The sequence below is a fragment of the Amblyomma mixtum genome, chromosome 3 (assembly GCF_055824585.1).
Source record: "Amblyomma mixtum isolate Tamu chromosome 3, ASM5582458v1, whole genome shotgun sequence".
NCBI lineage: Eukaryota > Metazoa > Arthropoda > Arachnida > Ixodida > Ixodidae > Amblyomma > Amblyomma mixtum.
This window is the reverse complement of record NC_143014.1, coordinates 9168155-9240243: the sequence shown is the minus strand read 5'-3', so window position 1 is coordinate 9240243 and position 72089 is coordinate 9168155. Positions and strand designations below refer to the sequence as shown.

At 44.7% G+C, this 72089-nt stretch overlaps 1 long non-coding RNA gene across 1 annotated transcript; it reads left to right on the top strand.

Annotated features, from left to right (window-relative positions):
- The first annotated feature begins 32885 nt into the window (after window positions 1-32885).
- On the top strand, window positions 32886-43964 carry LOC149349185 (uncharacterized). Its single transcript, XR_016289389.1, has 3 exons — window positions 32886-33287; window positions 34370-34443; window positions 43819-43964. It is a non-coding gene; the product is annotated as an uncharacterized LOC149349185 (long non-coding RNA).
- Window positions 43965-72089: the final 28125 nt, after the last annotated feature.

Below are 72089 nucleotides of genomic sequence, written 5' to 3'. Positions count from 1 at the left end.
ACATCGAAAGTCATAACCGAAGTGATAACTTGGGCACTCGAGGTATTCCAGAAGTACAAAATGAAACTGAGGAAGAACTCAGGCAGAAAGTGGTTGCAGGTATTTTCGAGCAGAAAATTAACGCGGCTGTGACGAGCGCACAACGGGTGTATTGAACGGGAGCGCTTTCTACAGCCAACCCGAGACCAGTCTTTGTGCGCTTGGGAAATTTTAATGAGAAGAAATAAATTACGCGCTACGGAACGAAACTGGGAGGAACAAAGATTTTCATTCATGAGGACTTTTCTTACGATGTAAGAAAAAAAACGACAACGCCTTTGGAGCAGCGCCGTAATCGACAGAAAGAGCGGTAAAAAGGTAACAGATGTATATGATAAGATTGCGATAAATGGTGTGACATATGAATGGGACGAAGCGACAAACCAGCGACGTCGCATAAAAGAGCAGACATTTCATGAAAGGCCCGCGCCTCTGGACCACGTAGGGGATCGACTTGTGCATGACCGTTTCCGGCTGTTGAATCTTAATGCCCAAAGTGTGGCAAAAACGAGTGTTGATTTTGAACATATTTTGATTGATATGACCCTGATGTTGTAGTCATGACCGAGACTTGGTTGCACGGTGGTGTACGTGACTATGAAGTATGTCCGCCGGGTTACAACGTGCTCAGGAATGACCGGAGTAGCCGAGGAGGTAGTGGAGCTATTTTCATCAAAAGATCGATTAATTACACATTTACTTCTAAAACGACCGGTATTGAAACAGTGTGGCGTAAGTTATGTTTGCGAACCAGAGAACTGGGAACCAGATAACTGATTGTAGGGGCTGTGCATCGCGCGCCGGCGACTAGTTCAAAGGGCATCCATGAGCTCAACTATCTGCTGCTTGAATTGCGAACACAGCACAAATACGTTGTCGTTGCCGGAGATTTTAATATCCCAGAAGTCAAATGGGATGAAATGGACAGGTTCGCGAGAAAATGAAGCTGATCTTGCTACTGTGAAGATGTGTTTTTCCCGCGGGCTCACACAAGTAGTCCACGAGCATACCCGTGTTCAAGGCGACAGTAGATCAGTTCTGGGTCTCGTCTTCTTATCTGGCAGCGTCGCATCGCGGCCCTACAAAGTTGGCGTTTTGCCTGGAATTTCTGATCATTCCTTAGTTAGTGTAACGTTGCAGCTGGGTGTATTAGCCGGTGGGCAAAAGCATCGGACCTACTACAGGGGTTTTAATGGAGCAGAGGATACCGCCATACTGGACGAATTAATTTCCCCTTATGATTTTTTCGAGAAAAGAAGCTGGGAGAAATCGACATATGTCAATGAACTATGGCTGACTTTCAAAGAAATAGTTCAGATATACATAACCAGATATGTACCGATAAAATGCAAGTCAAAACGTGCTCACAACCCTTGGATTACGAAGTAAATTCTTCTGCTTAAGAGATAAGTATCAAGAAGTAAAGCTAGACAACGGCGCTCAGTGAACCCAGCCTTACCCGATGACTTACCGACATTAAAAGGCTGAAATCATTGATTAAGATGTCAAAAGATCCCTTTTATCGCATCACAATGAATAAATATCTTCGTGAAACTCCCCATAAGTATTGGAGACACTTGTAGCACTGAAGACACAGGTGTTCGTACCGACTTGGAGGAAATGAAAACAAATATGAACTTCATCAGTCAGAGCTTGGATGAGGCAAACAAGCAACTTGAACAAAACTTTGGTAGGGCCTAGTTGGTACATGATGTTGTGAAGGTAAAGTATGCGCAATCAAAGGACGAACCACGAAGAAAGACACAGGGACACACACAAGCGCACTAACAACTTTTTATTTCTTCCTTGAAACGCTTACTTATACACCTGGCCACACATGCTCAAATGCAATCTCTAACCACAAAAGTCATGCCAACGGCTGTTAACGCAGACGCGTACGCAAAAAGTTGATTTCGGCAACGTACAGAGCCACGGACGTGTCACTGATACAATCTACCACTGATACATTGGTATACTCCTTCCCTCTTTCATGTGGTAAGACCTACATCGGGCAGACAGGGCGGTGCATAAACGAGCGACTCAGGGAACATGCGAATAAAGTCAGGAACAACACAGACAAAGGGGCACACCTTGTATCCCATCTTAGTTCTTGCCGCAATTGCGCACCGCGATTTGACGAGACCGTGATACTGGGAAAAAGTAAAAATGAACAAGCGCGGCTGGCTTTGGAAGCTTTCCACATAAAGGAAAACGCGGTAGATTGTATCAGTGACACGTCCGTGGCTCTGTACGTTGCCGAAATCAACTTTTTGCGTTCGCGTCTGCGTTAACAGCCGTTGGCATGACTTTTGTGGTTAGAGATTGCATTTGAGCATGCGTGGCCAGGTGTATAAGTAAGCGTTTCAAGGAAGAAATAAACAGTTGTTAGTGCGCTTGTGTGTGTCCCTGTGTCTTTCTTCGTGGTTCGTCCTTTGATTGCGCATCCTTTACCTTCACAAGCAACTTGAAGCCACCGCCAATGAAATTAAGTCGCTGAAGAATGAAAACGACGCTCTCCGGCAGCAAGTACGCTCACTTGAAAAAGACGTTGAGGCATGCTAAACAAACCTAGTTAAGTCAGAGAAGTACACTAGAAACAGGAATGTCGAAATCAAGGGGGTCATTCAGGAGCAGAATGAAAAGCTTCCTGACATTCTTGATAAGATTGCCAATGCCATCGGGGAACCGATATCAGACAACGACATAGACGTCTGCCATCGAGTTGCCACCAAAGACAAAAATCAAAAGAACATAGTCATACAATTCCAGAAACGTGAGAAACGCGATAAATTTCTTGAAAAGGCTCGCAGGAAAAAAGTAACCAACAAAGACATTGGGCTGCTCACTGATTCCTCTCTCGAGTCATCCGAAGAGCAGCCAATCTATATCAATGAACACCTCTGCCCTCTGGTCAAAAAACTTTTAGGGCAGACCATCGCTCGAAAGCGACAACACAACTGGAAGTTCGTGTGGACGAGAAACGGCACCGTTCATGCTCGCCGCACTGAAACGTCGACTATGGTACACATATTGCGTGAAAGTGATCTCGATAAGATTAACTCTGAAGACTAAATACGGCTAGGCTAGCTATGGTTAGGCATTGAACATTGCATCTGGTGACAATGGCAATCGATCTTGGTCTTCCAGAATTTTTACCTCGCATTGTGGCAGCGAACAAGGTAGACAAATCGATAAAGCTTTTTCACCTCAATGCAAGATCAGTGACCCCGAAACGCCATGACATTCTTTTTCTGCTTGAAACATGTCATGCCAAATTCGACATAATAATGTTCACGGAAATATGGTACACCACCGACTCAGAGTGCTTAGTACTGCCAGATTACAATAATTTCTGCATGAACCGTAAAGATAGCAGAGGAGGGGGCGTATCCATCCTGATTTCTTTACCAGGGTATGAGATTGTAAATGAGTACAGTGTGATTTTCGACAATTACGAAGCTCTATGTATCAGAAACAATGCAAACATTTCTACGGTTCTATACAGACCACCGAACGGAAGAATTTCTGCATTTATCAATTTTTTGACTCCTTATTAACATATGCCAATGAAACAGCAGGTATTCTTACAATAGGTGGTGATATGAATTTAGATGTTCTAAATGAAATCAGTTCCGCTACTGACTTCCTTGTCGTTATGCAAAGCAATGGTTTCCGGAATGTGATTAGTGGTCCGACGCGAAGTACGTGTTCCACATCAACTCTACTCTACTTATTTATTACAAACAACACTGCTGAAGACGACGTATCAGGAAGGCTGCTCAGTGACGTCAGTGACCATTTGCCCATTTTCTTCATTATTAAGAGTGTTGATGTTTCCAAAGCCAACAGGTCAAATGTAATAAGTTATCGTGAAATAACAGCTCACACAATGGAGAATTTTCGGCACGCCATTATGCAGACTGACTGGAGGGACGTTTTCTTGCTAAATGATGCAAACGCTGCTTATGAAGAGTTTATTAAAATTTTTAAGAAACACTACTGCACCTTCTTCCAAATGAAGTCATGTCGGCAGCATAAAAAGTCACGTAAACCTTGGGTCACTCGGCATCACGTCAAACTTATCAGACAGAAAAATAATCTTTATCACTCGTTTATTCAGTCTCGCGATGCAAATAAATGGGAGGAATTCAAATCCTTGAGGAATGTATTAAACAAGAGTTTAAGGAAAGCAAAAGACGACTATTATCTGCGCATTTTTCACACCGATTGCCTCAGAAGGAGCGATGTAGTGTGGAAAAAGCTTAATGACATCATAAATAAAAACAAACAAAATGCAAGGATTGATAGCCTGGTTATTAATGATACAGAAATAAGCGGAATGGATCTGGCTAATAATTTCAATGATTTCTTTATAGAGGTCGGCAGTAGCACATACTGCTCTGAAGCCGCCAGAAATATTCCGGATGTGCCAAATACATTATTTTTCCGCCCCACTTCTGTATCGGAGGTAACAAGGCTTTTTCAAGGTCTTAAGAACAGTAGAGCTCATGATGTAGATCATTTAGAAATCAAACCTATCAAGCATGTGATGGAAGAAATAACGCCCGTTTTAACACATATTTACAACGTTTCTCTCTTAACTGGTGAATTTGCACTACAGATGCAAGTTGCTAGAGTAATAATAATGCACAAGGGAGGAGATAAAAATGAAATATCTAATTACCGCCCACTCTCTATACTACCAGTATTCTCGAAAGGTTTAGAGAAGGTAATTAATTCACGCATTCTAGATTTTGCTGAAAAATACAGTTTAATAACTGAGCATCAGTTCGGATTTAGGAAGTTTCGCTCGACAGAAGACGCCCTCTTAGTTCATAAGGAAACAGTGTTGGAAAATTTTGAAAACAAATTGGCGACACTAGGAATCTATATAGATTTCAGAAAAGCATTCGATTCTGTGAGTCATCGTCTACTTCTTGACAAATTGGAGCGCTATGGGTTCCACTGAATCTCGCAGCATCTAATTCTATCCTACCTTCAGGGAAGACACCAGTATGTCGAGTTAAACGAATTAAAATCGAGTGTAAAACCAATAAAATCCGGAGTTCCACAAGGCAGCATTCTTGGTCCTATCCTGTTTTTTTTTTATTAATGATATGGTAAGAATTGCGGGCAACTGTAAGTACATAATTTACGCATACGACTGCACGGTTCTGGTTTCTGGCAAGGACCTAACTCAGATTAAAGAAACAGCAGATATCTTCTGCTGTGGACTCCAGGAATGGTGCCAAAGCAATAGATTAATATTGAATGAGAGTAAAACATTTTGCATCTTATTCCGCACACCGGGAACATCAATTACACCTCCTGACAGCTTTCACTTAGGTGCATATTGCATAAAAGCAGTGAAACATATAAAAACTCTAGGAGTAGTTTTCTCTGGGCATTTTTCATGGAACGAGCACATTAAAAGGATTTCATCAAAACTGAGCAAGGTTGTCGGTATCCTGAACCGAAGTCGGCGAATGCTTCCTGCTAATATCAAGAAACTTATTTGCAATGCGCTTTTTAACTCTCAAATTTACTAATGCTGCTTAGTATAGGCAAACACCTCTATAACAAACATTAACAAGCTTCTACTACTACAAACGAAAGCTGTCCGTGCTATAGAGAATACGCCTAGGCTTGAGCATACACTGCCTCTTTTCCGAAAGCACAGGATCATAACAGCGGAAAATATTTACGCATACACACAGCTGTGTGCCTATAAAAAAGCAGCACAAGGGAGGTCAAAAGTTGTTTTAAATTTACAAACCTGAAAACAGTGACAAAAACCTCCTCTTTTAGGTACCAACCATCATGGTTTGTTCCTTTTTCACGGACTGGCTTTGGGGTTGAAGGGGTAAAGTGTTCAGTACCGTCTGTTTTGAAAGATATTGACTTCCAGCACATAGATATTATTACAATGACGCATAGGCACATAGCGAACCTTTTTGTGTAACGGTCAGATTGCCTTCAGTTTGTTTTTTATTTTTATTTTATTTCTTGCAATGCAATCCTTCTTGCTCACCTCATGTTGATAAATTACTCTTTGCAAGTTTAGATAGGGCTTGTTGAAAATGTCTTCTAACGCATGTTTTTGCTTTCGCCGTGTCACTGCTGCTGATGTAAAGGTGGCTGAGGCTTTGTCAAGCTGCGGAGACAGCAGCTTTTACTTCAGCCGCCTCTTTTCGCTCACTTGTATCGAGTGGTGAAAATAAACATTGTTATTATTATTATTATTAAATTCAACAATAAAAAGAGTAAACACACCCCAGGGACTAACTGAAGATGATGGTGAAATTGCGAGGGCTTTTAACACTTTTTTTCGCAAAGCTCTTTTACTTTGGATGACGGAAAGCCGAAAGAGTTCACGGCGCACAATAATCTACCGGAACTAGACGAGCTGCAATTGACATATGAAGGAATAGTTTGGTTTCGTTTATTGGGGTTTAACGTCCCAAGGCGACTCAGGCTATGAGGGACGCCTTACTGAAGGGCTCCGGAAATTTCGACCACCTGGGGTTCTTTAACTTGCACTGACATCGCACAGTACACGGGCCTCTAGAATTTTGCCCTCACCGAAATTCTACCACCGCGGCCGGGATCGAACCCGCGTCTTTCGGGTCAGCAGTCGAGCGCCGTAACCACTGAGCCACCGCGGCGGGGCGTATGAGGGAATAGTGGCTTCACTGCTAAAGTTACACACTTCAAAGGCAGCAGGTCCGGATGAAATACCGAATTTGTTTTTAAAGAGGTACGCCGAATGGTCTGCTAGATATGACTTCATAATATTTTGCGCATCTTTGAACACGGGTACGCTTCCGTATGACTGGAAGATCAGTTAAGTCACACAAGTTTTTAAGGATGGATGCACTACCAATGTTTCCAATTTTAGACCGACTGCACTAACATGAGTGTGCTGCAAACTTTCTAAACACATTCGTCAGTATTTAATTCGCAATAGTTATCTTAGTGAGTATCCACACGGGTTCCGGAAGGGCTTATCAACGGTGACACAACTAATGGAATGTGTGTATGATTTTTGTAAAGTAATTGACGACTGGGGTCAGATAGGTGTTTTATTTTTAGACTTCAGAAAAGAGTTCGATAAGGTTAATCACAGAAAACGTCTCATTAAGTTGAAAGCTATTCTTGGAAATAATTGCGTAGTTCAGTGGGTGGAGGACTTCCTCAGCAATCGCAAAGGTATGTTGGCATTGGAGACAAGAAGTTACGTTTATGCGAAGGTAAGTCTGGGGTGCCACAGGGGTCAATTCTTGGCGCCCTTTTTTTTCTGACATATACCGGGTGTCCCAGCTAAATGCAAAAAAACTTTTCAAAGTGCGCAGTGTCCTAGTTCAGTGAAACTAACTGAGGGTTGAGCTTCATTTATTGGCCTTAAAAGAAAGTTGTCACGTGACCAGCTGCTCGCTCACTTCTCTGCCCCAATGTGCACCTAAAGTCTCATCGAAGAGAGGACTTCAGAAAAAATTGATTTTATTCTTTAAGGCGCCTCTTGGGACGTTTAAGTGGCACAATTGTCATGTGGAAGCTTTTTCTTATTGTGCAGGTTATGGTTCAAGGCCGGTAAAAAAACTACTTTACGTAAATATTACTTTGCTGCAAATGTCTCATTAAGCTGTTTCTGAAAGCGATCTACAACTTTTCCATACAAACTTTGCTCCTCAAGTCAATAATTAAAAAGTTAGTTAATTAAACTTAACTAATTAGTCCACCTTGAAGAATGAAAAAATACTGCATACTAGGTCACGCGACTGTAAACAACCCTCATTTTGTTTCAGACGGCTACGACATACCATCTTTTTTAAAAGCTTGGTTACATTTAACTGGGACACCTGGTATATATGACGTGATTCAAGATTCGCCACTAAAAGTAACGCTATTTGCAGACGACTGCATCATTTATAGTGAAATTAAATCCACCAGTGACCAAATCCAGCCAAACATTTTTTTAATTTCAAATACAGAACTGGTGCAAAGAATAGCAAATGACCTTAAACCCGCAAAAGACAGTCTGCATGACGATTATTCACAGGGCTGAGCCGCTTCACTATGCATATGCTTTGCAAGGTAGTCCCCTTTGGCGGGTAGATGAATACAAATACCTCGGCTTGACCATAACTTCAAACCTCGGCTGGACAAAACATATCGATAACGTTGTCGGAATGGGGAACAAAAGGCTAGGCTACCTCAGCCACGTCCTAAAACAGGCTACCACAGACACAAAACTGACAGCGTACAAGATGCTTGTACGACTCTTACTTCAGTATTCGTGTGAAATATGAGATCCATACCACAAAACGCTAATATCTAAATTTGAGCAGGTACATAGACGGGCCTTACGCTTCATTTTCTCTCAATACCGAAGGCTGGATTCCGTGACACTCCTTTATGCGAAAGCTGATTTGCCTTTCCTTTCTCAGAGGCGAAAAGAAAAAGACTAAATCTTTTTTATTGTGTCATTAATAGTTTAGAGCATGTGAGTAAAGAGCGATACATAAACGAAACAAGAACACGCATAAGCCGTAATAAAGATAGTAGACATGTCCAAATAGAGAAATTTCCCAAATAATGTTTAAAATATTCCTTTTTTCCTGTAATAGCGTCCGAATGGAATGGGCTGCCAAGCGAAGTTGCAAATGCACAATCACGAGAACAATTTTCCCTCCGTCTTGCTAAACATATAAAGCAATAAATTATATTAAGGGAATCTTTTATTACCTGCAATTTTTCACTGTACTTTGTTAACACGGTTTAATTGATTCTACTCTATTGACTGCATCTTGTTCCTGCGGGACTGCGTATGCCACAAGTTTGATGTGTCCACTCCTATCTTGGTCCAGGTTGGACCCATAGTATGTAAAAATAAATAAATAATAGTACTTTCAACTTTTCGGATTAAATTCCCCTCAGTAGCAGCGTAGCCGTCCTGCACGACGGGAACGGCTTGACAAAGTCTTAGATCTTCCCCATTCCGAATTTCCCGAGCCCTTCGAGAACTGCACCGTGTCTGACGTTGTCGAAGGCACCCTTGACGTCTAGAGCCACGATGAAGTCCTCGTTGTACTTCGTTTGTCTTCTGGATGACTTCCTACCTTAGTTGCAGCAAGGTGTTTTCCGCTGATAGTTTTGGTCAGAAGCTGGACATGGTTTGGGGACCAGGTCCTTGTCTTCCATGTAATTCTGTAACTTGGCGGTGACCGTCCACTATTTGCCCAAGCAAAACGTTAGCGACATTTCTCTCGGGTTTTCTACAGCCAGTTTCTTCCCTGGCCTGTGAATCATGACCACGTCCGCGTGCCTCCATTCCTCCGGCATTGTTTCGTCCGTCCAAATTTTGTTCATCAGATTCGTGAGCTCCCGGATCGCCTCGTCATTGAGGTTCCGAGTCGGGATGCATATGTCGCTGCACTCGCCATCAACTTCAGATCTCCCGTTCTCGTGCACGCACCGTCACTTTTGCATAACCAGTTTCACGTACCGCCGTCGACTGGAATGACCTTCTCGAAAGCAATGTAGCAACATCCTCTCCTGCAAACTTCGCGCGCAGAGTAAACAATTATTTATTACCATTATTGCACTAAGTATGAGATAAAAACATTGTACCCTCCTATTATGTAATTCCCCTGAAAGGGCGCCTTTAATGAAATAAAAATGAAAATGAAATGAAACACCCAAATGCCTGTTCAGCGCAGGCATGCTTCTTGGTATCTGATGGGGCGGCGGCGTCTTCTAGTACATATCCTTGCAGGGCTGGCACACAAGAAAAATACACAGAGACACAAACCCAGCCATTGTTGCCGTAATAACCCAGTGTAGAGAATGAAAATCTTTTACGTTTTATAGCGGCCTCACTGTGGACGAAGGTGGGAAAGAGATTCCTCACCTCGCACTGATTTGAAATATGAGGACCACACTGTTAACATTCGCTGTAAGCACACAACGTCAGAAAACTGCACGATCGAATGCGAGAGCTGCTTGAATTCGCGTGCAGCCGCGGTGACTAAAGCGTTAACAGTAGAAAGATATCGCACGGCTAGCAGTGACGCCTCTGCTTCTTAACCGATCCGCTATCCTTCGGGAGCTGGGGGTTGAGAGGAGTTCACCCGTGGCACGAGCTGCATAGGCGCCGTGAGTGCTCGTGTTTACTGCTAAAAAAAAAGACCCTCTGACCTGGCGACTCTTCCACAACGGCGTGCACATCTTTCATAGTACTGCGTATTTCCTGTCACCAGAGCAGCGATATGTACTGTTCACTTTATCTTCGAAAGTAAGAACATAGATATTGTTTTTTATTTCATTTTCATTTACGTTCTTATAGCAGTCGGCCAACCAGCTGAAATATGCAGAGGATCGGCGCTTATACTATTCACCAGCAGATGCGACCAGAACAAATATGAGAAAGGAACACGCTACATAGTAGGCACTTGCACAAAAGCGTGAATGTGGAGTGAACTTAAATTGCAATGGATGTCGTGCTTTTAAATGTATGTCTCCAGTGAGGCTTAGCCAAACTCTAAGAGTCCACAGACTCAAAAAGGAGCCCAGGAAACCTACGGAAATTCATGGTAGACCGGAAGAATCCGCACAAAAACTCTGTCCACCTCTCACGAGTCCGGAGTCATGATGACTCGCATCGGTAGAAATGCGCCATTGAAGCAGCCTCACTGACACAAATAACACAGAGTTTTCCATGCGAAGCAAAGGAGACGAAACTTGGCAACATTGGCGGAGAAATAAAAAGTAAGTCGTAGCACCTCAGATTGATCAAAACCCCCCTGCGCAGTGCAATGGAACGGACGTGTACAGAGCGCGCAGCAACAGTGCCTGTGAAACACCAACGAGTGCCGCTGTTCTCTCGACGCCGCAGTGAAGTGAACAGGTCGCTCCTGGTGCGAGAGAAAAAATTCCTGGCCCCGTCGGCACCAAAGCCCCAGAAGCAGCGGCTGCCTAATTGCGCTCTTTAATGAGCACGCGCAAAGAGTCGCAGCGATGAAGCACCGGCAGCCGCAAGAAACAAACAACCTCTCGGGGTGGCTGATTTCCTTCGAGACAATGCGTAATCACTGCGGCGCGCGCGTGCGGTTAGCTGGGAAAACTTGGACCCCCCCCCCCCCCCCCTGCCCGCTCCCGCGTGCGGCAGCAATGGAGCAGCAGCAACGTCGAGAAAGCAATTTGCCGCCTTAATCCGGCCGCGTGGCTGAGTTTGTCGGCGGGCCAAATCAATGGCACGCTCTATTATTGCACCCCGTGTTCCCCGGCTGGCGTGTTTGTTCAGGACCCAGCGGCCGGGGGCGGCTCTCCCTATTTCCGGCTCTTTCCCCGCCCCTTCCGGTGACCACGTTTCTCGCTGCAGTATTAGAGCGCAGCTCTTTGGCGTCCGTTCCTGGGTTTCTGGTCGTCGTCGGCGTTGTCGTCGGCCTCGTAACTAGCTCCGCCCCCCTTTCATCCCCCCAGCGCTAGCAGCGACCGACTGATACCGCTGGATGCCGCTGACGCCGCTAGAGAGTCAAGATAACGTGACTGCATAGAACACCGTCGCCGCCATGCAGAAAGAGGAGGAAAGGGTCCCCCCCCCCCCCTGTTCTTGTGTGGCGGATAGGGTGCTCTTCAGTTGCCGACGCGCCGGTTATTTCACGTAGGCCCCGGCACGTCGACGAATACGTGACCACCTTCCCACGGCTAGACCTGGTTCTTAGCGCTGCGGAAGCGAGGGTATCATATTGTTTGTGTCGGCATCGGCGGCGTTGTCCCTGAAACCAACTCCGCAGCTGGGGTTGACTCACTATCGAAAAGGTGAAACAGCTTATTTGCTGCGCTCAAATTTCGCATTAGGAAGTAACGTAATCGTCGGTAATTTTTTTTCTCGGGCGTCATCGTCGGCGTCTCAGCCTTTCCCCTCTCACCGTAGCCCAAGCACTGCATACAGGAACCTGTCTCAGCGGCTGCTCGGCAAAAAGACAGTTATGGGCAAAACAGTCCCTTTTGTGCCTGCTTGGTTGATTCCCGCAGTTTGCAGACACATTTGCAGGTCAGCTCCGCCAAAGACCTGCAGGAGCTGACGCGTCAGTAGCATCTGCGTACCGCAGCGGAAATATAGTTGTGCTTCAGCTGCACGCAGACGCACCGCTGGCGGTTCACTGAGGTACTGTACTTGACCAAACTGCTTTCTAAAACCCACATTACAAAGTTTGATCGCCTAAAAATGTGTTTTAAGTCATCGCATAGCTAGAACAATTTAATTTCCTAACAAATGCATGTATTCTAATTTCTCAGACAAGATGTATTGACAGCACGCCATAAAATTCAAACCTACCTGGTCATTTGGGTGCTCATATGCACGACGTGAACTGCTTTGATTGACCAAGAGAGTTAAGAACGGCAACACGAGCTGTTAAGCGCGATCTACCAACTGCAATTTTAGTCTATTCCACTTGAAAAAGGAAGCAAGAACACGTCGCATAAGCTTCATAAAGCAAAAAAAAGGAAAAAAAAACAGCATGGAAGTGTACTGTGCTCAGAGAAAAATGAGCAATGAAAAAAAATTTAAAAAAAGAAGTGAAAAAATATGAACAGCCAAAAATACCAACCAAGCGTAAATTTCTGAAGTTTGGCAGGGAATTTCGCGGCGTAACCACATTTCTGGCATGCAAGGTGGCTTAACTGCCCGTTCGGTTGCCCTCACACGGAGATGGATTGATAGGCTGCGCAAAGATAAAAATTTATACAAGCGTCGACTGCACATGTGTATCAGTTAGGTAGGGTGGATGTTGTTACGCCGCGCAATTCCCACCCGAGTTTCACAAAGACTAGTGGTGGTGATGGTGGTAGTGGTTTGCTTAAAAAAGAAAAAAAAAAGAGGTGAAGGAAACGGAAGTTGCCGCCCGCGGCAATTGCTGTCTAATATTTTAAGCACACCAGCTGCAGTCGGCGGAAGTGAAAGGGAGAGGATAGTGAGGGGAGATATAGCAATAAAGAAAACACTGCTAGTTTGGTGTTTTTGCATTCTTCCATTTCTTTTTCTTTTTTTTTCATTATCTCGTTTTATTATCCTATTTTTATCTTTCATTTTGCTAGGAACAAGTTCACTTCCGTGTTGTCCTATTTTTCCATTTAATTTTTATGAAGCTTATCTCACTTGCTTGGGTTTTTCCATTTGAAAGAAAATTTCAGTTTGTAGATTGCGCTTAACCGCTCGTGTTCTTGTCCTTGACTCTGTGTTCGTCTTGCATATGATCACGTTCCAATTAGCCCAATCTCAAGGACTTCATAATTGAGCCCGATATGTCATGATTCTACACTGTTTTCAGGACGCCAGTTGCACTTCCCACCTATGCTTATAAGAATAAGTCATTAAGCAAACCAGTTACCCTATTTTAAAGCTTCTGAAGACGCCGATCAGTGCAAAACAAGCGAAGAGATACGATACGTTCCAGAGCCACTCCAGCGTGAAACGCGGCGTTTACCTCAAAAACAGTTTTTTTCGCATGCCTGGGCTTGGCTTGTCGCAAAGGGCTCAGAATATAAGCTCCAGCGATTCGCGGCTCATTATGTCCGCAGAGGAAGCACAGCGAACACAAAAGTTGTGTACTCATTTGTGAACGCCGTGACTGAAGCGGATGTCACTGTACTGCGCGCTGCAATGTCCTCAAGTTCTTGAGACCATCAAACTCACAAATCCTGTTGTGCCAAAGGGCCATCGGTGTTTGCGAAAGCCTAAGGGGAGATAAAATGCATGAAGTACTTTTATCAGATTGCCATTTTGAGTAAATCTGTTCACCTTGCTATAATCAGCGAATACTGAAGTGTAAGTCGCGCATCCTCACATACGGAGTGAAACCAATTTGCGGTGATACTTGAGGAGAGAAACTCTTAGCCGAGATGTATAGCCGACTTCACTACAAAAAAAAACGCTTTCGAACCTACCCTTAGACGACCCGTTCCTCACTGAAACTCGTACGAAATAATCTAGTTTCTGAAAGAGTTGGAGTTGCGTAAGTGTGTGTCAACTAACATCATTTGCTTATTGGGCAATGATCCTTAAAGTGCAGTGATTTCTGCTCAATACTCTTTTATGTTCCGCGTACTGCTCGCTCTGTCAGCGCGGGTAATGGGGACAAACTTAATACGCCTCTAAGAAGCTCGTGTGCTCGACTCACACGAGCACACGCATTACTAAAGCACAATTCATTAAAAAAACTACAGCCCGACTTTTGGGCAGCAAAACATGTGATGTTCAAAAGTACATAAGCAGCGCAGTATAACCAAGTCTCAGCCAGGGATTGCACGTTCACTACATTGATATCTTAGACAAGATGGACGTGAAAAAATGAATATTCGAGGCATAATACAGAATGCAGAGCTACCACTTTATGTTAATATTTCACCTTGGTATGCAAACTTACTCCATACAGCTTCAAAGATGACTGGCATTTCTTTAGCAACGCCACAGACAGGCACATGCAATGCAACAGTACTATCATGTATGGTAAAATTTGGGTGGTAAGTCAAACTGTGGAACCTTGCTTTTCTAAGATGGGCACATATTGGAGAGTGTCTGCTGTGTCTGAATCTTCATTCAGTGAAAATACTTTCAGATAACTGGGTAGAAAAAAGCAGCCCTCTATGTGCAGGTATTTAGGTGTGCCATGCGTCGTCAGCTGGTTGGTGCTCCCCAGACTACATCAAGTGGATTCCGTCAAGGTGCTGACAACCTGGAACGTCTTGGGCCTCTTACGCTGCAATTTCACAAAGAGAAATACAAATCGTCAGAAAGAAACTGGGTGGGCACGCGTATCTACCTATATACTGCACCGCAATTTTTTGCCACTCGTTGGCATCATTTCTATTCAGTTCGAAGCAAAAAGAAAATACTCAGTTGTGAGAACAAAACTTCTGGGTATTTCGCCCTTCCAGGGCTAATACGCGACGACAGCTTTACGGCATTCTTCCCCCTTGCCTGTGACTGCGTCCACTGCAAAGCTTACCTGGACCAAGTGAACACAGGTGGCAACATACTCGAAAGTCCTCACAGGCCTCAAGTGGACAAGCCGTCTTGTGTACTTGGACGACTTCGTCGTTTTTTTTTTAAATGCGAAAGCATTACTAGGCTATGCCGGCGGCTCTCTGTCATTAAATTCGTGTCCGCAGCGATTGTGGCAAACTATAAGAAATATCGTCTCAAAAGTCGCTATGATCGAAGGAAGATGATGTGAGGATGCCGCGCCAAAATTTTGGTGCCTATCGAACCATTAATTAATTATAGCCAAAAAGTGACCAAAAGTGGGCGTGGTCAGGCAGGATGTGGCGCGAAATTTGAATCGCCGGAAGTGGCGTGGCATATGACGCACCATGTGATGTACCACGTGATTGCCCCACGTGACCAGAATGGTGGGTGGAGCCAACGCGCGGAGCGAACTTTGAATGTCCGAAATAAATACCGAGGTAAAAATATGGGGGCTTTGGAGTTAATCGAAATATAATCAATAATAAATTATAGAAATGAAGTAGCAAATCAAGATGAACTAAGCTGCATTAGAATGAATTAAGGTAAATTAATTATAAATTAAGGTAGATTACAGTAAATCAGTCTTGAATTAATTGTGAATTAAGGGTGAAATTTATTAATAAATTCTTAAATAAATGAACTAGGCGTGGATTAAATAACTTGTGTCAAAATTGTGGTTTAAGTGAATTAAGTTTGAACTAAATAATTAATTGTGAATTAAATGCGAATTAATTATAGAGTAAGACGCATAAACTGTGGTTTAAGGTGAGTTATGTGCTTCAAAAGAGTGAGTTCTTGGGCTAATTGGTACTCTTGATTTAAACTCATAACTCTTCCTGCTTTTTTTCTCTGACCGTGTGCCGTTACGCTGAAAAACCATGAGAATTGTGTGATTCGATTGTCAGGCGCGACATCACAACCAACGTGGAGGCAAAGAGCAGCAACTAGAGGCGGCGAGCAGGCGTCATTGCTTTCGCATAACTCCAATGTGGTTCCGCAGTGCCCTCTAACGTTTTTCGGAAACGCTTGATCAGCATCTCCAGCGCCTATGATCGCCTGACATTACGCTGAAGGCCCAGAAGTGCCATTTTGACTATGAAGAGCTGAAATTTCTGGGTCATCTTGTGAGCGCTGAAAGGGTGCGGCCGGACCCTGAAAACACTGCCGCCGTCAGAAGTATTATCGTTCCTACTAACAAGAAAGATGTCCAGCGCTTCTTCGGTCTCTGTGCGTTTTTCGGCGCTTTATTGCTGACTTTTCTACGATTCCAAAGCCGGTGACGCGCCACACCAGGAATACCACCTCCTTCGTCTGGACCACCCATAGACACCTTTCTCTACGAAGCGTCTCCCGTTCTTGCGCACTTCGACGAAGATGCCGACACCGAGGTCCACACCGACACCAGCAACATCGGTCTTGGCGCTGTCCTTGTTCAACACCAAGAGGACCTTGTGAAGGTTATCACCTATGCTAGCAACACTCTCCCTGCACCCAGAGCTTTTAAGCCCGACCCACATGGAGCGATTTTCTCGCGAAAAACCTGCGAACGGCCGCCCGGCGGCGGCCGCTTGGCCGCTGACCAAGCCGTGTTGTGTTGGGTTTATTGGTGCATAAGCAGCTAAGGATATCATGCGCCAAGAACAAGGTATGGAAAAAATATGCTTGAGCAGAGTTTGAAAACAAAGTGGATAAAAACGTTGGTGTAAAGGGCCTAAAAGTTATTTTACTAACTAGCTGATAAAAGACAAGAATTTTAAAAATGTCTGATAGAGAAACTTTTAAAGGTTGGGTTCGTGCTAGATACGTTCGCCCAGCGGTCAGCCGCTCACCAGAAGCGGCGAATGCTAGCTGTCAGCGCGGACCAATGAGGGCCCTCTGCTCCCGCATCTATCTTCCGCCAGCCGCTGGGCCCGGCGGCAAACATGGTGGCGCCCTTCGAAGCCGGACTGCAGTAGATGAACCCCTCGCTTCGGACTGAATTATCGTTGTTGCTGCCTTTTTCAGTGCTTTCACTGGCTGTAAATGATGCACCGGTCTTTCGCATCGTCTCACCTCTCTATAAAAAAACGTGTAAGCGATGAATTTGCTATATTTTTTTATTTAGACTGACAATTCTCCCACTTCTAGGCTTAAGTGGAGAGTCTCTTTGTTTACAGTAATGGTTCCCGTCCTGAGAACCAGATGGCGCCACTATAGGCTCAGTTCATTTTTGCGTCTCTGCTAGCATACGCTGAACTAAAAGTGGGAATACGCCTGCGTTTAGCGTACGTAAGCATGCATACGCTTATGGTACGTAGACAGCGTAAATTTGTTCTTTTCTCACTGTATCTGTGTACGCCGCAAGCAGCGAGGTGGTGTAGAAAAGCGAGACAGAGCAGCGGCGCGGTCGTTCCGCCTCGCCCGGGAGTCGACACATGAGAAGAGGTACTAGTTTTTGAGGCGAGCGAATCTAAATAATAATTTGTTTCCTTTGCCGCCCTCTCATAAACAATAGTTTTAGAGTAAGTTTAAAAATCGTTTTTGCTGCAGTTTACTAAGATTAAGGCCATGCATTGGTTAGCAGCACTGAAATCAAGACGGCTGCCGTCTGGCGGCGGTCGCCTGTTTTTCGCCGTATGTGGTGCAGCACGGCGACAGCGCGTCGGCGTTCCGCCTCGCCGCATGAAATTCGCAGCGTCTGTTCGCGCCATGTGGGTCGGCCTTTACTCTACACATGAAAAAGAATGGCTTGCCGTCGTGTGAGCCACTAGGAACTTTCGCCCTTATCTATACGGCCACCCATTCAAAGTTTTAAATAATCACCAGTGTATATGCTGGCTGGCAACTTTGCGAGAGCCGTCTGGATGCCTGGCACGCTGAAGCTTACGGCGTCAGAAATTTGGCACCACTATTGTCTACAAGTCTGGCCGCAAACACGAAGACGCCGACAGGCTGTCACGCGCACCAGTTGATCCTGACGATGCAGCGCCCGACGACAGCGGCTCACTCGGTACGCTTCACCGCCTCAGACCTAATGACACGTCGGCGGCGGCGCGGACCTGGGGACTTGCGGCCGAATTCTTGCTCCTAACCACTTCTGTTCTTCACAGCTGCAGTGACGGAACGATTGCGGCGAACACGAAACCTGCACGCATCTGCTGACTACCGGCCGTTCGTGGCAGCTACCTGCCGCCACGTGTTCACTGAATCACCGCCAGATCATCGGTTCACTACCCATCAGAAAGAGCCTACAGAGCAAGCGCCATCACTTCCCGTAGCAGCGCCCCTCCTGGATCTGCTGTAAAAAGACAGACGATCAGCTCCCGAGTGAGATTTGCGGCCCCTAACCACTTCTGTTCTTCACTCAAATACATAGACTCGGCAGATTACTACCTTTGTTTTGGCTGAAAATGCGAACCGAGTGTTTCTGAGCTGTCGGTGATAGGGGTTGATCTTTGCACATACCGTGTTCGAATTAGTTGTTTTGTGCCATTTGGCAAGGAAACAGTATCATTTTCACCAGTGTGCTTTTGCCCGCGGTCAGATACTGCAAACTTATGCCTACGTGGTCGGCTGACCTTAGCTATTTCTTATATTTGGCTCCTGCTGATCTGTGCTGGTGACATTGAAACAAATCCCGGCCCTGACAAACATGATCAACTTCTCGCTGCTATCAGAGAAATGGCATTATCCAGTGAAAAGTTTCAAAAAGAAATTCTTGGAAAGGTCAGAGACGTACAGATGGGCGTCACAGAGATGAAACGGTGCCAATCTAAACTAGAAGAACACTCGGATGTAGTTAGCGACATCTCTAAGGAAGTAAATAACTTGGGCTCGATGATCAAAGAATCCGAAGACAGTCTTCAAAGTATAGAAACTACAGAAACGCTTCAGTCGAGCATAGTTCTTGACGACCTCAATAAGAAAATGCGTAGAAATAATTTGACGTTCAAAGGTATTACAAAGGAAAGAACGGAAACATGGAAAGATACGGAAGAAGTTGTCACTAAGTTTTTGACCGAAATCTTGGGAATTTCAGTTGTCGAAATCGAACTTGCCCAGAGAATAGGAGAGCAAGGGCAGGACAGCATCCGCCCAATAACTGTGAAGTTCTTAAATTTTAAATACAAAACCAACACTCTCAAAAATACATCCAAATTAAAAGATCTAGCCTCCACATTCGTTTGGATACCGGAGGATTTTTCGTACAGGATGCAGTTTATTAGGAAACAGCTCAGAGACTTCGCCAGAAATACTCAAAATCCTGGTGAAAACTATAAGATCTTGTTTGATACGCTCATTCTCAATAATCCAATATATTCATTTAACTCTGTCAGTAAAGAAGTGATGCTCTCCCCAAGCGCAGCTCAAAAGAAGAGGTTTCTTTTGCCAAAAGAGGCACTGGTGAAATGAGTACTCCTCCTGAACGCAGCGCGACCACTCTGGACTACTGACTACAAAATAAACCCATAAATTCAGCATTGTCAATTTTAGTGTCAAACTTCCGCATCCTCTTTCCAATACAAGGGAATGTGCGTTCAAATGTCGAAGCATACTCAGCCGACCTCGTGTTTGGCACAGAGACATCGTTATCTCCCGATATTGCTGATTTTGAACTAGGATTAGTTATTTAGAAAAGATCGCGTTACCTCGCGCGGCGGTGGACCGCCGTAATGAAAAGCCTGCAGGATCTTGTCTCGAAATTATATGGGTTGCATTGAGCCTATCACCGTCTGTAACTTGCGCCGTTGGGGGCTGCTATCGTCCAGCTGATTCGCACGAGGAAGTCCCTGAAAACCTGGATGAATCTCGAACTTACGTGTATAAGAAATTTCCACGCTCGCCAATATTCCTGGCCGGTGACTTCAATTATCCGCATATTATTATCCACACCTACGCGTGGAGATTCGCTCCTAGATTGTGATGGCAACGCTACCCGACAAGACGTCTGTTTGGTTTGGTTTATGGGGTTTAACGTCCCAAAGCGACTAAGGCTATGAGAGACGCCGTAGTGGAGGGCTCCGGAAATTTCGACCACCTGGGGTTCTTTAACGTGCACTGACATCGCACAGTGCACGGGCCTCTAGAATTTCTCCTCCAAAGAAATTCTAGCCGCCGCGGCCGGGATCGAACCCGCGTCTTTTGGGTCAGCAGCCGAGCACCATAACCGCTGAGCCACCGCGGCGGCGACAATACGTCTGTAAACGTGGTCGGTGGTGTCAGTGACCACAAGGTCTTGCAGCGCGATTTCAAAGTAGCCAGGAATAAACGAGAAAAGTAAAGAAAGTTCTATTATGTATATTAGTTATATTATTAGAAGGTTATATGATAAGTAAGTAACATTTGTTTATGCCAAGGCAATTGTTGATATGGTATTAAATGAACTATCATTATTTTCGTTAGCACGTTTTGGCGGGCTTGTTGGTAAAGCATCTTGAATAAACAGCGCGAACGAAGACGAGCACAATAGACAAGGAAACGGACGACACAGCCTGACTAACAACTTAGGGTTTATTGCTGATCACACAAGTATAAATACATAGATGTCGGCAGAGAGGGAAAGGTTTACAAGGTGCAAACAAAACCCAACAAAACATAAATGTGACATCAGCAACAGAAGATTATCAGCCCCCAGGAGTGACCGCTCTTTTTGCAGTAGTGTTAGCGAAGGAGTGCTTATACATGCATTTCCCTGCTTGAATATGTTGTAGGCCTCGATAATTTCCCTCGCAGTTTTTTCCCGATTTTTGGCAATGACCTTGGTTTCATGATATAGCGGTACGCACTGTTTGTTCTCTGTCTTTGCCCATTCACAATCCCGGCAATGAATGCCGAGGTGACCGGAAACTACTTTTGAGACTTTATAGCTGTGTTCGCTCAGCCTTTTATTGATACATCGTCCCGTCTGTCCAACGTACTGCCCTCCACAGGGCAGAGGGATGTTATAAACAACCCACTTATCACAAGGAACGAAGCGTGACTGGTGCTTAGTTGTGCACTTCGCCACTTTTCCTTTGATCTCATTAACACATCGGCACAAACCAGCCAGACGATCAGGCGCGGAAAACACAACATCGGCACCTGCTTTTTTCCCCACTTTTTTCAGGGAGTGTGAAATTCCATGTAGATATGGAATCACAGCGACACGTTTGCGGTTGTTGTCCGATTCCTAGCCGTCTCGTGTAGCTGGTTCTGACTTGCTCTTCCTTAGGGCCGACTAAGCTACTGACGTGATAAGTTCTAGGGGGTACCCTGCCGAGAGCAACCTTTTTACCTGGTGAGAAACGCTGGAGTGCAGTCTGTGGTGGCAGGATTTTGTTAATAAGCTGTTCAAACAGGACCCTATGATACCCTTCTTAATGAGCTTGGAATAGCAAGAACCATAGGGAAGAAGGGGCTTGTTACCTCGAGGTTCGAAAGCGCAGCAAACGTGGCTAGGAGTGAAGTGCAGGCCAAGGTCTAGAAACTTGATGCGGTTGTGAACAGGGGTTTCATAAGTGATCTCAAGGGGGGACAGAGCGTCAGAAAAAATGGACAGACTACGAGAGACCTCGGTTTCAAACTCCAGTCCAGAGCACTTAACAAAAACAAGGTAGTCGTCGACAAATCTAAATGTTTTCTCGACCTTTGTTTTCCCAAGGCGTTCGTTGAGAGCACGGTCGCATCTGGCGAGATAAATGTCACTGAGTATGGGGGCGATACAGGAGCCTATGCATATGCCGTTTTTTTGAATGAAGATGGATGATTTCCACTCAGTGAAAGTTGATTGCAGGTACAAGGAAAGCAGATGCAGAAATCTTGCTACAGAGATACCGGACGCGTTTTGAAAGGCAACCACGCCATGTCGGTCAATGCATTCACTGACACTGGTTAACAGTTCGTCATAGGGAATCGAATAGAACAAGTCTTTCACGTCAATAGAAAAAGCTAAAAGTTCATCAGCATTGGGCGTCGTCAGGAAGTCAGTTACTTGGTCCGAATTTTTTACCTGGAAACGATCGTCAACAGAGGTTACGGCGAGTTGCCGCTTAATGAATTCAGCGAGGCACTTCTGCCAAGTACCCCTCTCTGAGACAATCACACGGAGCGGGCAGTCAAGCTTGTGCGTTTTGGCAGAAAAGAACATATTAAGACTTAGTTTATCGCTATTCGCAATGTCCTGAGCAAGCTTAGTGAGGTTGTAATCGTTGCAAACTTTTTTTGCACGGCTCCTTGCCTTCTGTAAAGATGCCGTACTGCATTCCCTGAACACGGCACACACAGCTTCGCCTGCTTTTGACAGGAAACATTCGTTGGGCAATACAACAAACCCCCCTTCCTTATCCGACTGTAACAGGGTTAGAGACTTGCCCCTCAGAAAATCAACAGTCTCCCTTAGGGGCAAGCGCCTGGGATCGTTCCTTGGTCTTGACAGAACGTCCACGCCATCCAGAGTGCATCTGTCCCGATCGGCTGGGCTGGCTCTGGAAGAAACCGCTCTGACCATGGAAAGCAGCTCAGGGATGTTCTTCCGTGGTTCTACGGCGAACTTGGGTCCGCACCCGAGTACACGGCGGACGTTGTCAGGAAGTATTGACCAAAGTATCGAAGTATGCATTGACCGACATGGCGTGGTTGCCTTTCAAAACGCGTCCGGTATCTCTGTAGCAAGATTTCTGCATCTGCTTTCCTTGTACCTGCAATCAACTTTCACTGAGTGGAACTCATCCGTCTTCATTAAAAAAAACGGCATATGCGTAGGCTCCTGTATCGCCCCCATACTCAGTGACATTTGCAGAAGAGTTGAAATCTGGGTTAGTTGGTACATTATACTTAAGAAAAACCAGCCAAAAAGACGGGGACAAAGGAGAGACGAGGCACACACAACGACTGGACTATCAACTGTGCTTTATTGAAAAAACAGCCAGTCTCCAAGAAAACCCAACAGAGCATGCGCAGCTCAACGGCACCGCAAAACCAGCACAAAAAACAACAACAGCGATCTCGTAAGATAGTCAAACTGCGGTGTCAACGGGACAAGTAACCTAATTCTTTCTGCATCAACGTGATAGAAGCCGTGCTAACACAGTTATCTCCATGATTGCTAAATTGAAATGCTTCAAGGATTTCCCGCTCAACCTTACCCTTGCCTCTACCGAGAAAAGTGACATTGGAAAACAACGGGTAGCACCCGCAATCGCGGCAATGGCGAGGCAAGTTTGCTCCGTCAGCCGGAGTCAGAGAGTTATGGTGCTCTCGTAGCCTTTCATTTATACACCGGCCAGTTTGGCCGATGTAAACTTTTTCGCATGTCAGCGGAATCTTATAAACCACCAGTGTCGCACAAGTAACATAGCAGTTTTGATGCCGCGTCGAACAAACAGGTGGTCTAGTTCTGCCACGCGCGACACGTGAACAAAGGCTTGAAAGTTTGCAAGGAGCAGAAAAGATAACATTGACACCTTGTCTTGCAGCAACTTTTTTGATGTTGTGGGAAGCCCCATGCACATAAGGCATCACCTCAAATTTTCTTCTTTCAGCCCTAGTAGGGTCAGCCACCTTTTCATCACGGCTCTTAATTCTTTGCAGCAACGACTCTGCCACAGCATTCAAAAGCGGTTTTGGGAAACCGGCCTGTTGCAAACGCTTAACCTGGTTGTCGAAACTTGACTTCATGCTATGGTGGCAACTCTTCTGCAGAGCATTGCGAAAACAGCTCATGGCAATCCCTCTCTTGACGACTTTTGAGTGTGCAGACGAGTACGGTAATAAAGCCTTCTTACTCCTAGGTAAAAAACACCAGCATACATGGCCATCGTCACGAAAAGTTAGTTGAAGTTCTAAAAAACGAATCGACTGGTTAGCGGGTAGTTCAAAGGTAAAAGAAAGGGAGCTTGAGCAAGCTTTAAAATCTTCTAAGACATTTTCTACAACCTCATGCAAGGAGTTAGTCGGTGAAAGATTTAACATTATCAAGAAATCGTCAACATATCTAAAAACTTTGCACACTCGTTTGTCAAGAAAAGAGCCTAAAAGTGTGTTGTCAAACTTTGCTAAAAAAATTTTGCACAAGATAGGAGCTACGCTAGCACCAATACAGATTCCTTTTTTCTGTATGAACAGACCGCCCTTAAAATCTACAAGGGTAGATGAAATATAAGTAGTTAACAGTTCTAAGAACGCATCGATGGAGATGCCACAAGCATTTTGGAAGGCAACTAGGCCGTTCTGTTCAATCACTTCACGCACTGCAACAAATAGTTCGTCATGAGGGATGCTGTAAAACAAGTCTTCGATGTCAATAGAAAACCCAGCGTTGGCTCCGGGAATGCCGTCGCTGAGTACTTCAACCACAGCAGCTGCGCTTGCAACGTAGCAGGGGTCCTGCACATCAAGGGACTGCAGATGTCGCTGCAAGTACTGGCCCACTAACTTTTGCCAGGTGTCAGCCTCGGTCACAATGGCCCTCAAAGGGCAGTCCGTCTTGTGCGTTTTTGCGGAGAAAAAGATTTGGAGGCGATTACCTTTGCAATTCTTCACCCTCTGAGCCAGATTATCCAAGTTGTTGGCTTCTAGGAGTCTCACGGCTGTGGTCTTCAGTTTTGAAGGCTTGCGTTTCGTAGGAAGGAAATTCTTGTGTACGGCTGCCAAAGCCTTATCACCAAACGTGCTCGTAGGAAGAACCACAAACCCTCCTTCCTTGTCCGCTTGAAGAAGTGTCAATTTGTTTTCGATGAAGTGGTCCACCACTTGGTGAAGAGCAGGGTCCGTGTGCCTTTGTTCTTTACTGTCTATCTTGCGTAAGACGTCAATGCCTTCAGACAAACACCTCTGCTTCTCGTCTCTCTCGGCTTTCTCTGCCACACGATGTACAGTAGCAAGGAGCTCATGTCTGCTGACACGAGGCTCCATACTGTACTTGGGCCCATTCTGTAGTAGGTCATCAATTGCCTTAGGTACTGACGTTCCTTCCAGATAGGTAACAGAGCCTCTGTGCACTTTTGACTGTTCCTTTCTTGGCAATTCTCGCCGAAGCTGATTCCAGTACACCTCAGTAGCTTGGTCTGCGATGCGACGGTGTTCTTGAAGGCATCGAACCCCAAGGTGTTCGCTACGTCCGGTGAGGCACAAAACTCGAAGCCAGTCATGTAGGAGTCTCACCTGTCTCCAGCACTCGGATTTCCAAATTTTGGCTATCCGCTTCCAATGCCCCGAAGATGGCTCTAGGAGGCCAAAGAAGGCAACGAGCTCTTTGGGCGCCGAATTCACCTTGAGGCAATGAGACAGGGCACGCGCTCGGCAGGTGATGAAAGCAATTGCGCTGGCGCAAACCATTGCCTGATTTTCCGGAGACTGCACACTTAAAAAGATACCCAGAGAAGAAGAAAAGTTTTGCAGAAGAGTTGAAATCTACTTATATTTCATCTACCCTTGTAGATTTTAAGGGCGGTCTGTTCATACAGAAAAAAGGAATCTGTATTGGTGCTAGCGTAGCTCCTATCTTGTGCCAAATTTTTTTAGCAAAGTTTGACAACACACTTTTAGGCTCTTTTCTTGACAAACGAGTGTGCAAAGTTTTTAGATATGTTGACGATTTCTTGATAATGTTAAATCTTTCACCGACTAACTCCTTGCATGAGGTTGTAGAAAATGTCTTAGAAGATTTTAAAGCTTGCTCAAGCTCCCTTTCTTTTACCTTTGAACTACCCGCTAACCAGTCGATTCGTTTTTTAGAACTTCAACTAACTTTTCGTGACGATGGCCATGTATGCTGGTGTTTTTTACCTAGGAGTAAGAAGGCTTTATTACCGTACTCGTCTGCACACTCAAAAGTCGTCAAGAGAGGGATTGCCATGAGCTGTTTTCGCAATGCTCTGCAGAAGAGTTGCCACCATAGCATGAAGTCAAGTTTCGACAACCAGGTTAAGCGTTTGCAACAGGCCGGTTTCCCAAAACCGCTTTTGAATGCTGTGGCAGAGTCGTTGCTGCAAAGAATTAAGAGCCGTGATGAAAAGGTGGCTGACCCTACTAGGGCTGAAAGAAGAAAATTTGAGGTGATGCCTTATGTGCATGGGGCTTCCTACAACATCAAAAAAGTTGCTGCAAGACAAGGTGTCAATGTTATCTTTTCTGCTCCTTGCAAACTTTCAAGCCTTTGTTCACGTGTCGCGCGTGGCAGAACTAGACCACCTGTTTGTTCGACGCGGCATCAAAACTGCTATGTTACTTGTGCGACACGGGTGGTTTATAAGATTCCGCTGACATGCGAAAAAGTTTACATCGGCCAAACTGGCCGGTGTATAAATGAAAGGCTACGAGAGCACCATAACTCTCTGACTCCGGCTGACGGAGCAAACTTGCCTCGCCATTGCCGCGATTGCGGGTGCTACCCGTTGTTTTCCAATGTCACTTTTCTCGGTAGAGGCAAGGGTAAGGTTGAGCGGGAAATCCTCGAAGCATTTCAATTTAGCAATCATGGAGATAACTGTGTTAGCACGGCTTCTATCACGTTGATGCAGAAAGAATTAGGTTACTTGTCCCGTTGACACCGCAGTTTGACTATCTTACGAGATCGCTGTTGTTTTTTTGTGCTGGTTTTGCGGTGCCGTTGAGCTGCGCATGCTCTGTTGGGTTTTCTTGGAGACTGGCTGTTTTTTCAATAAAGCACAGTTGATAGTCCAGTCGTTGTGTGTGCCTCGTCTCTCCTTTGTCCCCGTCTTTTTGGCTGGTTTTTCTTAAGTCAGTGACATTTATCTCGCCAGATGCGACCGTGCTCTCAACGAACGCCTTGGGAAAACTAAGGTCGAAAAAACATTTAGATTTGTCGACGACTACCTTGTTTTTGTTTAGTGCTCTGGACTGGAGTTTGAAACCGAGGTCTCTCGTAGTCTGTCCATTTTTTGTGACGCTCTCTCCCCCCTTGAGATCACTTATGAAACCCCTGTTCACAACCGCATCAAGTTTCTAGACCTTGGCCTGTACTTCACTCCTAGCCACGTTTGCTGGGCTTTCGAACCTCGAGGTAACAAGCCCCTTCTTCCCTATGGTTCTTGCCATTCCAAGCTCATTAAGAGGTGTATCATAGGGTCCTGTTTGAACAGCTCATTAACAAAATCCTGCCACCACAGACTGCACTCCAGCGTTTCACACCAGGCAAAAAGGTTGCTCTCGGCAGGGTACCCCCTAGAACTTATCATGTCAGTAGCTGAGTCGGCCCTAAGGAAGAGCAAGTCAGAACCAGCTACACGAGACGGCCAGGAATCGGACAACAACCGCAAACGTGTCGCTGTGATTCTATATCTACATGGAATATCACACTCCCTGAAAAAAGTGTGGAAAAAAGCAGGTGTTGATGTTGTGTTCTGGCTGGTATGTGCCGATCTGTTAATGAGATCAAAGGAAAAGTGGCGAAGTGCACAACTAAGCACCAGTCACGCTTCGTCCCTTGTGATAAGTGGGTTGTTTATAACATCCCTCTGCCCTGTGGGGGGCAGTACGTTGGACAGACGGGACGATGTATCAATAAAAGGCTGAGCGAACACAGCTATAAAGTCTCAAAAGTAGTTTCCGGTCACCTCGGCATTCATTGCCGGGATTGTGAATGGGCAAAGACAGAGAACAAACAGTGCGTACCGCTATATCATGAAACCAAGGTCATTGCCAAAAATCGGGAAAAAACTGCGAGGGAAATTATCGAGGCCTACAACATATTCAAGCAGGGAAATGCATGTATAAGCACTCCTTCGCTAACACTACTGCAAAAAGAGCGGTCACTCCTGGGGGCTGATAATCTGCTGTTGCTGATGTCACATTTATGTTTTGTTGGGTTTTGTTTGCACCTTGTAAACCTTTCCCTCTCTGCCGACATCTATGTATTTATACTTGTGTGATCAGCAATAAACCCTAAGTTGTTAGTCAGGCTGTGTCGTCCGTTTCCTTGTCTTTTGTGCTCGTCTTCGTTCGCGGTGTTTATTCAAGACGTTATTTTCGGCCGATGTTTTCTATTCTTTCAGTTCGCGGGATGCCAATTAAAACTGGTCTCTTATTCGGGACAAGCTAACTTTGCTAAAAGATAAGCAGATGCCTAAAGTCACCATCACCACATCTACAGAAAGTCGCCGCGGTGGCTCAGTGGTTACGGTACTCGGCTGCTGACCCAAAAGACGCGGGCTCGATATCTGCCGCGGCGGTTGAATTTCTATGAAGGAGAAATTCTAGGGGCCCGTGTACTCTGCGATGTCAGTGCACGTTCACAAACCCCAGGTGGTCTAAATTTACGGAGCCCTTCACTACGGCGTTTCTCATAGCCTCAGTCGCTTTGGGGCGTCAAACCCCACAAACCAAACCAAACCAAACCAAACCACATCTACAGAAAACACATGGTTCACAAGGAGCGTCGAAAGGTGCATAAAAAAAGAAAAGGTTGTACGCCAAATATAAAGTGTCGGGATCTGAACGCGATTGAAATCAATACCGCACACATGCGCAACTGTGCAAAGCTGAAATTGAAGACACGAAGTGCAAGCTTTATAACAATGACCTTTCACATCTGTTAAGAACAATCCTAAAAAATTCTGGCGAGTTGTTAATCCAAATTACAGTTCGAACTCCTCAGTAACAATAACTAAAGAAGGCAAGCTCCTTACCTTCACTGAGGTAGCTGAGGAATTTAACCAATTTTTTTGCTAAGTGTTCACGTATGAGAGCTTTTTACCTTCTGACCTGCGATTTCCAAAGCTGCATTTAACTATGCCCCGCATAACTGTCACGCCAGAGGGTGTATCCTCTGCCATGGACCGTCTACCCGCTAACTCCGCACCCGGCCTCGATGGGATATGTCTTCGATTACTCAAAATAGCAAAACCTGCAATATGCCCCTAATTTTCAGCAATCCATTGATACGGGCTGTGTTCCAAACTACTGGAAAATTGCGCGTGTCATTCCCGTTTTTAAATCTGTCGATGCTTCTAAATCATCAAATCACAGACCCATTTCATTAAACAACATCAGCTGCAAATTGCTCGAGCGCATACTCTCATCTGCCATAATGGGTTATCTGGTGAAGTATAACTTCTTTTTTGCCAATCACCACGGCTTCTTACACGGTCGATCTTGCGAAACACAGCTATTTCAACTAATCACCCACCTTCAGTATGCTGTTCATGCTCACTCCAAAATAGACGCCATGTTTGTTGGTTTCGCCAAAGCATTCGATGAGGTCCCACACATACGTCTAATAAAAAAACTTGAGAATCTGAACTTAAATTCTAAGGTTATATCTTGGATCAGGAGTTTTTTGGCCAGTCGGTATCAAACAGTCTTTGTTAATGGGCATTCATCGTGCTTATCTCCTGTTAAATCTGTATTACCGCAAGGGTTTGTACTCGGACCTATCTTGTTCTTAGTTTATAATGATGACAGAAGTAATAACCTAAATTCAATGGTCAGATTATTTGTAGATGATTGCGTAATATACACACAGATTGCTGATCCTTCCGACTTTACTCGTCTACAATCAGACCTTAACAAGCTTAATGACTGGCGCACACAATGACAAATAGAAATTAGCACCTCAAAAACAAAAGTTGTTAGATTTACCACAATATCTAGTGCTGAACCTTGACATTACACTTTGAACAATGTGCGCGTAGAATCGGCACCCATCATAAAATATCTAGGGTTACATTTTGCAGCAGACCTCTCATGGAGCAGTCACATCGCACGCTTATTAACAAAGTTTCCAAAACACCCAGCTTCTTGAGACGTAACCTGCGTTTAGCGAATCTAGACACAAATCTACTACCATACACTACATTAGTGCACTCGAAATTGGATTACGCCTCTTTAATCTGTGCGAACTAAACTTCCCGGTTCATATCTAAGAACTACTCGCGATCAGCCAATGTAACTGTTCTCTATCTGCACGTGGCAGCGGTGGTGGCTTGGTTCGAGCCAGTAGCAGGCCCGTGCAATTTCCTTTTCATCCTTCTCTCAGTCACAACAACAACAACAACAACTGAAATTAAAAAAAGCTCTCAGTTTACATCTTCTCGAAAAACGGAGAATGCTTTGCATACTGTCATTTTTCTGCGAATTATATCACAATCATTCCTCCTGTGACCGCATTAAACCTTAACCCCATTAAACAATGGTGCGATACATGGAGCATGTCTTTAAATGAGGCTAAATGCTACTGCGTTTCCTTTACCCGCAGGCGGACTCCAATCGATTCGGAGTATGTTTTAAATGTGCAGCTTTTATGTAAAGTGTCGGATTATAAATATCTTGGTATTTTCGTTTCGGCTGACCTTACCTGGAGAAAACAGGTTGAATACATAGCAACAAACGCGTCGAAAATGATATTTTTTTAAAAAAAGAATTTTAGGGATGCTCCTCAAAAGCCTAAGGAGCTTTAATATTTTACTAACATTAGATCCATCATGGAGGATGCCTGTGCTCTACGGGACCCTCAAGCCGGAACCCATTGTGCTATTCTGGAACGAGCCCTGTTGAAAATTCCATCAAAAGTCTTGTTGGAGAAAACGGTGGGCCGAATGGAAGTGTTGGTTTCCATGTTGGAGAAAACGGTGGGCTGATTGGAAGTGTTGGTTTCCACGCTGGGTGCTGGTGGAGCGAATGGGAGAGATGCTGGATGCACTAATGGCGACTTTGGGCCACCCTGGATTGAGTGGAAATTGTGGTGGCTGCACTGGCACTTTCAGTAAACAATATTGGGCTGAATGGAAACCACGCTGCACACTTCAGTGAGCACGATGGGACGGGATGGGCTTGGTGGTATCCATCGTGATTATCTCGGTGGGCCTGGCAGGCAACACTGGACTATGTGGAAACCACGGTGGGAGCCTATGGATGTGTACAGTCGCGAGCAAAAAATATTAGCACAGATCACTGGCGATCAGAATTCGTATATCTCACCACGCGGCGCTGCGGTAGGCAGAACTGCCTAACGGGCCGTTTCTTCCATGTTTGCAGCCTAGGGGGGGGGGGGGGGGGGGGGGGGACGGCAGGAAGTAAGCTTTATCAAGCGTGCACCGCCCGAGCGTTGAAGTGCCGACCCTACGTGACTGTGCTTGCGGAATTTATTTTGGCTCGGTTATCATGAGCACGGATGGCTTCTTTTTATTACTGTTTTTTTATGTCCGCGATGGTTTGTCAAAAGGAACTCGCGGGAACAATAGATGATAGCGCTGCTTTTAGTCAGCAGTTTTGCTGTCCGTGGCAGTCCGCTAATTTGCTGTCCGTGGCAGTCCGCAGTAATTTTACTGTCCGTGGCAGACCCCCTTAATACTGTAGAATGGGAACGGCCCGGCACTCCCGTTATCAGCCTCTCCGCCACCCGCAGTGCCAGGCGTTGTCATTCCGGCGCTCTGGTGTTCCGTCATGTGTGCTAATCTTTTTTACCCACGACTGTACCTACTTGTTTGGCATGGCACAAACCATGGCTGTATTTGAATGGCCGATGCTGGGCAGCAGATACTGCATGCATGTGCCTATATGGTTGACAAAATGAAACTCATCAATGCACTAACAATCCCAGTGGGTCAAATCCATCAAACGTACAGTCTTTGTCAAAAGTAACCAGGCTGCATGGTTTGCTTCTAGCTCGTACAGTGGATCCCTCACAGCTTCCCTAAAGCTGGAATGGTAGCTAAAGGTAAGGACTGAGGGTCTTATTATCTTCCAACACGTTTTGATCCTTAGGAATAACACAAGGGCTCCACTATACAAGCTAGAAGCAAACCATGCAGCCTGGTTACTTTTGACAAAGACTGTACACTTGGCACTTTATGCTGTTAGAATAAAAACTGCAAGACAAATTTCTCTTTTTTACACGTGCATTTGTTGACTTGACAGTTTCAGAAAATTTTTTAAAAAAGTAACGACTTATATACTTGGGCTTAGATTATCATTAGCAAAATATTTGAGAAAAAGTTTAACTTCATTGTTCACAAAATAATAAATTGCAGGTTTGCAGAGCCCTGCATGCCTGAATCCGAACACTCAATTTCATTCAGAAAATTTTATTGAGCGTGCATTTCAAGACATACTAATTCAATTAACAAATTGTTAACCACATAGCTGGCCACACAGCTTCTTTGTAGAAGGGTTACGAATACAAATATATACACAGAATATTTCGACAAGGCTGCACTCTTATACATGCACCTTGGTACACAATTACCAGTACAACACCGTTTTTCAAAATAGAAATGCAGATATATATAAACACAATATGAGGATATAAATTACACAGCATATTTCATACTAAGAATTGATTTGGTTTTCACGTTGGATGAGAGAACTCCACTATAAAAAATGCACACCTTCACTGTAAAAAGCATATACCATGGAGGTTGTTCTCTCGACGCGCGTTTCAACGCTGCCGCCTCTCACGTCGTGCTGCCGATCAAACAGCGTCACCATGTTTTTACGACAACCTACTCTCTACGACTGCTACGTTGGGTATTTTGTTAGCCTTGCTGATCTCCCATCAATATAAAAATAAACTTCCCCATACAAACAGAAATCGGCATGTAATTTCGTGAATGAGCAAAGCAGCAAGCCATACTGCCGTGAGAACTCCGGCATTTTTCAACCGCAGCGCAAGCAACAGGTCGTTAATTCGCGCGTTTCTACCAGTGGTAATTGCTCGCAATCGCTGCAATTTCTGTGGATGCCGATACGGCTGAATACCCCCAAAAAAATACCAAAAATAAAATAAAAAGTAGGATACAAGCTTTTCACAACGAAACCGAAACAAAAACTGGTTGTCACCGCCAGGCGGCTGCCGGTAGCTGTTTTTCTGTATAACCCTCATGGCGGTTCGGGTGCTGCGTCGCGTGCATCGCGCTTCGGCGCTTGCTACAAATCGCTACTTGGATTGTGAGCCGTCGTGAACTGTGTTGTGGTTTGCGTGTGTTTCTTCTTGCTCAAGGGTGCACAATCGCGCAGCGCTGTCGACGTAGCCTATTCGAGGCAAAGTGTCATTTTTCTGGTCTCTCTAACTTTTCAGTCTGTGCGCTTCTTTGTGTAGTCCAGGATGGGTGTCCAGTCACAAAGACGCGCGGGCAGTGTCGCGGTGGAAATGTTCCAAATAAGGCCCGGAATATTTTCTTCTGTGTGACTACGTGGTAGAGAGTGCCGGCTACGTAGCACTCGTGCTGAACTCTCACTGGTTGTAGTGCCCGTGACACGAAGGCAAACAGCGTTCTGCACGACTACGCAATCATCTGAAAAGGTAAGCAGTACTCGTGCTTTATCCGAAGCATATAATGCTGGAACGGTGACCTGTCGTACTGCTGCAGTATTCGTGTTCAATGCTATAAAAAGCGTTTAAGGCGCTTTTGTTGTCGCCGCGGTGAGTTGCTCTGTCAAGAATTGTCGCTGTCGGTACTTGTTTTGGCAAAGGGGATGCGACCGTGCGTGCGCTAGCTTTGCATGATTTTGGTATGCGCATGTTTGCGCGTTTTGTTTCTTGTTGAGCACAGATTTGTCCTCGTATATGCCTCGTTCTACGCGTTTCTGCCCATGCTTGTTCACACCACCGCGCACGTTTCAAGGACCGGCACTTTGGCTGTGCGTAAAATGTATGATTGTCTTTCAAGATAGCGTTAGCACTTTGAGGGGGATTGAAACACTTTTTATTCGCCGCGGTTTTTGCTTGGCCCTAGACTGTTGAACCTTAGGTCGTGGGGTCGATCCTGATGGCAGTAGCCGCATTTCGATTTAGGTGAAATGAAAAAAAGAATGCCCCTGTGCTGTGCGATGTCAGCTCACGTTAAGAAATTCTAGGTGGTCTAAATTAATCCGGAACCCTCCAATACGATCAGTGCCCATTTTCCGCATCTGAATTCAAACCCCACTGTAAAGAAAGCACTGTCTCAGGTTGCAGTTACCAACGAAAGTTAATTTCCGGCCGTCAGGATCTAATTTTTAAATGAGTATGTGAAGATTTTTTTTTTATGATACCGATAGCGTTTCTGGCTACCCAGAGTATAGGATCTTGCATTTCGATCACTCTGCTGTTTGAAAATTGGTTTCTGAGGAAAACAAGTGACGCAATAATTGTCTCCGTTATTACGATGTTTATCTACGCTTTCGAACGCAGATTTGTTTTGCTCATAGCAAGATTCCTTTACTAGTGCTAGGGGAACTGATGCATTTTAAACAGGGTAGTTTTCCTCTGTATTGAGGCGTATACTTGGGCAAGTATATTTTTCCTGATCTTTTTACATTCATGTGATATTCACTGTTGGACCGAGTTCGCATGCTTGTTTTTGTACTCCTGTCATAGTGATAATGGGAAATTGGTATCCGCAGGTGGCACATCTGTCTTCCAGTCCGAGTCAATGGCATGGATTTTGTGGCCACCAGATGAAGTCAAAAGCTGTGTTGTAAGTTGTTACTGCATTGTGCTTTGTTCTTGTGGTTGCCATGAAATGTTCTCTTACTTTCATTGCTCTTTTCCTTAATGCTATTGCTTGGAGCAGTTTGGATAGCTCTGGCCTGATATGTTTACATGTTTATATGAGTAATATTAGTTGGCTGTCAGAATGGGCCGGTCGCAGGCCATTTGAAGTTTTACATTCAATATTGCTCGTCTTTTAACCGTTGCATTCTATGCATGAAGTGCGAAATGTCTGCATGTTTCTGGCTGCATTATGTGATACTATTTGACTACGAATATTAACATTATGATGCATGTGTGTTAACTTAAATATGTGTTTTTATGCCACTCATCGCAGGTCACAGATGTAAAAGAAAAAGTGCACACATGAGAACTGGTTTCATTACTGCTGCCTTGTTTTTGCTAAGCATGGAGAGCTGAGCTAATTGGTTCTGGGTAGAATTATGAGACATCATTCCAGTGTACAAAAACATGAACGAAGAGAGTAGACTCCATAGACCCCATACTTCAACTGAGGTTGATTCCACAACATGAGCTTTTTACATGCAAAGTGGTACTAGTGACCCCTGTGGCTGAAAAGTGTTTCCTCGACCAGGTAACAATTATTCAAGGTTGCAAAAACAAAAACATAGGCGTAAGGTTAGCTTGTCACTCAAGTTGAATGCATTGGCGTGACTAAACATTGCCTACCTGGCTGACCCAACACACATTTGCGTTGAGATAATCTATTTCTTTTTCTGCCTGCCTGCTCCAGTCGCCTTACTTCGGCATTGACGCTGTCACGACTCTGTGACAGCATCAATGCGCAAGTAAGGAGACTGGAGCAGGCAGTTTTCACAGGAGAAATTGTAGCCTTAGTGGTAGAAAGCCAGGTTCGAGAGATGAAGTGTGCTGGGCAGCGCAAGCCGGAAGACAACGCACATTCGGAACAGTGACCTGTCATTGTGCCCTATTGCCATCAGGTGTCACACCGCCTCAAGAAGGCCAGTGACAAACACGATGTACATGTCGTATTTTCAGCTTGGCAAAGCTGGGATGCATGTGCCACCTGATAAATGACGTTACGAAAAAGCCTGCCTACAAAACTAAGGACACCAAACCCCTCGTTAAAAATGAGGTTGACATGGTGTACAGCATCCTCCCTGCCTGTGGCAAACATTACATTAGACAGACGAGGCTTGCATCAATGAACGCTTGCTTGAACATTGCAGGACAGCTGATTCATTAAGTGGCAGAGGTCATTTAGCTGAGCACATTCGCCTTTGCTCGCACAAGCGAGCATGCAAGGCGTTTTTGAAAGAAACACATGCCTTGTGCAAGTTTAGCACTTGAAAGGGCTGGGAAATTTTTTAAGCCTTTTGTATCTCTGCTGAAAAAGAGAATTACGTCAGCAGCCCTTCTGCAGCGCTCCAGAAAAAGAAATAGGTTATCTGGAGGCAAATATGTTTGTTGGGTCAGCCAGGTAGGTGATGCATAGGCGTGCCGATGTGTTTAATGTGAGTGGCAAGATACCTTTACCCCTATGTTTTTTTGTGTTTTGGTTTTTGCCGTCCTGAATAATTGTTATCTGGTGGCGGAAATACTTTTCAGCCCCAGGGATCACTAGTAGTACCCCTTTGCACATAAAAAGCCTGAGTTGTGGAATAAACCTCAGTTGAAATATGGTGTCCATGGAGTCTACTCTCTTCATCCGTGTGATTTTGTGTGCCGGAATGATGTCTCGTAATTCTCCCTTGTTTTCAGTGAATAAGGAGGGCTTCTGGTGTCTCTTTTTTGTATGTGATGGTTATAACAAAGTGGCTACCCATAAACTGTCATTTTGGGCTTAATTGAAGGATCCTTGGGAATTTGTTTGACAGCATATTCCATGGGCACTTTCTTGAGAAAAATCAGTTATTTGTTACCCATTTCACTGCATTAACCATTGCTTCTCATCATGTCTCGAAAGTCATTGATAAGCACAAGCTTTCGAGTACCTGAGGGCTGTGTGAGAAGCCTTCTGACATACTTTAAACTACTGAGGATATCTGAAGACAGATTTTACCAATAATTGTTAGCCAGTCCAAACCTCTTGGTTCTATCCCTGACAACCTGAAGCTGACCTGTCAATAATTAAGGCTGGAAACCGTTCTGATCCCCAAACTGTTCTCCTATTTTATTGATGTGCATTTTGCATGAACTGTTAGAGCACGAAATGAGTCCGCATATTACTTGCCACCATAATTCAAACTAATATTTCTATACCAGTCATCACGGCTCCCATTCTCTTTACTAATGTGCAATCCAACTTTTTGAATTCACAACAGATTTTCACCCAAATTTAGATTCTTTATTTTAGGCAAGTGTCATCGACTTGAATTTCTCCAAAGCTTTTCATGTTTGTCATTATAACCTTTTAGCTACACTCTCATGCTTGAGCCTTCATTCTTTGATATTAGTGTAGATTCATTGCTTCCTGTTCTACGGCTGGCCTTAAAAATCTATTGTACTTCTTCTCTTATAAAGCCCAGCATATCAATATGCAAAATCATAAGGCGTCCCTCATCCTGAGTCACTTTGGGATGTTAAACCCCCATAAACCAAACCAAGCACATTACTAAAGTACATTAATATTAGCCATTCAATAACAGTCTTTGTCTTTATGTCCCAACCTTGTCTTTATGACTGCATTATTCAGAAGGATGCCCCAACTATCTCAGCTACTCTGACTGTATTGACTTTTGCAAGACGGATGAATGGTCTTGTTTGTAATTCATCGTGTCAAAACAGCGCAAAGAAGAGAAAGATGAGGAAGGAATGCGACGGTGCGAGTGCTGACTTTCAAGAAGGTTTATTGGAAAGCACATCAAAATATATACACTGTGGCCTAAAAAAAGAATGAAGAAAGGGCGCCTTGTAACATTCACTTTGGATCTGTCAAAAACAAAACGAAAGTTGAATATGAAGCATTTAAGAGCATGAACTCTTTCTTAGGGAGCGATAAAGAAGGTGTGTTAACACATTGATTGCGTTTTTTCTACAATTTCAGTGGCCTCGATCATCTCATGCACAAACTTTTCTGTGTCTGTCTAGCACAGTGCAGCACAAGAAATTACGCCTCACAGCATAAAGGATGCGGCAAACGACCGCAGTCGCGACAATGAAACATCAGATTCCCCCTGCTAGCTTTGTTCAGATCGTAACGGTGGTCTTTTGACCTCTCATTGGCACCTCTGCTAGTTTCTTGCTGAAGTTGATACATTAGCCAGATGGTTCAACTTTAGATTATTACATAGTTTCTTGGCTCTGGACATTGCTATTAACAAATCAGCTGTTGTGTGACACTTGAACTCAGAATTAACTGCCTCCGTTGCCTTGGACAGAAAGACGCCTTTAGACATGACCACAAAACCACCTTCTTTATCAGCAGTTGAATGCGATAGGGCCCACCGTCTTAAACCCGTTACAGTTCAGCCTGCGGGCAAGTTCCTGGCATGGTTCAAACCACGACACCCCATCAACCAACGCCCCCTGAAACACACCTGTCACGCTCAGGTCCAGGCACAGGAAGGCAAGACGTCAAAGTATGGCAAACAGCTCCAGAATAGTCCTCTTCGAAGGAACAATGGCAAATTTTGGCCCGTATATGCTTCAAGCAGCAGACGAGGCAGCAACTCAGTGTCGACATTGTGCACCTTGTTTTCAGACACTCGTGCCTTGGCTTCTCTGCTCCGGGCTAGTGAGCGCAAAGTGGCTGCAAAGTGGCATTCCAGATGGCTTTCACCTGGTCAACGGTGCGTGACACCGTCAACCAGCCACTCCCTGGCTTGTTTTCAGGCACAAGAGTTTGACAACAAGGTGCACACCTTCAGCTTGGAGTCGCTGCCTCGTCTGGTCCTTGAAGTGCTTATGGACCAAAATTTTCCGTTCCTCCGAAGAGAACTATTGTGGAGATGCTTGCCATGGTTTGACGAGTTGCCTTTTCCACGCACAGACCTGAGTGTGACAGGTGTGTTTCGGGATGTTTTGATGCAGTGTCACGGTTTGAACCCTCTTTAGGAACTTGCCCACAGGCCGAACTGTGTCGTATTTAAGAGGGTGGGCCCTCTTGCTTTCAACTGCTGATAAACGGTGGTTTTGTGGTCGTATCGAAAGGCGCCTTTCAGTCCAAGGCCACAGATGCAGTGTATTGTGAATTTGAGTGCCACTTACTATCTGATTTGTTAAAAGCAAAGTCCAGTGCCAAGAAACATTAACAATCTAGAGTTTAACCATCAGGCTAATGCCATCAACTTCAGTAAGAAAAATTGTCCAGCTATCTTCTTTACCGCAAAGACCCATAAAGGTGACTGCTCCTTGAGGGTTGTAGTTTCAGAGAATGGAACCTGTCAGAAACAAATCGCCTTCTCTTTGCGACATAAAATTAAGTTGCTGAGCATTGATGACTCCTCTCGTGTAAGATATGCAGAGAAAGTAACGCAGTTTCTACACAATAACTCTCGCACCAATTTCATGGGGTGCTATGTTGACATCAAGGATTTATATTACGCCATCCCTCAATCAGGATCAATAATGTGTTGAAGAATTCATTAACCTAAATGGAGCAGTGGCATTCCAAACGTCTCAGGCGTTTTGGTGAATAATTTTGTCGCACTTTTAAGCTCATACCTTCAGTCCACCTTTATTACATTTCAGAATAGCTTGTTTTTGCAAAAAAAACTATTAGCGCCGCTGTTACGTGGCTTATTGCAGGATCTCCAATCCTGACGAAGCATTGTCTAAGGTGGGAGAGGAGTTCAGTCAAAGCCTCAGTCCACTTTGAATCACCACTGAAATTATAGAGGATAATATGTCATCACATTTATTGGATCTCAATCTTGGGTGGTTACACTTGTTGGGCTTACGAGCCAAGGGAAAACAAGCTACTTTTACCATTTTCTTCGGTTCAGTCTAAGCTGGTCAAGAGGTGTCACTAACCTTTGCTTCAAAAATTCCTTAATGAAATCCTTTTTGATTGCCATGACATCCAGTTTTGCCCAGCTCATATGCCGTTTGTCCTTTACTGGATATTCAGAACCTTTGTCAGTGCCTTTAGCCGATTGCTTTAAGCAGAAGTTGAAACATTCCTTTTGTGCCCCCGTCGAGACTGTAACTCCCAAAAGGAAGTTTGTACGTACCTTTCCCTACATCCACAATTGGCCGCACCGGTTAAATAGGCAGTCGAGTTGGCGTCGATATTGTTTTTCTAACCCTATGAAGTTTCAGTACCTGTAGTCAACCGAGATTATCCATCAGAGTCTCTTCGTGCACTGCACAGAAGACATAGTGTGTTCGAACGCCTTGAAATGCGGCTATGTTTACATTGGGAAAACAGGCAAGTGTGTCACTGAGAGGTTTAAAAGACCACCACGACGATGTGAACAAAGCTTGCGGGAGAACTTTGATGATTCACTGTCGCAATTGCAATTGTTTGCCAGATCCTAAACGCTGTGAACCGGAATTCATGTTCTGCATTTTGCCTGACAGACACAGAAAAGTTTGTGCGTGAGATAATCGAGGCCACTGAAATTTAAAAAAAAACCGCAATCACTGTGTTAGCACACCTTCTTTATCGCTTCCTAAGGAAGAGTTCATGCTCTTAAATGCTTCTTTGTCAGTTTTTGTTTTGTTTTACACTCATGCAATGTGGTTGACACAAGGTGCCCTTTGTTCATTGTTTCTTTAGGCCACAGTGTATATATTTTGACGTGGTTTCCAATACACATTGGCGATAGTCAGCACTCATGCCATCATATTTATTCCTTCGTTGTCCTTGTCTTGTCTGCATTGTTTTGTCACAACGTATTGACCTCCTTTCCCACCTCTAGGGTTAATGGTATAGAGAAACCTTAACCAGATGCAGCCCCACATACTTGGAGCATGTCACGATACATGCTGCTGGCACCACAAGGGCACTCGGGTTTATCAGGAGATGTCATGATCTGTGTGCTCTTGCCATGCTGCGCAGTTTATGCATAAAAATTTTATTGATTCCAAACTGAAGTATTCCCAAGCTCTTTCAATTTTGCACCAAACTGTTTGATGCTACGCCACCAACTCCCTTTAATCCAACAGCGACACTTGGTACAGCATATGTGTAATCAGTCATCTCATTTGACCACCAGACATCACTGCATAAAAGGGGAAATCGCTCGTTTAGGTGTGTTCCATATACTCTACAATACTTTTCCACAACTTAATGTTAAATGTTGCTGCCCCGCTTGAGACCAGGATGCCATCACAACTAAATCAAGAAATTTTTCCTGTTCCCATTGAAGAATAAATCAAATCAAAGTTTATTTCCCATCTAGCACTACAGATGGAGGAATCGTAGAAAAAAGCTGCCCTTGGGCAGCTTGACGAGTCTACAATCCTAATTATTGACAGGGAAGCAACACAAGAGTTTATACAATTTTAAAAAACAAGCACATCAAGGAAGCACTGGAGAATACACGAAGCAGCAATATGTATAAATAATGAAACTTAAACAATGTTATGCAAAAACAAATTATGTAGTTCATGACGTGAAAAAGAAAACAAATCGAGGTCAATGTGGATATACCTATTTAGAAGAGATGGAAGTGTGTACTGAAGGCATTCCCTACCAAGATTTAGTCGAGGTGTTGGCACTGTCCATTCTTCGCCACGTCTTGTTGGATAGACTGATTCTTTTTTCCTTAGTTCTGCAAAATTTTTAAGATTTGTTACATTCTTCTTGATTTCTGTTTTAAAAGTAACACTGAGGTGATATTTATAAAGATTATGTGCTTTAATAACTCTGGAATGACAAAAGAAAGCTGCACTGGGATGTCGGAACGGTAAATTATATGCATTTCGGAGATATCTTTTTTGCATTAAATGAATACGTTCAAGGTTAGTGAATGTTGTAGTGCCCCACACCAACTGGCAATAGTTTAAATGCGAGTTGAATATTGAATTGTATACCAGCATCTTAGTTTTTGTGGGAAGTATGTATTTTAGATGGCCTATAACACCAGTGATTTGAGCTATTCTTTTCAAGATATAATTGACATGATAATCCCATGACATACTGGCAGAAAATATGACCCCAATGCATTTAAACTGCTCAACAATTTCTACAGCCCGCGAGTTTAATATAATATTATCGTGCAGTGGGATAACTTTATTTTTCGGCCTAAATATGACAGCTTTGGTCTTACTCTCATTTATTTGCATCAGGTTAACTGCAGACCAGACCTCAAGAGCTTTCATTGTGGCATTACATTGTTTGATAAGTTCATGAACATTTTCACCCGAAAAAAATACGCTCGTATCGTCTGCATAGATGAAAAACTTTGTATTATCGCTAATGTTGACAATATCGTTTAGGTAAATATTGAAGAGTAGAGGCCCTAGCGTACTGCCTTGGGGGACACCGTAGAAGAGCGGCTTCGGTTCAGACTGTATACCATTTATGTACACCACTTGCTGTCTAAACGACAAATAAGAACTTAACAATGAGAGCGCTTTTCCTCGGATACCATAGTAGTGTAATTTATTTAGTAAGATTTTATGATTTACCAGGTCAGAAGCCTTTGAGAAGTCCACAAATACACCAATGACAATAGATTTGTTTTCAAGTTGCTTTATTATATATTCCTTTTGTTGGAGTAATGCAAGTTCAGTGGATTTGCTTTTGCAGAAGCCAAACTGAAATTGTGTTAGCAAGTTAAATTTATGGATGAAATTTGACATTCTTAGATGCAGCATTTTCTCAAATGCTTTCGAAAACACTGGCAAAATAGAGATTGGTCTGTAGTTGGCGAGGGCGTTGCGATCTCCTTTTTTGTAAAGAACAACAACTTTTGCTAATTGCATTTTTTCCGTAAAAACTGCAGTTTCTAAACAGATGTTAAAGATGTGAGCAAGTATGGGAGCAATTATGTCAACTACATGCTTGACTGGCCGTATTTGGATATCATCAATGTCACAGCTACTGCTATTGTTAAGATTTGTTATCACCGACACTACTTCGTCTACCGTGACTGGGTGCAGAAAAATTGTTTCATCATTCTGAATTCGAACATATTTGCAAGCGTCAGATCCGGCAGCACGTGTTATAGCACGGGTAGCCAAGCTCGTTAAAAAAGTATTGAATACATTAGCCAGTTCGACGCCAGAAACTTCCTTTCCATCAATATTTAATTTTGTTAATGCAGTGCGTGAACTGTCCCGCTGCAGAAGTGTATTTAATCTCGACCATAGTACACCATTTCGAGCATTCTTAACATCTAGAAGTGACACGTGATAGGCTGTTCGTGCAGACCGCAGTTTTTTAGTCAATTTGTTCCTATATTTCTTAAATACCGCAAGGTCCTCAACCTTCCGGCTGCTCAAAAATTTTCTGTACAGCTTGTCTTTCATTTGTATTTCTCCGCGAAGCTCTGGCGTTACCCATGGCTTGCGGATTCTGTGACTTTTCGCACGTGTTACAAGAGGAAAGCAGTCGTGATATATCTGTTTAAAGCAATCGACAAACGTATTATAGGCAACATTTGCATCATGAAGTTCAGCTATCTTACTCCAATATACTTTCATGAGCGCATCCCTAAAGGATTTCAATGATGATTCTGTAATAGCTTGGTATGTGATTGATGTGGACTTACTTCCTATTGTACTAGCGTTCTCAATGCAAGCAAACACAGGAAGATGGTCACTAACACAACAAGATAAAACACCAGAAAAAGCATTCAGCTGCATAGAGTTAGTAATAATTAAATCGAGAACAGAATGGCCTTCGCTTGTGACTGTACCTCACCTCATTTTCATTGCATGTGGTCCCTCAAAATTATGGAAATAAGTGATATCGCTTGGAGCATTGACACTGGTTTGTTTTACCTTTTCTTTGCTGCTGTTTTTATTTTTTGCAACTGATGTATCAATGGATTGTATGCCTCTTTTCGTAGTGTATCGTCTGCGACATCTCAGCTGTGCTACTGCAGTCACCCTTGTGATGTTACCTTTATATTGTCCCTCTTATTAATACCCCACTAAAAGCCTTCAGAGGACAAAAAACGATGGCTTTTTTATTTTGCTCATTATGGCACACGTCAGGCTTATGTTTAGGGATATAGGAGAGGCTTTTGTCTTGCAGTGGTGCTAGTTATGCTGCTGATGATGGTACTTAATGACGAGCATATGATATATTGAATAAGAACCTCAAATTATTTTTATTTTTGAGTGCGAATAGCTTCAGTGGTTCTTGATTTAGGCTTACTTTATTCCTGTGGCCACAATACGGAGTTTACTTTTTTAGCACTCTAATACTGGCAAGAATAAAAACTTGTGGATCCTAATTCTTTCATTTCAATCTTTTCTGCAGAGTGCATCGCCCAGTTTTTCCAAGCCCTCATGCACCAGTGGTACATCAACAAGGCTGTTTCATGGGGCCCAGCTGCATTGACAAGTGGCTAAAGAAGAGCAAGAGGAGCATGAACACAAAATAAAACTGGCTGTAGGAGCTTCATCTATTTTGAAATTTGCTGTCTCATTGCGACAGACATAACATTGCCCCATGGCCCCTGCCCCAACATCTCCCAGTCATTCCAACATGCCCAGTCATTCCAACTTGCCCAGTCATTCCAACATGCCCCAGTCATTCCAACATGCCCAGTCATTCCAACATGCCCAGTCATTCCAACATGCCCAGTCATTCCAACCTGCCCAGTCATTCCAACATGCCCAGCATTCCAACATGCCCAGTCATTCCAACGCATTTTCCATTACCATAATCCACCAAGGTTTCCAGTGTTGGTTTCCAATATTTACATCATTGCCTTTTTTCCAATAGGGAGCTCAGAATCGTGCAGCGCGGTTTGTTACTAAAAGCTACAGTTTTGATGTTCGTAGTAGCAGCATTAAGCAGGATTTGGAGTGGAACTCCCTTAAGGAGCGCCGATTACAGATTAAACTAGAATTTCTCTACCGCATTTATTTTAAGGAAACTGTCATAAACACTAAAACCTATTTCATGCCACTCTATTTTACATCGAAACGGTGCGATCATGAATGGAAAATACGCGAGACGCAATGTCGTACAGATGCTTTCAGGCACTCTTTCTCTCCGCATACCGCCAATAAATTGAATGAACTGCCTCATTCTGTTGTAGAATGTCGGTCTGAGAATGCTTTTCGAGCACTGTTGTCGAGCCTGCGGCGTGCGTGAATGCTCGCTTACACTCTATCGCCTTTTGTCTGTTTTGCATTCATGCCACCAGTAAACCTGACATGTGTACACACAGTTGATGCCACTACTTTCTTTCTATTTTCTTCTTTATTGAAATGTATCACTGACTGGGTAGCAGATGTTGTTTTCTTGACATGTATGTACCCCCTTTGCCAAAAGTAACCAAGCAACAGGTTTTTGCTTCTTAATGGAGCCTTTACGGCACCCCTAAAGACCGAAAGGTGCCAGAACGTCAAGAAAAGGGTTCACCTTACTTTTCACAGACTCGGCGATGAAGGGCTGCCATAGGTGCTTCGCTACGACGCTTAGAAACAAACCATAGTTGCAGGGTTATTTTTGGCAAAGACTGTACGTATGTATCGCCCCCCCCCCCTGCAAATATGCTGTCAGGCGCTGTAGGAAATCCAAATAAATAAATAAGAAATAAACATATCAAGCGATCTCATCGGATATTCCCACGCATTGATCACCAACTCAAAGTAGAACCCTTCTTTGCTAGAACTAATCGCTTCTTTCATTCGCCTCTCCTCCTCGCCATCCGTCAATAGAATCTACTCCCTGCACCCTTGCATCTGCCAATGATTACGAAGCGCTTGTAAGCGACCTAAAATGCCACCTCGAGCTATAACCTTCATCGTTTTTTGCATTCTTGTTGAAGCATTGCTTTCCAAGGAAACTTCAATGTTTTTTGCCATGTGTCTTTATATTTTGATTTCTTGATGCTTTTCAACACGGTGTTCCCGGCCAACGAATTTTGTACTAATCGCAGTTTTTTGTTGCTTTGTTTTTACTGTTGGTCCCCCCTATGTAATGCCCGCTCGAGCCTTTATGATATCTGAATAAATAAATAAATAAATTCGTCCTTTCATTGACAACATTGACCGTAGCAATTGGACTGTACTTCGCCACTTCTCTCGACGTCGTCGCTGCCTCTGTTAGCGGCAAGGTCTCTTGTGGGGCGAGGATTCTTAGGCCTGTTACAGCCTCTCGCGCTCCGTTCGGCCAAATAGGAATGCACCTCCTTGGCCCTTTCCCTTTGTCGCTGGGTGGCAACAACTGGATATTAGTTTCTAAAGGACTACTTCACTCGCTAGGCTGGGACCAAGGTGATCCCTCGTGGCACAGCTTCCGAAGTCATGGAGTTTTTCATGCACGACAGCGTCTTGCAAATGCCGCCTCTTCGTACCTTATTACCGACAGAGGAACAGGGTTTACAGCGCTGCTAATCATCGACATCTCTCAGTTGACCTGCACAACGCACCGCAATACGATAGCCTGCCGTCCGCAGAGCAATGGCTTGACCGAACGATTGAACAGGACCATTGCGGACATGCTATTAATGTACTGTCAGCAGCAAAAGTTTGCGGGATCTCCAGCGCGTGGCGGAGCGACGCAAAACTGCATTGCTGCGCCATCTGCCGCAACCGCGCCTGATGACGAGGCTCGCGGCACTTCCGCGCCAGTCATTCTTTGCGCATGCCTGTCCTATCTTTGCTATCAGGCATGTCTCATCGCTGGCTTCCCCCGGGGTGCGCTTTTGACGCTCGTCACAGCCGCTGGAGCGTTGTGGAACCGCCGCCGCGCGTCTGCTTCGCCTGCTGCGATGGTGGACGGAGCGCCTGAGCATCTTTTGCACGGCGCGCTATATTCTCTGAATAAATGACTTGAGCGTTAAATGTAATTCGAGTCCTTTCGACTCAGTTAAGATGTGTGTTCAGCCATTTACAACGAGTACACCTTTCCGTTAACACAGGAAAAACCTAACACGAATTGAGATGTTATTTCCTACGAACGTATACGAGAGGCGTGTCGTCCCCCCCCCCCCCCCCCTCGGCCCCAATTAACCACCGAAATCGAGCTTCTACCTCCCGCTCGCTTGCCAGTGTTGTTCATGGACACGTGCCACACAATGGTACCACCTAACTTGCTTGACCCAAAAATCACCCTGATTCCTTCCCGAAAAACAATTGCTGGCTGCTTGCCTGGCGTGACATTTCCGAGTTTTGCTTCAATTATGAGCATGAACGTGGAGGTAGTCTGCAGTTTTCTGAGTCATATCTTTTATTTACAGTCGTTTCATGTCATCGCATGGCCCATGGGTTCTCGCCTCCGCTCCCGCAAAAAGAATACTGCCACTGTGTCACCATGCTTAACTGTAGAATGTATACTCCTCCAAACCTACATGGTGGCGTTCGATGAGAAATGGTATAAATTACGTGTCCAGGCTTGATTTCGAACAAGAGGCTACACCAAGGGTTATGAAAATATGAAAAAGAAGCACGCAATCGATGGTGGTGAAAAAGAGATATATTTAAATTGAGGTGCTTTCCTGAAAAACAAAAACGAACAAAAGATCATAAAGAGAGCTTTAGGGCAGGTACCATTTAGTGGCCGGTATAGTGGCCTTCTGACGCTATCACTTCAGCGATTCTCCGCGGCATGGACGCGTACAGAGCCCTCACAGTTTCAGTTTCTGTGCTCAGTGCGCTCCAGCCCTCTTCAATTGCTCTCCAAAGAGCATCGGCGTTGGGGATGTGGCGCCTTTGGGCAGCGAGGCGCCTTTTCATTAGTCCCCACAAATTCTCGATAGGATTCAGGTCCGCGCCGCTCGGAGGCCACGGCAGTCGCAGCACACCACAAGAGTCAAGTGTAGCTTCCGTAAGGCGCGCAGTATGTACTGGACTGCGGTCGTGCTGCAGCCAGTAAAAGCCGTCAGGAAACGGGCCGTCCAGGGCATACGGCACCAGTGTCTTCTTAATGATGTCGCAGTATGATGGAGCATTAAAAGTTCCATCGATGCGGACCAAAGGGCCGAGTCCATCTTTGCTGATGGCTCCCCAGACGGCAACGCTGCAGCGGCCACTCGATAGCACGCACTGCGTGTACTCCGGTCGGTATCTAAAACAAACGAGAAAAAGAACTATCATTATGAGCTACGCCATACCTGCGGCAAGTACAACCGCTGTCATCACTGAGAATAAGTTGCCGAAAACCGAATCGGCGCACGAAAAGGAAACTTAAAATATTGTAAACTGTTATGTTTGTTTGCCTTATAAGAAATAGGGCTTTTGAGAAAAAATGTCCGAGTTAAAAAAAGAAAGCTCACGTGACGAGAATGCTGCTATATGAGTTACTCAGTTGCTCTAGGATGGCTGGTGAACAGATCCGGCTGGTATATTCTGAACACTTCATTGGACAGTAAGCTGCTCGCCAAAGATAAAATGCGGATTCCTCTTCATTTTAAAGTACGGATTTGTATCTAAGATTTAAATACTTTATGTTAAAAACATGAACCTCAGTCATACCTGCAGTTGAGAGGCCGCCACACGCTGCTGTTGGTCCCACCTAGTGCAGAACGTGGATTCATCACTAAAGATGACTTGGCCCCAGTCTTCAACACCCCAGTGCTCGTACGCCTTAGCAAATTCCAGCCGCTGCCGGCGTTGGTTCTCTGTCAAATAGGGCTTTTGTGCTGCGGCACAATTTTTTAATCCCGCTTCTTTGAGGCGCCTTCTAATTGTATCGCATGACACATGAATGCCGAGCTCTTTCTTGATTTCTTTGGCGCCCAAGAAGGGATCAACCACAGCAGCGGCAATAATCAGTCCGTCGTCTTCTTCCTCAGTGACCCTCGGTCGTCCACTGCGGTGGGCGTCAGCAATTCGTCCTTGATCGTCTCGGAATGCTTTCACCACTCGTGTTACTGCCGATTTAGGCCTTCCTGTCAGGCGACATATTTCTTTCTGGGGCACACCTTCCACGAAGAGGCGTGCGATGTATCGTCTTTCATCCTCCGGAACACGAGGCACCATCGTTGCACTACAGACACCAACCTCAATTCTGGTTTCAGGAATAATGCACGACGAACAGGAATTGGGGGTCGCAATGACATCTTATCGATGCTCATGTTATCAGTCGAAAATAATGCTTGCTAGTCCAGCAACGCGTCTTGGAAGATAACATTTATTCAGGGAATATAGCGCGCCGTGCAAAAGATGCTCAGGCATCCACCGTCCACCATCGCAGCAGGCGAAGCAGACGCGCGGCGGCGGTTCCACAACGCTCCAGCGGCTGTGACGAGCGTCAAAAGCGCACCCCGGGGGAAGCCAGCGATGAGACATGCCTGATAGCAAAGATAGGACAGGCATGCGCAAAGAATGACTGGCGCGGAAGTGCCGCGAGCCTCGTCATCAGGCGCGGTTGCGGCAGATGGCGCAGCAATGCAGTTTTGCGTCGCTCCGCCACGCGCTGGAGATCCCGCAAACTTTTGCTGCTGACAGTACGTAGATATCCAGCACAAAACATGGGATGACGCCCCGCCGTATGTCACATTCGCATATTAAACCAGCCAGCAGGAAACTAAGTGCTTCACGCCGTTTCGCCTTGTGCACGAACATGAAGTACAGAGCATGCTTGACGTCATGCTCCCGTGCCCAGAGGATGACAAGCTCGGCCAGAACACCCGACAATTTGCCCAACGTTCTGAAGAGGCCCGTCAGTGTGAACATCGGTCAACAGGACAACATGGATGCGCGCCGCTACAACCTTCACCATCGACAGGCTGTCTACAAATCCGGTGACCAAGACTGTGTGTGGACTCCTGCCCATCGCCAAGGCTTGTCTGAGAAACTACCCTGCCGCTATTCGGCCCTTACAAAGTGCTACGTTGTCTTAGTGATGATATACTGCTTCCGAGTGGTGCCGCGTAGCCACGAAACGGACAGCTCATGTGACATTGTTCACGTTGTGTGGCTTAAGCGGTACTGTTCACGGTAATAGCGATATTTCTGAACTCGTCGCGCGCTTCAGTTTGGGCGTTTTGATCGTTTTTCGCTTAATTTCTGTTTTAGCCTTACTTCGATTGCGGTGTTTTCGGAGTAACGGCAATGCTGTTATAAGGGGAGAATAACACCACCTAATCAGGTGGCGCATTGCTCACGACGACAATGTAGTGCTCGCGCTATCCGAACTGAGCAGTTCTTCGTCTGTCCATGTTTCTTCGCGCTGTTTCTTACTTTTAAACTGGTAATAAAGCGCCCTTCGTCAGCAAGTGCCTTAAAATATGAAGACGCCGGTTCGGACAGCCTCTTTTGCAGTAATGTTTATGCTATAGCTGTAAATATACTCAGATTCAAAAGTTCTCGCGATATCAATAAAAAAAAACTGGTCTCAAATATCATCATCACATTGCAGACCGATTAGGCAGCGTTTCTTTACTGATGCGCTTGGGGATCGGAACCGAGGTCTTCACCGCATAGCGATGAAGTGGGCAGACTACAAAGGGAAGCCTTCAGGAAAATTAGCAAGCTTGGAGGTTTATTTTACATATTCACAAAATAACAGGGGTCCTAAAGTCAGAAATCAAGTGCCCAGAAACACTCCAGATTGCGGCTTAAATACAGTTGATATTCCCCAGGCACCTAGCTTGGGAATACGGTAGCTGGTCGTGCGTCCAATGGGCCTCCAGCCTCTTCATAGGCTCCGCTCTCACCACGTGACGCCACAAACAGCCAACACAAACAGGCAAGAAGGAATCCTGGCGCCTTGCAGTCGCGGACTGCGGTTTCCCACGGAACGACCAGGCCCAAAGGGTCGTTGGCTACTTATGCGGCGATCACGTCCGTGGGAGGCACGAGTTCTGACGGCTCACACCGGTGAACTCTTCACGAGGGAAGGACGAATAAGCCGTGTCCACTCCCGCTCTGTCGGCCCGCTTAGGTGCAAGGGGGCGGTGGGTTGGCGCTGCCGCCGCCGCCGCCGCTCGGTGTCTCCTCCGCCGGTCAACGGGAGAGCACAGTGCAGGAGAAGCGCCACCTTCCACATCGCAGGCGAATAGGATTAGATGCGTTCGTTCACGGCGACACCGTCGCCAGAAGCCGTCCCTACGCCGACGTTTCTTGTGTCTTCTCCGAACTACAGCGCCTTTGGTCAAAGTAGCTCGATGGCGCCTGCCTGGCTAGTCTGTTACCGCTGTCTGGGCTGGTTGCAGCTGGTCAGTGCACCACGAATGGACGTCAGAGTCGCAGTGGGCCACGTAGTAAAGTCAGCCCACATAACCTCCACAGCTGGCAATGGTCCTCAACGGAGCATAAGCGTAATATATAGTGTGTGGCTTGTTAGCTACACATTTTGACAGCAACAGCGCGGTCGGAACACGGACAAGAACGATTAACACAAACAAAGGCGCCGACTGACAACATGGTTTTTTGCCTTGACTGGCTAGGTGCCCAGACCCGTGACAACACAGGAAAACAACAACTCCGTGTGGCACAATTATGTTGTTGCTTCGAGGTACTCCTGGATTGCTTGCACCTTTGCGTCCAGCGGCCTTCGGGCTCCCCGTCCGATATCATGCGCTATGTATTCTACCTGAGTTTTTCTAATCTGGCACTACTCCGCCCTGACCTTGAGGCCGGCTTTCGGCACCCGGGTTAATGCTTCCCACAAGTGACGCAAATGATCATCCCAGCTGTACGAGAAAACCGCTATGTCGTCGAGGTAAGAAAGCGCAAATTCTCCCGTCCCCCTGAGGACACGATCCATTAAGCGGGAAAAGCAAAATTCAGGGGGGCACTTTGTTGACCTAAAGGGCGGTGAGGCGAAAGCCTTAAACACGGTGTTGCTGCTTGTGTCACTGATTTGTGGCTGGGATGTTAGGCTTTGCCTCTAAGCGTGCAACGCGACAGCGTCTTGCAGCGCTGCCAGAGGGTCCACAGAACGCCATCGCCCGTCCGGTTGTACGCCTTGCTCGTCGGTAAATTGGTTTTTGAGGAAAGGAAATGTATCTGTCTCGCATATCTCTGTGGACACCTGAACCTCGCCGTAAGGGAATGCAGGAAGATGGGAGTGAACGAAGACACCGTATGCACTAGACGCGCCTTTGTTCATTCCAAACCATCGAACTGTCATGGCGGAGTGGTTAGCATGCTCGCCTCGCATTCCGTAGACCGCGGTTCGAATCGCGAACTCGCCCAATTTCCTACTCGGATTTATTTATTTATCTGGTCTGACTAGAAAGGTTAATTAGGCTGATTTGGTAATTAAGCAGTCAACTAAACTCATTCCCACTTAGTTGGAGCATCACTATACTATCCCTTTAATTGGTTGCATGGTTACTAGCCAAAGTACAATTGGCCCCGTTTGAAATTCGCGCACTGTGACGTCACGACCGTTTCGACCAATTGAAAAACGTGGCATTTCTGTCGACAACTCCTGCTTACAACGATGAGGCATTAAAGACTTCCGCCTTAAAAGGGAGTGTTTTTTAGCCCAAAGCACATCACAAGGGGTCGAAAGGTACCCATGGGTGAGATAAACGCCGCGTAACGGCGCGCTCTTTCTGTCAGAGGCACTTGCGAGTATGCCCGCGTTAAATCATGGCGTTAAGTCATAGGCGGCCCGGCCAGCAGTCTCTACTCCTTTCGTCAAATTAGGAATTGGCTGCAGCAATGCAAGGTCTCGGCACGTTGCCAGCTACCTGCACTAGCATGAGAGGAGACGTGTATTCACTCTCTGATGGAACAATAATCCACAGCTCTACACTGTAAAAAAAAATGCTCCTCAGTACAGAGAAACCCGCTGATAATGCGTTGCCGGAGGGTTTTCCGCAACATGAATACAGCGACTCCGTCCGACGGTTGTCACATTTTTGGTAACGGAAAGTTACGCTATGCTATGAACGAGAATGAAATCGTTTCTTTGCAACGAATGCTTCTGTTGTGTTCTTATTAAAGGTCCCGTAATGTGTATGCATACTTCCTGCGTTCACTTGGAAGTCATCTGATCTAGAACGGAAATAATCTGCATTGTAATTATTTACTATCGAGAGCAAAAATAACAGACCCCTGCCAGCGCGTGCCGATCCGCGCCCAACTGCATGCGAGCACCGCCTGACGAAGCGCTCCTAGTGCCGAGACCAGCGCAGTGGCGTGCGCCCATCTCGAGGAGCGCTACGCATTGCGTGCCATTGCGCTCGTCTCAGCATCTGGAGTGCTTCGTCAAGCGGCGCTTGCATGCAGTTTGGCACAGATCGGCACGCGCTGGCAGGGGTCTGTTATTTTTGCTCTCGATAATACTTTCAGTAGTACATGCACATGCATCTGTGTATGGCTTCTGCCCAGAACGTTCACTGCAGATATAGCAGTCCAGGGGCCGAGGAAATAACTATTATGTACAAGACTTTCATGCATTTTATGTATTGCACACGTACAAAGAATGCAACGTAGAATGAAAGAGTGGCAAGTGTTTGGTTGAGTACAAGTAGATACGTTTTATTTTCATGACAAATTGCACACATTGTACCTCTAAACATTGCTGTCGGATCCATCTGAAAAGATAAAAAAATCCTCATTTAGTAGCCACACAACACCTATTATAAATTTCACAAATACATTTGAACCATCCGCTATTGAACAATCGGCTTTCGTAGAAGCTTGTAAAAGCCATTTACTGAGAACCAAACCAACATGATTCATTGCCTAAAATTTATTTCTCATAACAGTAAACAGCAAAAACCACAGGGCCAGGAAGAAGCAGACAAAATGCGCTTACTCGGACACCACTATGTGCATGAAAGTCTTTACGGTTGTCTACAATTTTGTGCAAATAGAAAGTAGCTAAGGATGGGTGCCAAATACAATTCAGTGCAGATGCCTTTCATTACATAGTACTCAATGCACAACTTAGTGAGCAAGGAACATTGGTAACATCTGAAAAAGGCCAGACACTTGCCCACAAGCATGATGATGATTGTGATTTTTGATGGCGCGAGGGAATCTGAGGACAAAGAGCACCATGGCACAAGGTATTTTCTTCATCTCAAGGTGGGGCAATGAACCATTTGGCAGGCATTTCACCCTAAAGAAGACGAGCACCAGGTGAGGAGAAAGCTTGTACCCATTGGATTGGTGGTTACCCGGCACTTGCCCACAAGCAATCAGGAAGCATACTTCCCCGAAACCTTATGCTTTCAGTCATAGTTTCCATTATCTCAGCATCGGCAAGAAAATGTACTAATCTCTGATGTCAGTGAAAATGCAGCCACAGGTGCTGGTTGCAGCTCACTAAGATATTCAAATATCTCTGCAGTGCGCCTCACGAGGAACAGATGCTTAAGTTTCCACAAAGGGCTTCTTGCAGAAATTTAACCGAAGGCCGCTGCCATGTTAACCTTTTCAAAATGATGGCCCAGAAAGACAAAGTATAGTCATGTGTCTGATGTAGAAAAAGGATGAAGGCATGAATCTTTCAGCTTCTTCAACAGCTGTGATGTGTTTGTAACTGGTATCGCTTGGTTTGGTTATTAGGGTTTAACATCCCAAAACAACTCAGGCTATGAGGGACGCCGTGTTGAAGGGCTCCGGAAATTTCGACCACTTGGGGTTTTTTAACGTGCACTGATATCGCACAGCACACGGGCCTCTAGAATTTCTCCTCCATCGAAACTTGGCCGCCGCGGCCGGGATCGAACCCGCGTCTTTCGGGTCAGCAACCGAGCGCCGTAACTGCTGAGCCACCGCGGCAGGGCTGTTGCTGGTATTGCTTCGCACAGCTTCAGTCTTGTCTTTGACATTTCGTGAAATCATTCCATATCTGTGAAAGATCTCGCTCGCAAACATTTTGGTTCTAATTAAGGAGCAAAAAAGACCCATGTCCTAGGCCTCTTTTTGTGACACTAAAGGAAGGCTCGCTTTTAGGGTCATTATTACGAAGAGGTCCATGTGGCAACAAACTTTGAAACAATTTCTGCAAGGGCTGAGTGTTCTGAAGCCTAAGAATTTCTCATGAGGCGCCCTGTAGATAGAGTGCTCTGAAGCCTAAAAATCTCTCATGAGGTGCCCTGTAGATGCATCAGAACACCTAAGTAAGCTGTTACTGGGTCCTGTATGTGCTATGTCATTTGACATTAAGGGTATGTACTTTTCCTCGACACATGCAGTGATGATGTATATGTCGAGCGAAAGCACAAAAGACTTCGAAGAGTTGCGCTTCCAGATTGCTTGCGGAGGAAAGCACAAGAGTCTGGCCATGCTCAGCTGTTACCGTTGCTTCTTTTTTGTTGAGTTCTGCAGTGAGTACTACGTAATGACAGAAGGTATCTGCATCGACTCATGTTTAACATCTGTCTGTGCGACCTCCATCTTGCACGACACGACAGGCAACTCCATAATGCCCTTCATGCACCGAGTGTCAGTGTGTTCTGTCATCTTCCTGGTCGTGTGTTTTCTGTTCTTAAAGTTATTACTGCCTTCATTCTCCGCTCCATGAAGCCTGAATGTGCTACACTGGGTTGCTCCAAGCGTCATGCAGTAATCTGGCCATTTTTTTCATACATTGGAGGCACTCAGGTCGCAAGCCATGCTTACTATATTCAGCAGATAAGTGTACATGTGAGACATGTCATTTATAACCGATTTTAACAGTGGTATTTCGTGCAAGAATATCTAAATGCTACTCAATTTTTGCTCAAATTTTCAGATACACACTCTTATTCAGATTAAAAACATAATTTGGCTACTGTGCTCTCGTGATGCCACGTCTTGAATTTGCATCAGTAGCTTAGAATAGTGCCTCTGTTACCTCTAGCGATGAAATCGAAAATGTTCAGCAGAAGATTGTATGCATCCTTTGTGATAGATATATTGAGCGCTGTCGTTTCTAAGGCGACGACTTTTTTCTAGCAGACCTTGGTATGTCTACTCTTTATGACACGGATTTTCTACATAAAGTTGTGCTCAGCTCTATTGACTGTGAGCCGTTATTGATGTCACTGCGATTTCGTGTGCCTCAGGGAAAAACCACCAAATGCTATGATAGATTTTATCCTGACATGCATGCCATTTCACCAATGACTCGTTTGCAAATAACACAATTCATCTTTTTATGACACAGAAATATTTGCCTAATTTGCTGTTTTCATTGTTTATTCATTATGCTTGTTTTTCTTTACTATTATTATCATCGTATTTGTGACCATTTTTCTGTATTATGTCTGTTCACGTCATGGTGTTTGTATTGACTTAGTGTGCACTCGTTTAGGCCAATTGGCTGTTCAGGCACATTTAAAATAAAATATCTACCTATCTATTTAAGCAGAAGCACAGCACCAAGGTACTCACCAACTGTTTGAAGCACTGTGCGCAAGTTCTCGTGCCGACATGAACACAGGTACTTTGGAATGCACACTGTCCAAGTCTTCGTCATGCCATGCCGCTCCGACTCTCTGGTAGCAAAATTTTCCACTAAAAAAGACCAATTTTGTTTATGTTAGACTAGTAATAATAAATTTTACTATATACTAGGTACTTCTCATCATTCTACCCCAGACTAAACCATGCACCAGTGATCATCATGTTTTAATTTTGTTGTATATGATCACAAAATGTGGTGTAATTAACATGCTAGAAATTCTGGTCAAAATAAATCTGACAAAGTATTGTTTAAAAAAATCTGGGAACAAGGAAGAAGGAGGCTAGCCAGATAGCCTGGACGAATGTTTTCAGTTTCATGCAAGCATCAGTACCCTTGCACACAAAATGTACAATTTAGTGGGTTCACCCTTCCAGAATGGAATTTCATGCTGCAACCATCTAGCAATGCGAAAAAAAATTTTAACTTCCATTCCAGACAAAGGAAAGAAAATTCCTCTGGTTTTTCTTCACAAGCCTCTGCAAGTATACAATTCAGTGAATCTACTCTGCAAGTACGTGAACCTACCAGCACGAGACAATGACAAGAAAGGAGACAAAGCAGGCGCTGACTCGCAACTGAAGTTTATTGAAGTAAACAGGGAGTACATAGAAAAGCCAAACAACACCACTAACCACACAGTTATAGATATGCTATACCACAACATGAGTAAAAGATCGCTCTTAACTTTCCTCTTATCTAGATAGTAGAACTCGTTGCATATTAACACGATGGACAGCACACTCTCAGATTTGTCACCGAGTCATAAGATGTGTCTAGCCTCGATAATTTTCCGGTTAATCTGCTCCGAATGTATCGCCAAAATGAGTGTTGCGAAAAGGAATGGCTCGCAGCCTTCACATTCCTTGCGATGTACAGATAAGTTAGAACCCCTACCAATATCTAAATATCTCTTGTGCTCCCGTAGTCTTACATTCACACACCTTCGAGTTTGACCAACATAAACGCAACCCCAAGATAACAGTATCCGATACACCACATACATTTTACAAGGCACATATGCTTTTCCTGGACCAAATTCACAAAATTATTCTTAACAATTTTACAGTTTGTAGACAACTTATTAGGGGCCAAGAGCACCATTTCTGCGTCATACCTTCTGACCAGATTTTTCAAATTGTGCGACAATCTACGTATGTACAGTAACACAGTCGATCTTTTGGTATCTCGATGGCTGGCCCCGGCCGTATCCTGCCAATAGGGGTTTTAGCTTTAACATGCTAAAGGGAAGAATGGCGCAGCATCAAGTAATAAGGACAGCAGGACAACAAGCACACGCACAAGTGCCAACCTTGGAGTGTATACAGAATCCAAGAGCACGTGCTTGACAGTCAGCACTGACAGTCAAGGAAATGAGAAAACACTGATTTGAACATTCAAGATTGAATGAGCCCGACCCTTGACTGCCAACGCTGAATGTCAAGCACACGCTCTTGGATTCTGTATCTGCTCCAAGGTTGACACTAATGCGTGTGTGCTCTCCTGCTGAACTCGTTACATGATGCTGTGCCATTCTTACCTTTAGCATGTCTGACCAACTTGATCAATCTTATACGCTCAGCTTTAACAATTTATCACACACTCCTGCAATAGCATGGTTGGGGAATAATGCTTTCGTAAGCCTTAAAATCTGCTCATGGAGACCACTTGTCATGCTGTGAAAGCATCACTTCATCAATACTGAGCCTAGCCTAGATGACGCAATGCTATCTTTCACTAGCTTAGAATGGTTCGGCCAATAGTCAAGTAGCTGCTTGACACTCCTGGGTGAATATCGGCAGCATACATGGCATGTACAGAACATCAAGGTGAAGCCCAGAAACCGCAGCTCTTTTTGATGGGACATTTCCTCTAAGGAAACGCTAAGTTAAAGAAAGGCCTTGCTCCTTAAACAACTTGACAATATGCACAGGTCCCACACTATCGCAACCTTTTGTAAAAGACCAGAAAATCAGACGCAGTGAAAGATTTTCCCCCAGCCCATGCAAGTTCTTGGCAATCACTCCATCCACCCTGCTTAAGAGAATAATGCCACGTATCATTGCAGTGTGTGTTCGTTCACGCTCAAGGCAGCAGGAAAGGGTCGTTATCACTTTTGTTCGTGGCGCGAGAAGCGACCAGACTAATCTCGATTGTTCGCAGCCATGAAAGGCTGCATCTAGGTTTTTCCAGATTACCGTAGATGATCTTGACCTGTTATCTGGAAGTTTCCTTGCCGGCTTTAAATTGAGCGATGCCGCGAGCGGCGGACATTCGTAGTTCGACGACCGACGAGCACGTTTGTTGCTTACGCCGCCGCCGAGTGACTCAGTGCTTTTGTGGGCGCAAGTCAGCCCAAATAAAGAGCTTCGTTTCCAAGACTGGTTGGTGTCTTCCTGACCGCTGGACTGCCGTCACTACAACGTGACAATATTACTTAGCACAGAGGCATTCAATCGATACATATACTAGACTTTTGAGGCACCTGTTCCTAAACACAAGCTCATCATTGTGCTCCGATATACACATTCACAAGCTTTTCATAAGGTCCTTCCCATATCAGACTTTTTGCTGATGATTGTGTAATCATACGGGATGGAATAAAATAGTTCTACATCGACACTAACCACCAGACAATCTGCTGGATTGCCATTCTTCAGATACTCAACCACGCTGCGAATTGAGTACAAGAAACGGATCTTCAACATGCGAAGTAGACCAATGCTTTTGCAAATAATCAGACAAAATTTTGCAAGAACCCTTTTCTGCAATTTATCTGAAGAGCATGCTAGTGAATAGCATTTATTTTAAGAGCATGGCTGTAGAGTACTGCAGTGTGGTATGTGTTCAAAAATCTGGTATATGTAGTGGTTCGAAGATGGGTCTTGTGCTAAGAGATATTTTAAGTAGGGTGTATAGAATGATTGTCTAGGACTTGCATGGACTGCGGGAAAAAATCTTTTGCTATGTTGATGATTTTCTGGTCTTTTACAAAGGTTCTGATAATTTGGGATGTGAACATATTCTCAAGCTGTTTAAGGAGCAAGGCCTTTGTCTTAGGTTTACCTTGGAGCAAATGTCACCACAAAAAGAGCTGCGGTTTCTGGACCTTATCTTGATAAGTTGATCTGCACACACCATGTGTGCTGGTGATATTCACCCAGGAGTGTTAAGCTGCTACTTGGACACAAGTTGGCTATTACAAGCTAGTGAAAGATAGCTTTGGACTGTCAAGCCTGGGCTCAGAATTGATGAAGTCATGCTTTCACAGCATGACGACTAGTTTCCAAGAGCACATTTTAGGTTAATGAACGCAGGATTTCCTAACCATGTTATTGCAAGAGCATACAATAAATTGTTAAAGAAGCCGAAAGCTTTTCACGGCGACCGGCGCAATCAGGCCGGGGCCAGCCAGCGAGATGCCAAAAATCCGGTTGTGTTACCGTACGTACGTAGATTGTCGTACAAATTGAAAAATGCGGCCAGAAGGTATGATGGAAAAGCGATTTTCTTGGCCCCTAATAAGTTGTTTAAAATATGTAAAATTGTTAAGAATAATTCTGTGAATGTGGCTAGAGAAAAGTACACATGTGGAGTGAAATGTATATGTACCTTGTAAAATGAACATGGTATCAGACACTGTATCTTGTGGTCGGGTCTATATAGGTCAAACTGGAAGGTGTATCAATGTAAGATTACAGGAGCACAAGAGGGTAGTGGGTTCTAACTTTTCTGTATATTGCAAGGGATTTGAAGGCTGCTACCCTTTCCTTTTGGCAGTACACATTTTGGCAGTAAATTCAGAGAAGATCAAATGGTAGATTATTGAGGCTAGACACACCTTACGACTCGGTGACTAATGTGCAAGTGTGTTGTCTATCGCACTGACACGCAATGAGTTGGACTATCTCGATCAGGGGAATGTTCAGGGGCATTGACTCATGTTGTCATGTATGCTTATCTGTAATTGTATGGTTTGTGCTGTTGCTTGGCTTCTTCATGTATTCCCTATTCACTTCAATAAACTATGGCCGCGACTCAGCGACTGTCTTGTCTCTTGTCTCGTCTTTCGCACTGGTAGATTCACCATGATGTCTCACCTCTGCAGAAATCCAACACGACATTTTCCTCTTCACACTTGAGGTTCAGTGCATAATAAGGCCAACGCCAGTCATCCGCAAGAAAAGTTCATGGCTCCATTAACACCGCCTCCTGCTTACAAGACACAGTGCGGCATTCATTGTAGATTCTACCTGCAACACAGAACGCAAAGTTTTAGTTTGAGTGGACTAAACTAGGAAAGCAGCACAAAATATCTACAGCCAAACGGCTGAGCTGAAAGAAATATAGGGTAGCGTAATAGTGAATATACTGATATAGTTTTGTGTAACATCTTCTATTCATATAAAATGTACACTTTTTTTTCTGATGCCGACGCCTGGGTACACTATTTTGTGCGCTTATTGCATGGGCCCGAACTAGCAGCTTGCTAAGGGCCCAGATGCTTTTATCACCCTGTTTGTATAACCTTCATCCAAAGTGAATAAATTGATACTGATATTGCATGCAAGATATATGCATGATATTCAACACTGCTACCATTGGCTTAGCCAACTATTTATGCATAACAAAAAATGCAGTATCACATAAATACTGATACAGTATTATTAGCGTTAATATTAGCAGTGCAGGTTCAATGAAAAAAAAAGGGGCCTAGTGCTAGCTGCCATTCCCACAGCAGGCTTGTGACCAATCGCCAGTTTAAAGGAAAAAGGAATGACTGAAAAGGGAGAGAGCCAGTAGGAAGGAAGACAGGCATAAAAGGACTTAGGATATAATAGGCAGGCAAAGTTATTTAGACATCAACCACAAAAGAAACATTAACACCCAAGTAAAGATGTACAAGACCAACCATACCATTGTGCACAGTGGATAACTTGTTAACCTCATTTAGCCCAAAATATATTTTCATATATACTTGTCCTATAAAGTGATTACATTCATTAATAGCATAACTGACCGACTGAAACCAAAACAGGGGTGAAGGGAGGTGAATGAGCCCTAGGCGTGATGCTTTTGCCTTCCTAGTGGGACACAGAAGGATCATTCAGTCGAGCATCGGGTCTCTGAGATTAATATGTAGTTTAATATTAGTGGAAAAATAGAAGTAGTAGCAACAAAGCAAGCAATGTAGCTGAACATTGTTCTATGCACATGAGAAAAAAAAGCATTATGAATAACCAAGTATGCAATGTTTGTAGCTGCACATTTCTTCACACACGTGTCTAAAACATATGCGCATGATTTGCCACAAGATAGTGTCTCGTTTAGATAGGGTACCTGCTATGGCAGTAGTGCACAATCAGGCTGAAATGAAATGCAAACAGCGCCTATGAACAAGACAAAATATTTCACCTGTGTGATTTCAGCTTGAGTATGCAGCTAGCCTGATTCCTGTTTCTGGTTAAGAGATCTATCTAATACACATATATGAACCCTTTCTAAATGTATACCTCGCTGCAAAGTAGAAAAGTACTGCACATGTATGTTCGCATTTCGTTCCGGCCTAACTGTAAATGCATAATGTGTGTCTAATGCATATCATTATCAGTCAAGGCTGTCACTTCCAACACCAAGCAGATATGTGAAACCTGTAAGAACTCCTTGAACGCAAGAGTCCGGAGACAAGCTTCTAGACCCACTCTGAAGGATGTAGATTTGGTGTTCAGTGTGGCATATAATTACTTCTGCATTAATAACGAGCATGTAAGTCCAATACAAGGTGCTTCTGAATTTGGTCGCCTAAAATTTGCTTGGGAGAACGCAAAATAATGCTAAAGAGCAATCTATAGACACAATATTGCATGCTGAATAAACAACAAGAAAAAAAGAAGGCAATGCTCTGGAAGCACCTTCAGTCATTCAAGACAAAAATGATGAGGCATGCTGATGCTGCTGCTTGAACAACAGAAAAAAGCGACTACTGCTTACTTACAATAAACGCTTTCTCTGAGCAAGCAATGAAAGAGAGCTGTAACTCATGAAACCTCGCGTCATTCTTTTTAGAAAAAAGGAATTTAAAAGGTTGCAATGCAAGAATCCCTGCCATAATAGTATTCTCCTCACACTTTGGTTACACAAGCCAAAGCTTTTAACAGCATGGGTTTTTGCATGTGTTCATTCTGAAGCATTACCCGGTTGAAGCGACACAAAATATTTACTTCCCCATGAACCTGTGCGTGTAGCATAATCACAGAAAATATTTTTTACACTGGACAGAAATACAACAGCATAGTGGCGTAACTCACACACCACCGGCTTCGGGAACAGTGCAAGACAATGATCTGAAATCCTACACAACAAACCTGCGACATTACAATGGCTAAATCCTTGATAGTAGTATTTAACAGCCATCTAAATGATCGTGCGCAACAGGTGGGAGCACTATACTGCGAAGCAACAGTAAACCTTTGCCACTAGTCTAAACAAAAGTGCGCCTCATTGCGACTTCCACTATACTTTTTTGCTCCCAGTGCAACAAAGCAAGTACACAGGGGGCTCGAATGGCAACGATACGATGTGTTAGGCTATCATGTCATCATCTCAACATAAACAACGCATGTGGTCTCTGTTCCGGACTGCCAATCAGCCTCGAGAAGACAAAGATGCTTATAAAAACAGAACAAAGCAACAAGCTCTCAAACCTCACAGTGAACATAGAAGTAGTAGAACCATGTAACCTAGCCAATAGTTCGAAGCTAAGCAGCAGAAGAAAATATGTTAAGGCCAGGACTGAGCAAACAGAAAATCATGGAGGAAACCTAAAAGCAGCAATAAGCAATGAGAGTGGAGTTGCCTTGATGTTCATTGTCAATACCTACTGCTCAAAGTAAAGGAAACCAGGGTATAAGAAATACAGCATTTCATATTATGCTTTGAGCGAATGCAGTGAGAATGAAACGGACTAGAGACTTGTCTTAGAACATTTTCACTCTTTACTTTGCACCAGAGGAAAATAAATTTGTGTGCAGTTCACCTACTGCTTGGTACTGTCCTGGAAGGAATGAGTCAAGGTCTCGAAAAGTCTACAGAGAGAATACTGATGTTGCATGTGCATTTTTCTCTAGACTCCCTCGTTTATTCCTTCCCTTAGGTTCAGGAGTCCACTGAGAGACAGTTACTGCCCCATTTCCTTTCCTCCAAGTTACCAATTTTTTTAGTGCCTAATTGCATACTGTAATTTTTGCAAGGAATATGAGGTTGATGGACAGAAAAAAAAAGTCTGGAATGGTACCTTAGGTAACTTTGCACCTGGACAAACAGCTGACTCACTGGGCGTCCCCAAGGGCTCTGCTGCGAGGCGTCCCTAGCAACAGTAGCCGGTTGTCCAGATCCAAAGGAACCACGCGAATGATTACCAAAAAGTTTAAGGACAGCAGATGCATGAACACAAAACAGCTTTTCAGCACTGTTGCAGTGGGATGAACGGTTCCAAATCTCTAGACTATACCTGGTAATAAATTATCAGAAGACCATCTCGAGCGCAGAATGATCTCAAAGCACATTCGACACGCACTACCAACACGGACAGCCTGTGCTTAATTGAATCCAAAACTTTACGCTGATCGACCAATGTTACTTCAAATAGAGACAGAAAGCGCATGCACGTTGTGCTGATGTTACCGTGAACATAACATGCGACGAGACACAGGATTACTATAGAAGCAAAAAACCGCTTTCAAAATCTGAGAACAAATTGCTCACCTTCTCACAAGTTCACCAAACCGGAGACGATGCCGTGTCTCTGCCGCCAGTCACTCGCGATGCACAGAAATAATAAAAATGCAATGCCGCTGACTTTCCTTGAGCAATTTTGAGTCGATTAAACTTCAAACTGTTCGCACCGACCACCGTTCACCTCACCAAGCATGTGTGCACGGAGGAAGTAAAATTTATGCGGGCAAGTAAGCCGCGCAAAACGCTGAGCACGATGCCATTTGCAGAGCTATGGTGGCTAGCAGAGCTGCACGGGAAATTCATAGCGTCATTCGCGTATTCGCGTCCATGCTTACATCGCTGACGCCGCAAAAGCGCACCACCTTGAAAACATTTCAGATGTATTTAATTTTACCGCAGCTTTTTTACTTGACAGCTTGAATTGTTTTACATATTAAATTTTTCTTTTCGTTTCATGAGCGTTGTTACCACAAGTGCGCAGTGCATGCAGCTTGGCCGTGACGAGTCGAAGCGCTAGCCAAGCCCGCAGTCGGAACCATGCGCGGAGTGTGTGTGGTGTTGAGTGAACAGGTGCTTTAGAACGGTTTTTGTTCTTCCGTGTTCGCTGCGTGCGTCCTGCGCGCTGTATTGTCGTTACGGTGTGTGTATGTGTGCGGCCCGTACGCCGCATTGGAGTGTACAACCGCTTGCTGTCCCATGCGGCATCGATGCATAGTAAAACGACCGTGCAGAATGTGCGTCACAATGACAGTGGCCCTGCACTAAACTAAAGAGGAGACGAAGCCGGCGGGAAAGCTGCTCACCCTCGTGGGACTGCAAGAATCTGGCGAGGAACAGTCGACACGCGTTTCGGTGGATGATTGCGTTTTCAGGCTAAAAAATTCAGCACTGGCCTATAGCACTGATGAGCTGCTGCTGCGTCATGATAAACACCTGTTTAAAGTTTATTACAAGCTCGTTGGATGTGAACGTGGCCTTGAGTGGTATTCGTCGAGCAGCGGCCCTCAGGAGGTGGAACCAGTCGATACCTGAAGACGATTACTGTTTGCCCGCGCTTCCAACCGCATGCGTTGGCGTTATTTATATCTGAATTTCACACGTAGTTGAACTTTCGCAAATATTACAGCCGCATCTTTCAAACGTGCCGTGTGAAGAGGACCCTTTTTCATATTTTTTGTGGGAGGGGGTGGGGGAATGAGCGGCTGCTCAAATGTCATTCTTTATTATTTTGAGCTTGTTTTCCATATATGTGCCAGGTTGGCCCATTCTTGCCTCTTGGTTGCATGTAAGCAATGCATTTATTGGGCATAATTTCTTTGCTGCTGTATTGGCACAGGGTTAATGATTCTCATTGTATTGTGGTGACACATCATTGTATGCACTCCTTGCAGAATGTCTAACGGGGTAATAAATTACTGAGCAGAGAGTATACCTTGTGATAAATACGAGGAACATTACTGATTTACTTCACTCTTGGCATGTTCCGTTGTCGTTTGTGGTTACGTATGCCTTGCCTGCTGCTTTCCAGTGTAGGGGCGAGAGGCATGTCAAGCTCCACTTTGCAGCTTTTTTCTGTGCACTATTTACTGGTCAACATGGTAAAATAAACTGAACATAATGCATGCTTGCTGAGACTTAGCTTAGACTACAATTCATTTATTTACTCTCAGGGCCTATCAGCGCCAGATAGAGGAGTGGGTGGCTAACAAAAATACATGTGTAATAGGCAGATTAGTTAAGGTGATTATACACAGCATACTTGAAGGCGTCGGATGCAGAGATGGACATGACGAAGGCAGAGAAGATGTGACAGTTGGAAACGTAGAAAAGTAGAGATCTGCGTGAGCTTACACATGACTTAAGGTGAACACTAGCAAAAAATTAAGAAGGTTCAGAGGACTGAGGCCAGAGTTAAAGCTAGTTTAACAAAGAAAAGAACCTCTCAGCAAGCCAAAATGAGCACATGCAAGCAGTTACGTAAACATGGAACATAAAACTTTTTGAATGGAAGAAAAGCCAAGGCACATTGCTCATTGTGACGTTGCTTAAAAAGTGGATGTCTAGTTGTTCACCTTCATATCCGGTCCTTCCACACCTAGGAACTGAAATGCCATCAATGAGGAGCATCTCCAATCACTCTAATTGCATGGGAGGTACACATCTCCAGATGTCAGAGGCTTGATGTCTCATTTTAGTCTAGATAATTTGGTAGATATAAACATTACCACATCTAAGAGGCATGTGGTAGCCTTGCAGGGGGTGTATTTTGTAAGTCTTACAGCATGTTGTGTAATGCTGGCATGTTTCATTATTTACATTGCAGTAATATGTTATTACAGGCGAGAAAGTTTGTAACTGAGCAGAAAAAAACAATATTCATGCCATGTCTTAGCCGCATTCTTAGTACCATATAAAACATAGTGCGTATAAGGAACTCCTCATTTTTTTTATAATTTTTCTTTCTGAGCACTGGTTTTTTGCAAGTTAGCAGGGTTCTACAGTCTTCCGTGGCTGTCGACTGGCCCGCATGTTTGTCAAAGCTGCAGAGTTTAAGATGGGTCGTGTCAGTGCAAGCTAAATAAAGGTGGATAGGAAATTCATGCTTCCAGAGTACATTCCAGAAAAAACAGCTATTATTTCCTAGTCAGGATGAGGGAGCAGCACCGACGGTGCACATCCTCCTTGTCACTACAGCAATTATGGCTGCTCACTGCTTTTTTGCAGCGTTTCATTTATCCGCAGGAAGTCCAGGCATGAATGGCCGGCTATAGGTACCTAATAAATTGAACATTGCAATTAGCAATATTTTGTTGTGCCTGTGCTTTTGTTATCCGTGAAGGAGTTAGCGTTTTTGATTGATGGTTGTGTAGCAAAGGTGTGACTGCTACATTGCACTGCATTCACAAATTAGTTTGCCCATGCTTTTGGCTTTCTCAGTGGTTCGTTTCCTTATCAAACGGCAGACGGAAATTCGGCTTTCACCTTGTGCACTTTCATCATGTTTGTAATGTATTTTCAGCTGGTGTTCAGTTTCAATTTAGAGAAGTTGTCTAACCATTGGCTGTGTCTAAATTTTTTTATCTCTTGACCTCATTAAGCTGCATTTCTAAATTATTTATTAAATGCATTTATTAATTGTTACCCTGTCATGTGGTTAGCAACATGGTGAAAATATTTTTTTATGAAGTCAACGTTCGTCTTTTAAAGTTATAGCAAAGTAAGTCCTTTGTTATTTAATGTTGCTCACAATTTGTAGCAATCCCTCAACGTTGAAGCAACATTATGCGTCACTTGGGTCTAATTTGATTATCACCCCCCTCGGATCTTCACCTTTGCACATGGGGTTAATCTCATTTTCGCCATGCTAGTTTGTGGACATTGTTGAACAAGAGTAAACCACACAAATCGGAATGGAACGTCATGTGGTGCCTAGTCCAGGGGCCAATAGTTACGGCGAGTAATACGTTTAAGAAAATGCATAATACGGCCAGCCACCTTCACGAATGTGTTACGGATGGACCCTCCATTTCAGATGCAACAGAGCAAGCGTTTCTTCTGTTATGGAGAGTTTGTACGTAACATTCACGGAATTTTTTTGCAGTGTAGCATCCGTTTTATTTTAGAAGCTAAAATTTCCTTTTGCTGCGGCTAGACTCGATATGGCCTTGAGCAAATGGCTTGGTCTGATATTAGTTCAATGTCGTGTTCTATCCAATCAGTCCTCTCTGGCTGGTCCGAAAAAAACAGCCTGGAACTCGCACAGTACACTCTACAGGTCTTTCCGTTTTTCTGCACTCACGCTCTCATCTGCACGAATCCTCCCAGGCAGGTTCTTGAAAGAGTGTTATTCGTCCTCGCCCCTTGAAAACACAGATTTTGTCTCCACTTCATCATCATCATCATCATCATCATCAGCCTGACTACACCCACTGCAGGGCAAAGGCCTCTCCCATGTCTCTCCAATTAACCCTGTCCTTTGTCAGTGGCCGCCACTGTCTCCCCGCAAACTTCTTAATCTCATCCGCCCACCTAACTTTCTGCCGTCCCCTACTACGTTTGCTTTCTCTTGGAATCCACTCCGCTACCCTTAAGGACCAGCGGTTATCTTGCCTTCGCATTACATGCCCTGCCCAAGCCCATTTCTTCCTCTTGATTTGAACTAAGATGTCATTAACCCGCGTTTACACCGTAAAACAGCGCGCTTACACGGGACGAAGAAAGAAGACACGCACACACACAGCGCTGAACTTACAACTGCATGGTTTATTGCATTGCTCGCAATAAATACCGGAAAGGAAAACAAAAACAACCAAAGGAAGGCGGGGAGATATCCTCCTGTCGCATCATGTCGTCAAAGGTTATTCAAGATATTTAATCTCTTTTCTTGTCAGTGCCATCGATGGAGTGCTAACGCATGACGCGCCTTTCCTGTCTATGATGAATGCTTCATATAGTTCACGTTTGTGCTGATGATTGTACCGCCTCAAAATCTGGCTTCGTCCAAGGTTAGGTGTGCAATGACAGGCAGATACGTGTTTTGCCAGCGTGCTGCCGTATCCCGTGCGGATGTTAATGGCGTGCTCTCGTAGACGGTCGTTTATGCAGCGTCCACTTTGGCCCACATAAGATGCGCCGCATGACAGCGGTATCTCGTAGATTATCTCCATGTCACAGGTGGTGAACATTTTTTCATGTTTCTTACTGCACCGCGCTGGTTTTGGGGCATCTTCATTCACCATTCTGCAAAGCATATTGAGCTTTCTGGGTGTGGTTAGGACCAAGTTCACTCCAGCACGCCCTACTATCTTTTTCAACGAGTGGCTGATCCCGTGCAGATACGGCATGACAGCCATCTTCTCTCTTTCTTTGCGTGGCCTCATCGGTAGGCTAGATAGGCGGAGATCCTTCAGGAGCTTGAAGCCGATCCCTGAAATGAGGGCATCCGGGAAACCCGCTTCGCGTAGACGTTTCAGCTGAGATTCCATGCTAGCTTGCTGTCGGTGATGGCACGATCTTTTGAGGGCATTGTTCAAGGCGCCCAAAGCTACTGCTCGTTTGACAAGCTTCGTATGCGCGGACGAGTAAGGCAGAAGGCATTTCTTAGACCTCGGAGCATAGCACCAACACAGATGGTCCTCACTCGAAACCACCGTAGGTCAAGGTACTGAAGTTGGCCTTCGTCAGGCAGTTCTTTCGTGAGTTCAAACTCACCCAAATTTTCAGAGAAGACCTTGAAAAGGGCCTCCACGTCCTTGCCTGGGTCCTGATCCGACTTTTTCTAGACAACGAGGAAGTCGTCGACAAAACGGAAAACCCTTATCACGCTGGTGGTCAAACGAGCAATAGCTTTGGGCGCCTTGAACAATGCCCTCAAAAGATCGTGCCATCACCGACAGCAAGCTAGCATGGAATCTCAGCTGAAACGTCTACGCGAAGCGGGTTTCCCGGATGCCCTCATTTCAGGGATCGGCTTCAAGCTCCTGAAGGATCTCCGCCTATCTAGCCTACCGATGAGGCCACGCAAAGAAAGAGAGAAGATGGCTGTCATGCCGTATCTGCACGGGATCAGCCACTCGTTGAAGAAGATAGTAGGGCGTGCTGGAGTGAACTTGGTCCTAACCGCACCCAGAAAGCTCAATATGCTTTGCAGAATGGTGAATGAAGATGCCCCAAAACCAGCGCGGTGCAGTAAGAAACATGAAAAAATGTTCACCACCTGTGACACGGAGATAATCTACGAGATACCGCTGTCATGCGGCGCATCTTATGTGGGCCAAAGTGGACGCTGCATAAACGACCGTCTACGAGAGCACGCCATTAACATCCGCACGGGATACGGCAGCACGCTGGCAAAACACGTATCTGCCTGTCATTGCACACCTAACCTTGGACGAAGCCAGATTTTGAGGCGGTACAATCATCAGCACAAACGTGAACTATATGAAGCATTCATCATAGACAGGAAAGGCGCGTCATGCGTTAGCACTCCATCGATGGCACTGACAAGAAAAGAGATTAAATATCTTGAATAACCTTTGACGACATGATGCGACAGGAGGATATCTCCCCGCCTTCCTTTGGTTGTTTTTGTTTTCCTTTCCGGTATTTATTGCGAGCAATGCAATAAACCATGCAGTTGTAAGTTCAGCGCTGTGTGTGTGCGTGTCTTCTTTCTTCGTCCCGTGTAAGCGCGCTGTTTTACGGTGTGATCATGTACCAACTGGCCCGGCAACTATCCTTAAAACCCGCGTTTGTTCCCTCACCCACTCCGCCCTCTTCCGATCTCTTAACGTTACACCTATCATTTTCCTTTTCATAGCTCGCTGCGTTGTTCTTAACTTAAGCTGAACCCTCTTTGTTAGCCTCCACGTTTCTGCCCCATAGGTGAGTACCGGTAGGATAGAGCTGTTGTATACTTTTCTCTTCAGGGATATTGGTAAGCTACCATTCATGATCTGAGAGAACCTTCCATATGCGCTCCACCCCATTCTTATTCTTCTAGTTATTTCCCTCTCATGATCCGGATCTGCGGACACTACCTGCCCTAAGTATACATATTATCTTACTACTTCCAGCACCTCACTACCAATTGCGAACTGCTGTTCCCTTGTTAGGCTGTTGAACATTACTTTGGTTTTCTGCATGTTAATTCTTAGCCCCACCGTTCTGCTCTGCCTGTCTAACTGATTGATCATGCTTTGCAGTTCTTGTCCTGAGTGGCTTAGCATACAATGTCATCAGGGAATCGCAAATTTCTCAGGTATTCTCCATTAACTCTTATCCCCAACTGTTCCCATTGCAGTCCCCGGAATACCTCCTGTAAGCAGGCAGTGAAGAGGATTGGCGAGATCGTGTCTCCCTGCCTGACACCTTTCCGTATTGGAATTTTATTGCTGATTTTATGGAGAACTATAGTAGCTGTGCAATCGTTATAAATATCTTCCAATATTTTCACATAACACTCTTCTACACCCTGATTCCGCAATGCCTGCATGACAGCTGAGGTTTCCACTGAGTCAAATGCTTTCTCGTAATCAATGAAGGCTATATATAGGGGTTGGTTATATTCTGCGCATTTCTCTGTCACCTGACTGATAGTGTGAATGTGGTCTATTGTCGAGTATCCTTTACGAAAGCCTGCCTGATCATTTGGTTGACTAAAGTCCAAGGTTGCCCTGACTCTATTAGCGATTACCTTAGTAGATACCTTGTATGCAACGGACAATAAGCTGATTGGTCTGTAATTCTTCAAGTCCTTGACATCTCCTTTCTTATGAATTAAGGTAATTTTAGCGTTCTTCCAAGCTTCTGGTACTCTCGAGGTCACAAGGCATTGCGTATACTGGGTGGCTAGTTTTTGTAGCACAATCTCTCCTCCGTCCTTCAACAAATCTGCTGTTACCTGATCCTCACCAGCTGCTTTCCCTCTTTGCATTGCTCCTAAGGCTTTCTTTACTTCCTCCTTCGTTACTGGCAGAATGTCCCATTGCTGTGCTCGACTGCCTCCCTCAGTAACTTGATGATTACATTCGCTACTGTATAGATTTGTGTAGAACTCTTTGGCTAATTTAACTATCTTATCCATATAGCTGATGACATTGCCCTGTTTGTCTTTTAGCGCATACATCTAGTTTTTACCTATGCCCGCTTTTCTCCTCACTGATTTTAGGCTACCTCCATTCCTTAGAGCATGCTCGATTTTCTCCATGTTAAACTTTCTTATGTCGGCTACCTTGCGCTTATTTATTAACTTCGATAGCTCTGCTAGTTCTATCCTGTGTGTGGAGTTAGACGTCCTCATGCTTTGACGTTTCTTAATCAGATGTTTAGACTCCTGAGATAGCTTTCTGGTATCCTGTCGAACCATCCTACCACCTACTTCTGCGGCGCACTCTGTAATGATAGCCGTAAGATTATCATTCATTGTTTCAATACTATGGTCGTCTTCTTCAGTTAAAGCGGAAAATCTGTTTTGCAGCGACATTCTGAATTCCTCTACCTTCCCTCTTAATGCTAACTCGTTAATAGCCTTTCGCTTCACCAGTTTCCCCCGTTCCCTCTTCAAATCCAAGCTAATACGAGACCTTACCATTCTGTGGTCGCTACAACGGACCTTACCGAGGACCTCCACATCCTCTACGATGCCAGGGTGTGCACACAGTATGAAGTCTATTTCATTTTTAGTCTCACCATTGGGGCTCTTCCACGTCCACTTCCTGTTTGCTCGTTTGCGGAAGAAAGTATTCATAATCCGTAAATTATTTCTATCTGCGAACTCTACTAATAACTCTCCCCTACTGTTCCTAGAACCTATGCCATAGTCACCTACCGCCTTGTCTCCAGCCTGCTTTTTACCTACCTTTGCATTAAAGTCGCCCGTCAGTACAGTGTACTGTGATTTTACTTTGGTCATTGCCGATTCCACATCCTCATGGAAGCTTTCAACTATCTGGTCATCATGGCTTGATGTAGGCGCGCAGGCC